General features: G+C 45.4%; 1 protein-coding gene across 1 annotated transcript; it reads left to right on the forward strand.

Annotated features, from left to right (window-relative positions):
- Positions 1-4,634: 4,634 nt before the first annotated feature.
- Positions 4,635-32,807, forward strand: INSL3 (insulin like 3). Its single transcript, XM_077253299.1, has 2 exons — positions 4,635-4,875; positions 31,276-32,807. The coding sequence occupies exons 1-2, from the start codon at positions 4,680-4,682 to the stop codon at positions 31,545-31,547; spliced, it is 468 nt and encodes a 155-aa protein (XP_077109414.1). The 5' UTR covers positions 4,635-4,679; the 3' UTR covers positions 31,548-32,807.
- The last annotated feature ends 39,282 nt before the right edge of the window (positions 32,808-72,089 follow it).

The raw sequence follows: 72,089 nt of genomic DNA on the forward strand, positions 1-72,089 counted from the left end.
GATCACGGTGACCTTGTCAGGGTCTGGTGCCACCCCTTCAGAGCTTACCACATGGCCCAGATACTGCACTTTGGGTTTCAACAGGTGACATTTAGATGGTTTTACCTTCAGGCCAAAGTTGGACAGTGATTCAAACACTTGCTTCAACATGCTTCAAGCCAGGTGCTTCAGGTGGTCCTCATAAGTCTTGGAGAATACGATTACATCGTCCAGGTACAACAATACGGTTTCGAAGTTCGTGTGCCCGAGACAGCACTCCATCATCTTCTGGAACGTTCCTGAGGCGTTGCACAGTGAGAACGGCATGTAATTGAATTCAGAGATGCCCATTGGTGTTGTGAAGGCCGTCTTCTCCTTATCCGCCTCTGCTACTGGAAACTGCCAGTATCCACTGGTGAGATCCAAGGTGGAAAAGTAGTTAGCAGATTTTAAAGCAGCCAATGACTCTTCTATTCTGGGCAACGGGTATGCATCCTTATGTGTAATGCAATTTATCTGCCTATCAACACACATTCTCATGGTGCCATCCTTTTTCCTGACAAGGACTAATGGAGCTGCCCAGGGGCTACAAATATCTCACATTACCGCAGCCTCCTTCATCTCTCGCAACATACTTTTGGCACACTGATAATGAGCTGGAGGAACAGGCCGGTACCTCTCCTTAATGGGTGGATGACTTCCCGTGGGGATATGATGTTGAACCTCTTTTACCTGCCCAAATTCTAGTGGGTGTTTGCTGATTTCCCATTCATACTCATGGACCACCCAGTAAGCCCCTTGTTTTTCGTGTGATGGGGTAGAGTCAGTGCACACTTGTAATTTCTGACACCAATCCTCCATTTGTCCTGCAGAGCCACTGTCCTCCGCCTGGATGGATGGGACCAAGGGTTCTGTTGCCTGAATTACATTATTATCAAGAGTAAACAGTTTGGCAAGTGTGGCATATCTGGTTAGGTGGACCTCTTTGTCTCCACAGTTAAGGACACGTACTGGTACCCTCCCTTTGCGAACTTCAACCACCCCTCTGGCTGTCAGGATTGAGGGCCTACTTTCAGAATACACAGGTTCTACCAGGGCCTGGTAGTCTTTACCTCTGAGGCCTATTGCTGCCCGAGACCATATTAACATTTCACTCCTGGAGGGTATTGCTATGGGGATTGAATCACTCACTGTGGCACGGCCAATTTCTCCACCAGATAGTTCTACCTGCTGTCTCTGTACCAGAGCTCTGATTTCTTTTTGCAGGACTCTCTGCTCACTGAAACCAGCAGTTTCGGCCACCTGTTGTAACAAGACAATAACCTCGGCAAGACAATTTTCAATAACATTAGTACCAATGGTCATCATAGGGTTACATTCACATCGATCAATATCAACAATCACCATTCCTTGGGCCTTTAATTCTACCCACCCCACCTTAATGGTGACCTCCTTGTACCCCACCTGTGGCAAAGGCTGACCATTACTGGCTACTATTGTTAGATCAGTATCTGGGCCACGGGTAATGTCTGTGTCAGCCCAATAACGTTTATAGGGAATGTAAAGCATAGTTGTAACCTGAGAGCCGGTGTCCAATAAAGCATTCATCGGGATGCCGTCCATAACAATGGGGAGGACAGGTCGTCCTCCGACGTACTTGGCTCGCCAATTTTGTGGGCCTGGTCGTCCTATTGCTGGGGGGTTGGCCCTCTGCCCCAGGGGTCGCTCATTTAAATGACAGTACCTTGCAATGTGTCCTGCCTGGTTACAGCGGCGGCAGATGGGTCATTTGTCCGGATGATAGCGGTCGTCGTCTCTTCCTCTGGTCGGCGGGATCCTCTTCTGTCATCGCCAGGGGACGTCCTCCGGTCTGGAAGCCAGCTTGATCTTCTCCTTTGGGGGTTCCTGCAGGGACTGAACGGTCTGGGCTAGTGCAGCTATGCTTTTTGTCAGTTCCTGGACCTGGAGGCGCAGTCCTGTGGAGGGATCATCATCCAGGAAATGTGGATCGACCTCAACGTGGACCTGAGGTTACGATGCCACCTCCTTGTGGTACGTGAGGGCTGGATGCCTAGGATGCACTGCACGGCTGGGCTGAGGTTCATGCAGCACCCGGATGGCCCTGTCTTTAAATTTTGCAAAAGTCCAGGTCAGGGTTTTGCAAGGCCAGGATGCGTTGCTGGGTCCTGTGGGTGCTGGACAGGAATCCCTCAATTAATTGCTCCTTTAAGAGTTTATCCCTGTCCTGTACGCTGTTAGGATCAACCTGTTTTATGGCCCGTAGTGCCTCTTGCATATTAAGGGCATAGTCCCGTATGCTATCCTGTGCTCTCTACTTGCACCCGATAAAACTTCATTTTTATCTGCAGCGGTGCGGGTGTCAAAGGTGATTTTGAGTTTAGCAAAGATCTGCTGCACAGTCCTTTTTTCCACATCTGGCCAGGATTTTACCTCTCATAGGGCTGCTCCAATCTGTTGACCAGTTAAGATGTTAACTTTTTGATGCTCTGTCAGGGGATAGACTTCAAAAAGGCTGCAGAGACTTTCCTTAAAGTCACTTAAGGTATGGGACTCTCCAGAATACTATGGAAGCCAGGCCGCTCCAAGAATATATGGCATGGACAGTGGCATGATGGGCGCCGTAGCTGCGGTGGGGTCCAGCCAGCTTGTTGGAGCTGCGGTCATTGCAGGACCTGGTAGCGGTATGGGGCCTGCGGCTGCGTCCACCGCAGGGCCTGGGGGTACTATGGGGCTTGCGGCTGCGACCGCCGCCAATCCCCCTCCCAGGTCACACATGGCTTTAGCCCCTTGCTAACCTGGTAGAAGCCGGCGTTTCTCATTCGGAGTCTGCAGCGGTTCCCAATCCTCCATCCAGCACTTTGCGGTGTCCTCACTCCTGGCCCTGCTGCACGGCATCTTCACTTCCAGCGTTCCTCTGGCAGCGCAGCACCCATTTTCCTTCTTCTCGCTCTTTTCGGCCAGCTCCGCCTACAAAGGTACATCTCCTCCCCCTCGCGCTCCAAGCAGCGCGGCAATGGCGGTTTTCAAACAAACTGTCACAGTCTCTGACACACAGTACCTGGCGATGCCAGGGCACAAAATCCTGTTCGTGACGCCAAAAAAGATGAGTCGCCCACCAGGGCAGGCTACTCGGTATCGGGTCTGGTCGGCTATTAAAGGGGATGTCACGGTGGCTGCGACCCGGTCCATGGACCTGGGACTCAATGTAAAAGGGGAACGGTCTTTAAAGGGGATTGTGAATGTCTGTTGTGACGCCACCTGTGGTGTTCAGTCAATAGGGGGACCGACGCTGCTTTAAAGGGGTCCTCTGGGGGATGTTGCAGCAATGATGGCAATGCTTCCCACAGATGAAGCGGGGTCCCCCAGGGTCCTAGAGTGTATGGCGATGATGATGTTTGCCAGACAATGAGTTAAGTACACAAGTTGTAAAGTCTTTATCTGGTTTACTGTAGTTGGCAGGCCACAGTCCAGGGTACCTGCAACTGGTACATTAGGAGTCCAGGAAACAAGTGGAATCCCCTTGGCAAGTCAGGTTGGGAGCCTTCCACTGCGCACTTGCTATAGTCCCTTGCTGTCTGTAATGTCCTAACAAGGTCCTGGTTCTTTCCCCTGTCCTGAGACAGGTACCTGTATGGTAGGCAGCTTGAGCCGTTCCTTCTGGGGTCTCTGCATGGTGACTCCAGGCTCCAGGGTGCTGCTGTGCTGTGTTAATTTGGGCAGTATATGTATAGTTCTGTGCCCTCCAGTTCTGCTAGGTGTCCTACAGTTCCACTCTATCCTCGGGCTCCCGGTACCCCGTCTCTGCACTTTGGCTCTTGGGAGGCCAACTTTCAGCCTCCTTGAGCCCTGAAATCTCTCCTCTGCTGCTTTCCTGTCTGCTCTCCAGACTGTCTGATCCAGACTACCCTAGCTCCTCCTCCAAACCAGGATCTTTATTCAGGGAAGCTGCCCTAAAACAGGGTTTTGAGCTCCCCCTTCTGGCCTGGATTCAGAAGGTGTTGTGTGTGTGATTTACCTGCCAAAGAGATCCCTCTTGTTTCCAGGCATAGCACTACCCTCCCTGAGAGGAAGGCAGCACTACTGTGGTACCCGAACTCCTGGGGTGCCACATACTGTATGTCTGAATGGGTTTTGTGTTATCATGTTTCATAAACAGCTTTACTTACACAGGACTGGACAATTTCATTGTCCAATTTTACAAAATAATGTCCCAAAAGCCGCAACTGCTTTAAAATAACAAAACAAGCATTGCTTACCTAGTGAAGCCTCCACTGATTGTGCGCTGCCTCTTCGCTGAACTCTTTATGGACAGCTCTGCTGCTGTGGTGTGCCATCTACAACATGGCATGGGCTTTAACAGGTAAGTTCTGATTTTTTTGTTATTTTAAAGGAGGCGCAGCCTTTAAGGTTTCTTTGAAACTGGGAAACCTCTTTATTTATGGTTCAAAGAAAAATGCAAGATTTATTAAAAAAAAAGAAAATGTAAAATTTTGTCACTTCTTGCAGCTGTTAATCCCAAGGTTGTCCTTGCCTTTTCTAGGAGTTACTTTACAAGGTTATTTCCTAAAATGTAATTTTCTTAAAAGCCTTGAAAAGATAATGGTCAAGATCTTATTTATAAATCAGTTCATCTGTCAAAGCTTTCAGTAGGTCAGACAAAAGACATCATACCACAAGCCATGTGTCTCCGCTTCTGTCTGTGTTTCCTGCTCATTTCTTCTATTATACCCCATTTTTGCCAGGCATTGGAGGTGGCAGATGGTGGCATAAGGCTGTGTGGAAGAGATTTCATTCGGACCGTTGTCATGTCATGTGGAGGATCGCGGTGGAAAAGATATTCCCCTGAACCTGGGCAGGAAAGACTTAACCCTTACCGTAAGTACTTTTTTATTGGCATGCTAAACAGTTGTTTGTCTTCAAAAATCATCATACCCCCCACCCAACTACAGAAACAAAAAGGCCTCATGTTATCTTTACAGCCACTGCTGCTTTATTCCGTAAACACATAAAATAACATGATAAAAGTAGATGTGAAGAAAAAAATGGGGGAATAAACTGTATCAAACGCTGCTTTCAGAGGGTCTTCCTGACTTCTCAAAAAACTGTTCAAACAGCAGGAATAGTTCTAACATTAAAAAATTGTATATTCACCCAGTGTGATTCCCAACGCATACTTTCTGGTTGTCGTGGCCAGGATAAAAAGCTATGAAGTCCTGACCATTGAGGCTTGTGATTTGCTACAGAGATCAGGTGACTGAAACAGTACTTCAATAAGTGTGCCTCACATGATGTCTTGTTCAGTCACCTGACATCTGCAGTCAATCACAGCCCACAGCGGTCAGGTGATGGGACTTTATCGTTTTCTGTCCTGATGGAGACTGCTAGAGCGACTGTGTTGAAGTGATGGGAGTTACAGCAGGGGAGCATACATTCTTTTATTATTTTAAAACCAGCCCTACCTGATTTTGGAAGTCGAACAACCCCTTTAAGTTTAATTCCTTACTTAAACTATTACTAGGGATGCCATCTTTATTAGTAAAAAGATATATGTCAATGCATGTGAATATTATTTAAAATCAACCAATGAATACCTAGATAGACCTGACACTTATAAATATGTATCACTTTCATTGCTGTAGTTACGTCATTTAAAGGGCAATACTTAAATGCATGTAATTGGGAATAAAAGTAATTGGGTTTCATAAAAAAAATGTCTACATTCGCCTTGTATAGTCTCTGTGTTGGGCAACGTTCACACATTAAGTATTTCGTCAGTATTTTCCATCATTATTTGTAATACAAAACCAGGAGTGGGTGATAAATAGAGAAGTGGTGCATATGTTTCTATTATTCTTCCCTCTGATTGTTCTTCTCCTGATTTGGCTTACAAATGCTGATGTAAAATACTGACCAAATACTGATAGTGTGAATATGGCCTTGCTGACAGCAGAATGAGTGGACTGCAAATCAATCACTCAGACCACTTTGACAGTCTGACAGGGAGTTTGTATCTCTTATCTGCCTTTCTCTGAGCTCCTCTTAGCTGGTTTAGACCACATGAAAAAAGAGAAAAAAGCTTGAAAAAACCAAACTGTACAAAATTTATAATGAAACCAAATAGCAAATATAATTTTTATTCCCAAATACATAAATGTAATTAAAAAAATAACCCTTTTGAGACCAGACAATTTTTCATAATTTTTCATGTTTTTCCTCCTTTCTTTCAAGAGTAGTGTTGAGCATTCCGATACCGCAAGTATCGGGTATCGGCCGATACTTGCAGGTATCGGAATTCCGATACCGAGATCCGATACTTTTGTGGTATCGGGTATCGGTATCGAAACAACATTAATGTGTAAAATAAAGAATTAAAATAAAAAATATTGCTATACTCACCTCTCCGACGCAGCCTGGACCTCACCGAGGGAACCGGCAGCGTTCTTTGCTTAAAATGCGCGCTTTTCCTTCCTTCCGTGACGTCACGGCTTCTGATTGGTCGCGTGCCGCCCATGTGGCCGCGACGCGACCAATCACAGCAAGCCGTGACGTAATTTTCAGGTCCTTCTAGGCATTCAGTATTTTAAAATTACGTTCCGGCTTTGTGATTGGTCGCGTCGCGGTCACATGGGCGACGCGACCAATCACAAGCCGTGACGTCACGGGAGGCAGGAGACGCGCGCATTTTTAAAATTACGTCGCGGCTTGTGATTGGTTGCGTGCCGCCCATGTGACCGCGACGCAACCAATCACAGCAAGCCGTGACGTAATTTCAGGTCCTGAATGCAGAAATAGGCATCAGGACCCGAAATTACGTCACGGCTTGCTGTGATTGGTCGCGTCGCGGTCACATGGGCGGCACGCGACCAATCACAAGCCGTGACGTCATGGAAGGAAGGAAAAGCGCGCATTTTAAGGAAAGAACGCTGCCGGTTCCCTCGGTGAGGTCCAGGCTGCGTCGGAGAGGTGAGTATAGCAATAATTTTTATTTTAATTCTTTCTTTTACACATTGATATGGATCCCAGGGCCTGAAGGAGAGTTTCCTCTCCTTCAGACCCTGGGAACCATCAGGGATACCGTCCGATACTTGAGTCCCATTGACTTGTATTGGTATCGGGTATCGGTATCGGATTAGATCCGATACTTTGCCGGTATCGGCCGATACTTTCCGATACCGATACTTTCAAGTATCGGACGGTATCGCTCAACACTATTCAAGAGCAATATCTTTTATTTTTCTGTCAACAAAGCTTTGTTAAGGCTTTTTTTATGGAGCAAGTTGTAATGATACCATTAATTTTACAGTATCATATACTGAAAAATGGGAAAAAAATAAAATGAGGTGAAATTGTGAAAAAACTGAAATTCCACCATTGTTTTGGGCTTTTTTTTAGCGTTCATTGTGCAGTTAAAATGACCCGACAACATAATTGTTTGGGTCAGTATGACCAGGCTATTACAGTAATTCATCTGTTCATCGCACAGGAGCACGCACGAGGTTGTACTATTTTAATGCCTGCCTTTTATGATTGACAACGGCATTTGAAAAAACAGGAATTTCGGGGCCCCATACTGGCAAAATTTTTGGCCCCCTTGAGACTATGGGTGAGCATACACTTTATCCTATTAATATGTGCTGTCATTGGATGCACTACATTAGAGTACATCATGGGATAATAGTGCTCAAAAAGATGTAAAGCACTTGCTTGTGATTATTAACATTATAGTACTCTTATTGCCTCACCCTGGTCGTATAGTGGACTTGTGTCCTACCTCTACTGTATCGGTTGTTTTTTTCCTCTTCTTTTGCATGTAGGATTTTCATTCATTTTTTTCTGTCCTGTGTGATTTTGATAAAAAATTTTTTTTATATAATAACATAATAAAAGTTTATATTTTAATATAATTTTGGTGTTTATATTCCTTTTCGCTGGTTTTCAAATGTTCTATTTGGAGTAGTACACCTACTAAGTATACTTCTGACTTTTGGGAGAGCTAAGTAATTGAATAATGATCTCGGCTATTTATACAACTACGTGCTTTTTGATTATCGTTTTGCATATGAGCTCTATATATAGTGTCGATGTACAGGTAATATGCAGTGATCACTAGTAACATTATATACAGGAGCTCTGTAAATAGTGTCAGCGTACAGATAATACAGTGATTATCAGTGATATTATACACAGGACATCTGTATATAGTATACAGTGTATGTATAGTGTCAGTGTACAGGTAACTCAGACTCACCGGTGACATCTCTAGTTGAAGTCCTTCATCTTCACTTTTCATCTTTATCCAGAGCACACCTCCATCACTTCTTCCAGCCAGGACTCTTCTCTGCAAAAAATAGCACAGTAGCACAGTTATCTAGAACACATTCCCCAATTTTTCCCCAAGCTCTACACTACTGCAGATGAAGAAAAAAAGCGACCGTGTTGCCCTGCACAGTAACAGGACCTCTCCTCCCCCACACTGAAAACAATATCCTCAAAAATAATATCCTTTAATTAGCCCCTACAGTAATAATATCCCACATTCTGGACCCCACGTGTCCTTCCCATTCTGGAAACCACATGTCCTCCCATTCTGCCTCTTGTATCTCTGTACTGCCCTCATGTCTCTCCATATTGCCCCCAAAGTCATCCATAATAGTATAATGCATCCCATAGTCATATATTAGTATAATGCACACCCACAGTAGCAAAATGCACCCCCATAGTAGTATAATGCACACTCATAGTAGCCATATTAGCATAATGCACCCCCATAGTAGTATAATGCACCCCCTTAGTAGCATAATGAACTTCATAGTAGTAAAATGCACCCCATAGTAGTATAATGCACCCCCATGCCAGTATAATGCACCACATAGTTGTGTCATGCACCCCCTAGTAGTATAATGCACCCCATTGTAGTATAATGCACCCCATAGTATAATGCTCCCCATAGTAGTATAACACACTCCATAGTCATATATAGTATAATGCACCCCCATAGCAGTATAATGAAGCCCTATAATAGTATCATGCAGCCCATAGTAGTATAATGCACTATCATTGCAGTATAATGCACCCCAATAGTAGTATAATGCACACTTATAGAAGTATAATGTACCCCCATAGTAGTATAATGCACCTCTACAGAAGTGTAATGTACCCCTATAGCAGTACCAATGCACCTCCATAGTAGTATGATGCAGCCCCATAGTAGTATAATGCATCCTTATAGGAGTACAATGCACCCCCATGGTAGTATAATGCACCCCCATAGAAGCATAATGCAGTCCCATATTAGTATAATCCACTCCTATAGGAGTATAATTCACTCATAGTAGTATAATGCACCCCCATATTAGTATAATCCATCCCTATAGAAGTATAATGCACCCCCATAGTAGTATAATGCACCCCTATAGGAGTATAATGCACCCCCATAGTAGTATAATGCACCTCTACAGGAGTGTAATGCAACCCCATAGTGGTAAAATGCACCCACATAGGAGTATAATGCAGCCCCATAGTAGGATAATGCACCCCACAGTAGGATAATGTACCCCCATAGTAGTATAATGCACCCCAATAGCAGTATAATGCAGCCCCATAGTGTGGCTTAACAAAAAGAAGAAAAAAAAGTTTCTCCTTAGCTGACCGAGGTCCACGGTGTCCTCTGCTAGCTACATCTGAGATGCGGATCTTTGTTCCAGCGTATGACAGTGACATCATACGCCAGCGACGCGTGCGCTGACGTCAGCTGACGGCCTGTGATTGTCTGGCGGCTGTTAAGTGTTGCATCTAAGGATGCAAGATCAGTTACTAAAGTGGCAGGATGTTGCCTCTGGGCCTTGGAGAGCAGAGGATGACCCTGCTCAGATGCTTGTTTTGAGTAACGATTATAATGGGAGCCAAAAGGAAATCTGAGCATTTTTCCTGCAGACCTTACAAGAAGGTCTGGGGGACAGCAAAAATGTTAAAATGGAAGGAAAAAGTGCTGAATGGAAGGAGAACAGCATGGGAAAGACTCCTGGAAGCACCTCTGACTCCCTGATTGCTGCTGAGAACAATGGTGTCATGCTTTTACTCCACTTTAAGTACTGACAATAAAACATTCAAAAGCGATGAGAAATTGGTGCTTAAAAGAAAAAAATGTTAAGCAACACTCTTTCCTGTATAATGACTTTTATATGAGGCAAAATGTAAAAAATGATTTAAAAAATAATAATTTAAGTAAACCAAAATGTTATCGTTTATTAAAAAATTGGAAATTTCAATGTAATTTATGAAGGAAGAAAGAACTGCCAAAAATTGATGGAAGAGGGACTCAGATACATCCTGCATTAGACATAAAGGAGGGCCTCATACACATTCTCTTCAAATTGTCATGTAGTGGTACACCTAGACTCATAAAGACTATACACTAAGTGCAAAACCTGCTAAAAATTACAAGCAGGGTCATCCATACACCCATGAAGGCACCAAATGTAGTGCCTCAATCAAATATTGTGAATAATTTATAATTGTGGTACAAAACACTCATAAAAACTCACACAGTGCAAAGCCTTCCAAAATTACAAGTTGACGGGCCTCACTCAAATATTGAACATTCTAAACACTTTATGTGATGCTGTCATCTGGTGGTGTGGAAACGTAGGGGCTGATCCAGGCTTTGTTCATTTTTATCAGAGTGAGCTTGTCAGCATTTTCTGAGGTTGTCAGACAAGACTCTAGCGGCAGGGTAGCACAACACCTCCAAGGCATAGAGGGACAACTCATGACAGGTGTCCAGTTTTGAGACCCAATAGTTGAAGGTTGCAGAGGAATTAGTGAGTATGCTGGTTTTGTTGGCCAGGTATTGCTTGACCATCTTTAAAAACTTTTCCCGCCTTGTCAAAAATCCCCAGTCATCAGAGTCTGGATGCTGGGAGGGTGTCATGAAATTGGTCCAGGCCTTTGACAGTGTACCCCTGCCTCTGCTGTACCTGGTGTGTGTTTCCCTCGCCTCTCCTCCTTAGTGGGGCAAGGAAGCTTGCCCAGTGCCACTAGTGCACTAGTTAGTAGTCCTCTCCAGCTCAGGAAGTAGAGACGCAAGCTTCCACTCGAAGCATGGGCTTAGCAGTGTGAATAACCAATACTCTTTTTTGGCCACGATGAATGTAATGCAAGGGTCACGAGAAAGGCAGCGGTACAGAAAGTCAGCCATATGTGCCAAGTTCCCTATTGCCAACACTTCCCTTTCTCCACCATGATGACTGCTCTCCATCTCCTCCTCCTCATTCCCATCCTTAGCCCATCCATGAAGGAGAGACAGGATGAAGCTTGTGTTGGTACTAGCCTCTGTTGAGCTATCAACCAGCCCCTGTTCCTCTTCCTTAGCTTCTATCTCCTCATTGCTACCAAATCCGTTCTGAGCAGATGAGATTAGGCTAAACTGATTAGTATCTTCCTGTCTCATGTTTTCCTCCATCTGCTCCTCGTCTGCATCCAATGCTTCTGCTTTAATTGTGAGCAGTGACTTTTTAAGCAGGCACATAAGCAGGATCGTTGCACTGATTATGGCGTCATCATCCCTTACCATCTTTGTGGACTCCTCAAAGTCTTGGAGAACCACCCAAATGTTAGATATCCATGCCCACTCTTCATATTATATGCAGAGGCATGTTGGAGCTGGTTTTCGACAACTGGCCTCTGCACATGCTGGCAAGGATTTATGAGCAGCAGTGTGGAGTTCTAGTGAGTGGTGACGTCACACACCAATCAATGAGCTGGCACTTGCATGCACTGTTGCAGCACTGCCAGAGTTGCAGTAGCTGTTGCTGACTTGCGGAAATGGGGGCTGATGCGGCGTACTTTGAATAGTATCTCTGGCAAATCTGGGTACTTTTCAGAAACCTCTGAACAAGTAAGGTTAGCACATGGGCCAAGCATGGGACATATGTGTGCTTGCAAACCTTTACAGCTGCCACCAGGTTACGGCCGTTATCACACAAGACTGTGCTTGGTTGTAGCTTCAGCAGCAACTGCCACAGTGTCTGGTCTGTTATTTATTTCAATAACTCTGCTGCAGTGTGCGGTTTGACCCCTAAACAAATTAGGTTAAACAGAGCCTTTTGCCCCTTGCTAAGTGCTGCAGAGCTCCAGCTTCCGGCAGATGTGGATGATGTGCTCTGAGATGGAAAATGAGGAGGAGCAGGAGGGGGTGCAGGAATCGGTGTACGAGGTGGAGGAAACCCTGATAGAAGTAGGGCCAGCAATCCTCGGCTTTTGTAGCCAGGGTGGGACTCGGCCCCAGCCTCCACAATGTTCACCCAGTGTGCCATCAGGGAAATGTAGCATCCGTGGCCACAAGTGGTTGTCCATGTGTCAGTCAGTAAGTGTACAATCCCAGTAACTGTATTGGTAGGAGCACGTATGATGTTCCTGGACATCTGCTGGTACACGGCTGAGTTGCCACACCAGGAGAAATAGTTGTGGCTGGGGACCGAGTACCTAAGTGACAGATGCTGCCATAAGTCAGCGGAAATCATCCATGTCTACAAGTCTAATCGGCAACATTTCCATGGCCATCAGCCTGGAAATATGTCTGTTTAGCGTTTGGGCCTGTGTTGGCTGGGAACTTTCTTTTTCATTCCAAGGCCTGGGGTAGGGACAATTGAACACGGTGCTGGGACAAGTTTTTTGGAAGTGCCTTATGATGGTGCCTCAGAATGTACAAGGACAGGTGTCATGGAAAGGGGAATGGGAAGTACCTAGCACAGGGAAGAAGCAATGGTGTCACCCACTTGAACCAATCGTGGACCCAGGCATTTGGCCCACCGAGTTGGGTGCTTCTATGACATGTGCCTCATCATGCCGGTGGTGGCTAGGTTCTTAGTGGTCATGCCTCTGCTTATCTTGGCATGGCACAGGTTGCAAATGGCCATTTTGTTAGTCTCAGAACTCTCTTTAAAAAAGTCCCAAACTGGGGAACACCTAACTCTTTGACGGAGAAATGAACAAGTGTTGGTGCTCTGCTGAACAGTTACCCACCTTCTCCATCTGCCTCTTCCTGCCTGTTTCAATGCTATCGATCACTCCCCCTCAGTGCTGCTGGCTTCGCTCTGCATGCTAGTTTCCCAGGTTGAGTCAGTGACATGACCGGCTCCAGATTTTTGTGAGTCCCAGACTAAAGAGTCTCAGTGAGTGGCAGACAAATATAGGTATAGTACAATGCAAGAAATTTCACTTACTTCTTCCATTACATGAGTGATATCTATTGTAAATTCTACAATAGCTCAGAAACCGACAAATCCTTGCAGCGCACAGTGAGTGCCCTGGGGGAATTCAAAAGTTTTCATTTTAGACCAAACTGTATAGTCTTCCATCCCCTATTTTGGGCACCACATAGTCCTCCATACAGTATAATGGACCTCATATATTGCTCCATACAGAATAATGGGCCCCATATAATGTTCCAAACAGTATAATGGACCCCATACATTGCTCCATACAGAATAATGGGCCCCATATAATGCTTCAAACAGAATAATGGGCCCCATATAATGCTGCATATAGAATAATGGTACTGACTGAGGAGCTGAGGAGCACGCAGGCTGGAAAACATACCTATGTAAGTAATATGCCGTTTAGGATATAGTTAATTATATTATTGCTACCTGCCATTGGTAATAACGATAGGTCATAGCATTTTACCTCAGATGCACCAGCCACTTTTCAATATTGTTATGCTGCTTGGGAGAGTTTATTCTTACCATTAGGAATGAGGATATGATAGAGCACCTTATCTCAAATGCACAAGACACTTTCTAAAATTGTGATGTTGGAGATTTACTCTGGAGATTCTGTGGCCCCCATTAGAAACAAGTAATAATTCTTTTTATGGGAAGCTTTATATAGAAATCTCCTTTTTTTGTAATAATCCATACAGAGTGCAATAAATTTGTGCATATCTACCTCTTAATCGGCTGATTTGATATTGTATAGTAATTTATTCCAACGGCTTTAATTACCCATTAGTATGCTGATATATTGTCCAGTTCTGCCTGTAATCAGTCTTGCATGAATATCCTTGTCTTGTTTGTTTTATTAATTGTCAATAAAGTATATATGTTTTTATATTTGCCTATGCCTCTTTTTCACCTACTACAAGTATGGTGTTTGTTAGGTAATGTTGTCTTTTGAGGTGGTGAATCCACTATTGGATTGTGTTTATGTATATAGAATAATGGGCCCCATGTAATGCTGCATACAGAATAATGAGCCCCCCTGACGAAGGAACAGTGCTTCCGAAACGCTCATCGGGGTGCACTATATTATATTGGCGGTCCTTATAACAATTCTCGTACATTGAGAAGTGACTCATAGCACCTTATAGTTGCATATTTTGCACTGATGCACCCTCATTGTCCTTCCTTACACTTGATTGAATATAGTTGTATGCACATTGTATGCACTTTTTATAAAAAAGCGTTTTTTTTGCTTTCAGTTTATAGCACTTCTTGTTTTTTTATAAAAAATCGTTTTCTTGCTTTCAATTTATAGCACTTCTTGTTTATATGCAATATAGGGTGTTTTCTATTACATATATTGAGTCCTTACGGGTATAATATACAATATATGATGCCTGCCATATGATATAATTTGATATGTGCACAAAAATATTTTACGTACATACATATTAATATTACCTAGATTTTACAATTTTTGTGTTTTTATGGTTTGATAATCGCCACTAAATAAATAAATATCTATATATTCATACATATTCTCTGTTGTGATGGTTTTTGGTCTGGCTATGTTGTGAGCACGATTCTTTTAGCTCTTTGTAGTGTTATCACTACATTATTTGCACATATGGTGATCTCCGGGTATTTTAAGATAGTCTGAATTTTTATATTAGTGATTTTATATGATACTTTGGTATCACTAGTGTGGTTAATTAATTATAATGAGCCCCATGTAATGCTCCATAGAAAATGGGCCCCATATAATGCTCCAAACAGAATGAGCCTCATATAATGCTCCATACAGAATGGGCCCCTCATAATGCACCATACATAAAAAATAAATAATCAAATGCTTACGTCTCCTCGTTCCCCGATGGCCGCAGCTTCGGTCTACTCAGCTCCATTGTCTTCAGTCTCTTCTAGCTCTCTGAACTGCTCAGCACAGAGGGTATGCTGTAGTGAGGTCATCGTGCCCTGTGCCCTGAGACATCAGTGTCAGAAGACGCAGAAGAGACAGGACCTCCAGCCAGTGGAGAAAGAGGAGAGGTGGGTATTTAAAACAGTTTAAAGCACGGGGGACCTCGTTTCCCAGACAGCAAGTGGGCCCCTCTGCTTGCTCAGGGCCCAGAACTTACTGTACATAGTAACATAGTAACATAGTTATTAAGGTTGAAGGAAGACTTTAAGTCCATCTAGTTCAACCCATAGCCTAACCTAACATGCCCTAACATGTTGATCCAGAGGAAGGCAAAAAAAACCCATGTGCAAAACGTGCCAAAAATTACAAGCAGGGTCATCCATACACCCTTGAAGGCACCAAATTTAGTGCCTCATTCACATATTGTGAATAATTTCTAAATGCGGTAATTGTGAATCCCCCCAGGGCACAGTGCGTGCCCTGGGGGGATTCAAAAGTTTTCATTTTAGACCGAACAGTATAGTCCTCCATACCATATTTTGGGCACCACATAGTCCTCCATACAGAATAATGGACCTCATATCTTGCTCCATACAGAATAATGGGCCCCATATAATGCTCCAAACAGAATGAGCCTCATATAATGCTCCATACAGAATGGGCCCCTCATAATGCACCATACATAAAAAATAAATAATCAAATGCTTACGTCTCCTCGTTCCCCGATGGCCGCAGCTTCGGTCTACTCAGCTCCATTGTCTTCAGTCTCTTCTAGCTCTCTGAACTGCTCAGCACAGAGGGTATGCTGTAGTGAGGTCATCGTGCCCTGTGCCCTGAGACATCAGTGTCAGAAGACGCAGAAGAGACAGGACCTCCAGCCAGTGGAGAAAGAGGAGAGGTGGGTATTTAAAACAGTTTAAAGCACGGGGGACCTCGTTTCCCAGACAGCAAGTGGGCCCCTCTGCTTGCTCAGGGCCCAGAACTTACTGTACATAGTAACATAGTAACATAGTTATTAAGGTTGAAGGAAGACTTTAAGTCCATCTAGTTCAACCCATAGCCTAACCTAACATGCCCTAACATGTTGATCCAGAGGAAGGCAAAAAAAACCCATGTGCAAAACGTGCCAAAAATTACAAGCAGGGTCATCCATACACCCTTGAAGGCACCAAATTTAGTGCCTCATTCACATATTGTGAATAATTTCTAAATGCGGTAATTGTGAATCCCCCCAGGGCACAGTGCGTGCCCTGGGGGGATTCAAAAGTTTTCATTTTAGACCGAACAGTATAGTCCTCCATACCATATTTTGGGCACCACATAGTCCTCCATACAGAATAATGGACCTCATATCTTGCTCCATACAGAATAATGGGCCCCATATAATGCTCCAAACAGAATGAGCCTCATATAATGCTCCATACAGAATGGGCCCCTCATAATGCACCATACATAAAAAATAAATAATCAAATGCTTACGTCTCCTCGTTCCCCGATGGCCGCAGCTTCGGTCTACTCAGCTCCATTGTCTTCAGTCTCTTCTAGCTCTCTGAACTGCTCAGCACAGAGGGTATGCTGTAGTGAGGTCATCGTGCCCTGTGCCCTGAGACATCAGAGTCAGAAGACGCAGAAGAGACAGGACCTCCAGCCAGTGGAGAAAGAGGAGAGGTGGGTATTTAAAACAGTTTAAAGCACGGGGGACCTCGTTTCCCAGACAGCAAGTGGGCCCCTCTGCTTGCTCAGGGCCCAGAACTTACTGTACATAGTAACATAGTAACATAGTTATTAAGGTTGAAGGAAGACTTTAAGTCCATCTAGTTCAACCCATAGCCTAACCTAACGTGCCCTAACATGTTGATCCAGAGGAAGGCAAAAAAAACCCATGTGCAAAACGTGCCAAAAATTACAAGCAGGGTCATCCATACACCCTTGAAGGCACCAAATTTAGTGCCTCATTCACATATTGTGAATAATTTGTAAATGCGGTAATTGTGAATCCCCCCAGGGCACAGTGCGTGCCCTGGGGGGATTCAAAAGTTTTCATTTTAGACCGAACAGTATAGTCCTCCATACCATATTTTGGGCACCACATAGTCCTCCATACAGAATAATGGACCTCATATCTTGCTCCATACAGAATAATGGGCCCCATATAATGCTCCAAACAGTATAATGGACCCCATACATTGCTCCATACAGAATAATGGGCCCCATATAATGCTGCATATAGAATAATGGGCCCCATGTAATGCTGCATACAGAATAATGAGCCCCCCTGACAAAGGAACAGTGCGTCCGAAACGCGCGTCAGGGTGCACTATATCAAATTGGCGGTCCTTATAACAATTCCCGTACATTGAGAAGTAAGTGACTCTGGATACTATCCACCCATAGCACCTTATAGTTGCATATTTTTGCACTGATGCACCCTCATTGTCCTTCCTTACACTTGATTGAATATAGTTGTATGCACATTCTATGCACTTTTTATAAAAAAGCGTTTTTTTGCTTTCAGTTTATAGCACTTCTTGTTTTTTATAAAAAGCATTTTTTTGCTTTCAATTTATAGTTATCGCACTTCTTGTTTATATGCAATATAGGGTGTTTTCTATGACATATATTGAGTCCTTACAGGTATGATATACAATATATGATGCCTGCCATATGATATAATTTGATATGTGCAAAAAATATTTTAAGTACATACATATTAATATTATCTAGATTTTACAATTTTTGTATTTCTATGGTTTGATAATCGCCACTAAATAAATAAATATCTATATATTCGTAAATATTCTCTGTTGTGATGGTTTTTGGTCTGGCTATGTTGTGAGCACGATTCTTTTAGCTCTTTGTAGTGTTATCACTGCATTATTTGCACATATGGTGATCTCCGGGTATTTTAAGATAGTCTGAATTTTTATATTAGTGATTTTATATGATACTTTGGTATCACTAGTGTGTTTAATTAATTATAATGAGCCCCATGTAATGCTCCATAGAAAATGGGCCCCATATAATGCTTCATACAGAATGAGCCTCATATAATGCTCCATACAGAATGGGCCCCTCATAATGCTCCATACATAAAAAATAAATAATCAAATGCTTACGTCTCCTCGTTCCCCGATGGCCGCAGCTGCAGTCTCCTCAGCTCCATTGTCTTCAGTCTCTTCTAGCTCTCTGCACTGCTCAGCGCAGAGGGTATGCTGTAGTGAGGTCATCGTGCCCTGTGCCCTGAGACATCAGAGTCAGAAGACGCAGAAGAGACAGGACCTCCAGCCAGTGGAGAAAGAGGAGAGGTGGGTATTTAAAACAGTTTAAAGCACGGGGGACCTCGTTTCCCAGACAGCAAGTGGGCCCCTCTGCTTACTCAGGGCCCAGAACTTACATAGTAACATAGTAACATAGTTATTAAGGTTGAAGGAAGACTTTAAGTCCATCTAGTTCAACTCATAGCCTAACCTAACATGCCCTAACATGTTGATCCAGAGGAAGGCAAAAAAAACCATGTGGCAAAGAGTAAGCTCCACACTGGGGAAAAAAAATTCCTTCCCGACTCCACATACGGCAATCAGACTAGTTCCCTGGATCAACACCCTAACAAGGAATCTAGTGTAAATAACCTGTGTTGTGATTCGGTTCGTGGGCTCCCCCGGTGGTCTCTTGTGGTACTGGTGTCCTGCAAGCTTTGCCTTCAGTTCACCTGTTCCTATCAGGATGTGGGAGTATCCTATTTAACCTTGCTCCTCAGTCATTCTAATGCTGGCCATCAATGTATCAAGAGTGATTCTGTTGCATGTTCCTGCTCCCAGTTTTCTGCTCAGCTAAGTTGGACACTTTAGTCCTTAAGTCTATTTTTGTATGTTTTGTCCAGTTTGCACTTATGTGTATCTCTGCAGCTGGAAGCTCTTGTTGGGCTGAAATTACCACTCCAGTGGCATGAGTTGTCACATGAGTTAAGGTAATTTCAGGATGGTGTTTTGAAGGGTTTTGCAGCTGACCGCGAAGTCCTCTGTTGTATCTTTCTGCTATTTAGTTAGCGGGCCTCTCTGTGCTAAATCTGCTTTCATACTACGTGTGTCTTTTCATCTGCTCTCACCGTTATTATATATGGGGGGCTGCTATCTCCTGTGGGGACATTCTCTGGAGGCAAGCCAGGACTGTGTTTTCTTCTACCAGGGGTAGTTAGTTCTCCGGCTGGCGCGCGGCATCTAGAGACAACGCAGGAATGCCCCCTGGCTACTTCTAGTGTGGTGTGTAGGTTTAGCATCGCGGTCAGCTCTAGTTTCCATCACCCGAGAGCTTGTCCGTTTATTCTATGCTTCTGATGTTTCCTTGCCATTGGAAACCATAACAGTATGGCCAGCCCAAATGTTTAATCTATAGGCTGAAGCAGGAGAGAAAAGGAACTGTGTGAAACCTTTTTTTTTTTTTTTTTCCTTCCTCTGAAGTTGCACTCCAGCTCTAATTGCAGTCTCCTGTTTTCCTCTCCTCTTAACCCCTGAATGGCTCAGACTTTATCTGTTGAAATATGGATCCCCAGAGTCTGGCTACCAATTTGAATAATCTTGCCTCTAAAGTTCAGAATATACAAGATTTTTTGTTACATGCTCCTCGGTCTGAACCTAAAATTCCTATACCGGAGTTTTTTTCTGGAGATCGATCTTGTTTTCTAAATTTTAAATACAATTGTAAATTGTTTCTTTCGCTGAGATCTCATTCTGCTGGAGATCCTGCCCAGCAAGTAAAAATTGTTATTTCTTTACTGCGGGGTGACCCCCAAAATTGGGCATTTTCATTGGCACCAGGGGATCCTGTGTTGCTCAATGTGGATGCGTTTTTTCTGGCTTTGGGGTTGCTTTATGAGGAACCAAATTTGGAGATTCAGGCTGAGAAAGCCCTAATAGCCCTCTCTCAGGGGCAAGATGAAGCCGAAATATATTGCCAAAAATTTCGAAAATGGTCTGTGCTTACTCAGTGGAATGAGTGCGCTCTGGCGGCAATTTTCAGAGAAGGTCTCTCTGATGCTGTAAAAGACGTCATGGTGGGGTTTCCTGCGCCTACTGGTCTGAATGAGTCCATGACAATGGCAATTCAGATTGATCGGCGTTTACGGGAACGCAAACCTGTGCACCAGTTGGCGGTGTCTTCTGAAGAGGCACCACAGAGTATGCAATGTGATAGCTTTCTGTCCAGAAGCGAACGACAGATTTACAGGCGCAAAAATCATTTGTGCTTCTATTGTGGAAATTCTACTCATGTTATATCAGCATGCTCTAAACGAACAAAGAAAGTTGATAAATCCTCTGCTATTGGCACTTTGCAGTCCAAGTTTATTTTGTCTGTAACTCTAATTTGTTCGTTATCTTCTATTGTTGCGGATGCGTATGTGGATTCTGGCGCCGCTTTGAGTCTTATGGATTGGTCCTTTGCCAGGCGCTGTGGGTTTGATCTAGAGCCTCTGGAAGTTCCTATACCTTTAAAGGGTATTGATTCTACACCATTGGCTAGTAATAAACCACAATACTGGACACAAGTGACTATGCGTATGACTCCAGACCATCAAGAGGTGATTCGCTTCCTTGTACTGTATAATCTACATGATGTGTTGGTGCTGGGATTGCCATGGTTGCAAACTCATAACCCAGTCCTTGACTGGAAAACAATGTCTGTACTAAGCTGGGGATGTCAGGGAAATCATGGGGACACACCTTTGGTCTCCATTGCTTCATCTATTCCCTCTGAAATTCCTGAGTTTTTGTCTGATTATCGTGAGGTTTTTGAGGAATCTACTCTTAATTCTCTTCCTCCTCACAGAGATTGCGATTGCGCCATAGATTTGATCCCTGGCAGTAAATTTCCTAAAGGTCGTCTATTCAATCTGTCTGTACCTGAACATGCTGCCATGCGAGAGTATATTAGGGAGTCCTTGGAAAAGGGACATATTCGTCCCTCTTCGTCTCCTCTTGGAGCGGGGTTCTTTTTCGTAGCTAAAAGTGATGGTTCTTTGAGACTTTGTATTGATTATAGACTCTTGAATAAGATCACAGTCAAGTATCAATATCCTTTGCCATTGCTGACAGATTTATTTGCTCGCATTGAGGGGGCGAAGTGGTTCTCTAAGTTTGATCTTCGCGGTGCGTATAATTTGGTGCGAATTAAGCAGGGGGATGAGTGGAAAACCGCATTTAATACGCCCGAGGGCCATTTTGAGTATTTGGTGATGCCTTTTGGTCTGTCAAATGCCCCTTCGGTCTTTCAGTCTTTAATGCACAATATTTTCCGTGAATATCTGGATAAATTTATGATTGTGTATTTGGACGATATCTTGATTTTTTCGGATGACTGGGAATCTCATGTTCAACAAGTTAGGAGGGTTTTTCAGGTTTTGCGGACCAATTCTCTGTTTGTTAAAGGTTCAAAGTGTGTTTTGGGGGTTCAGAAGATTTCTTTTTTGGGGTACATTTTTTCCCCCTCTTCTATTGAGATGGATCCTGTGAAGGTTCGGGCTATTTGTGACTGGACGCAACCGACTTCTCTTAAGGGCCTTCAGAAATTTTTGGGCTTTGCTAACTTTTATCGTCGATTCATAACTGGTTTTTCTAGCGTTGTCAGGCCTTTGACTGATTTGACTAAAAAGGGTGCTGATGTTGCAGATTGGTCTCCTGCTGCTGTGGAGGCCTTTCGGGAGCTTAAGCGCCGTTTTTCTTCTGCTCCGGTGTTGTGCCAGCCTGATGTTTCTCTTCCTTTTCAGGTGGAAGTTGATGCTTCCGAGATCGGAGCGGGGGCGGTTTTGTCGCAGAAAAGTTCAGATTGTTCAGTGATGAGACCTTGTGCGTTCTTTTCTCGAAAATTTTCGCCCGCCGAGCGAAATTATGACGTCGGTAATCGGGAGCTTTTGCCGATGAAGTGGGCATTCGAGGAGTGGCGTCATTGGCTTGAGGGTGCTAAACATCAGGTGGTGGTCTTGACTGATCACAAAAATTTGATTTATCTTGAGTCGGCCAGACGTCTGAATCCTAGACAGGCGCGCTGGTCGTTGTTTTTCTCCCGGTTTAATTTTGTGGTTTCGTATCTGCCAGGTACTAAGAATGTGAAGGCGGATGCCCTTTCTAGGAGTTTTGAACCTGATTCCCCTGGTGATTCTAAACCTACGGGTATACTTAAGGATGGGGTGATATTGTCTGCTGTCTTCCCAGACCTGCGACGTGCTTTACAAGAGTTTCAGGCGGATCGGCCTGATCGTTGTCCGCCTGGTAGATTGTTTGTGCCGGATGAGTGGACCAATAGAGTCATCTCGGAGGTTCATTCTTCTGCGTTGGCAGGTCATCCGGGAATTTTTGGTACCAGAGATTTGGTGGCTAGGTCCTTCTGGTGGCCTTCCCTGTCTCGGGACGTGCGTACTTTTGTGCAGTCTTGCGATGTTTGTGCTCGGGCCAAGCCTTGTTGTTCTCGGGCTAGTGGGTTGTTGTTGCCCTTGCCTGTTCCTAAGAGGCCTTGGACACACATCTCTATGGATTTTATTTCTGATCTCCCTGTTTCTCAGAAGATGTCCGTCATTTGGGTGGTGTGTGACCGCTTTTCTAAGATGGTTCATTTGGTGCCCTTGCCCAAGCTGCCTTCCTCATCTGAGTTGGTGCCCCTGTTTTTTCAGAATGTGCTTCGGCTGCATGGTATTCCGGAGAATATCGTTTCCGACAGGGGATCCCAGTTTGTGTCCAGATTTTGGCGGGCGTTTTGTGCCAGGATGGGCATTGATTTGTCTTTTTCGTCTGCATTTCATCCCCAGACAAATGGCCAGACGGAACGTACTAATCAGACCTTGGAGACTTATTTGAGGTGTTTCGTGTCTGCTGATCAGGATGACTGGGTCTCCTTTTTGCCGTTGGCTGAGTTTGCCCTTAATAATCGGGCCAGTTCTGCCACTTTGGTCTCCCCTTTCTTTTGCAATTCAGGGTTCCATCCTCGTTTTTCATCTGGTCAGGTGGAGTCTTCGGATTGTCCTGGAGTGGATACCATGGTGGATAGGTTGCATCGTATTTGGGGGCAGGTGGTGGACAATTTGGAGTTGTCCCAGGAGAAGACTCAACGTTTTGCTAATCGCCATCGTCGTGTTGGTCCTCGTCTTCGTGTTGGGGACTTGGTGTGGTTGTCCTCCCGTTTTGTCCCTATGAGGGTCTCTTCTCCTAAGTTTAAGCCTCGGTTCATCGGTCCTTATAAGATTTTGGAAATTCTTAACCCTGTGTCTTTTCGTTTGGACCTCCCAGCATCCTTTGCTATCCATAATGTCTTCCATCGGTCATTATTGCGGAGGTATGAGGTACCACTTGTGCCTTCTGTTGAGCCTCCTGCTCCTGTGCTGGTTGAGGGTGAATTGGAGTACGTGGTGGAGAAAATCTTGGACTCCCGTGTTTCCAGACGGAGACTTCAATATCTGGTGAAATGGAAGGGCTACGGTCAAGAGGATAATTCTTGGGTTACAGCTTCTGATGTTCATGCTTCTGATTTGGTCCGTGCCTTTCATAGGGCTCATCCAGATCGCCCTGGTGGTTCTTGTGAGGGTTCGGTGCCCCCTCCTTAAGGGGGGGGTACTGTTGTGATTCGGTTCGTGGGCTCCCCCGGTGGTCTCTTGTGGTACTGGTGTCCTGCAAGCTTTGCCTTCAGTTCACCTGTTCCTATCAGGATGTGGGAGTATCCTATTTAACCTTGCTCCTCAGTCATTCTAATGCTGGCCATCAATGTATCCAGAGTGATTCTGTTGCATGTTCCTGCTCCCAGTTTTCTGCTCAGCTAAGTTGGACACTTTAGTCCTTAAGTCTATTTTTGTATGTTTTGTCCAGTTTGCACTTATGTGTATCTCTGCAGCTGGAAGCTCTTGTTGGGCTGAAATTACCACTCCAGTGGCATGAGTTGTCACATGAGTTAAGGTAATTTCAGGATGGTGTTTTGAAGGGTTTTGCAGCTGACCGCGAAGTCCTCTGTTGTATCTTTCTGCTATTTAGTTAGCGGGCCTCTCTGTGCTAAATCTGCTTTCATACTACGTGTGTCTTTTCATCTGCTCTCACCGTTATTATATGTGGGGGGCTGCTATCTCCTGTGGGGACATTCTCTGGAGGCAAGCCAGGACTGTGTTTTCTTCTACCAGGGGTAGTTAGTTCTCCGGCTGGCGCGCGGCATCTAGAGACAACGCAGGAATGCCCCCTGGCTACTTCTAGTGTGGTGTGTAGGTTTAGCATTGCGGTCAGCTCTAGTTTCCATCACCCGAGAGCTTGTCCGTTTATTCTATGCTTCTGATGTTTCCTTGCCATTGGAAACCATAACAAACCTGTAACATTATACTTTTCAAGAAAGGCATCCAGTCCCCTCTTAAATTTAAGTAATGAATCACTCATTACAACATCATAGGGCAGAGAGTTCCATAGTCTCACTGTTCTTAAAGTAAAGAATCCACGTCTGTTATGCTTAAACCTTCTTTCCTTCAGACGTAGAGGATGCCCCCTTGTCCCTGTCTCAGGTCTATGATTAAAAAGATCATCAGGAAGGTCTTTGTACTGTCCCCTCATATACTTATACATTAACATAAGATCACCCCTTAGCCTTCGTTTTTCCAAACTAAATAGCCCCAAGTGTAATAACCTATCTTGGTATTGCAGACCCCCCAGTCCTCTAATAACCTTGGTCGCTCTTCTCTGCACCCGCTCTAGTTCAGCTATGTCTTTCTTATACACCGGAGACCAGAACTGTACACAGTATTCTAGATGCGGTCGAACTAGAGACTTGTATAGAGGTAAAATTATGATCTCCTCGTGAGCATCTATGCCTCTTTTAAAGCATCCCATTATTTTATTTGCCTTTGTAGCAGCTGCCTGACACTGGCCACTAAATGTGAGTTTGTCATCCACCCATACTCCCAGGTCTTTTTCAATGACAGTTTTGCCCAGAGTTTTAGAATTAAGCACATAGTTATACATCTTATTACTTCTACCCAAGTGCATGACCTTACATTTATCCCCATTAAAGCTCATTTGCCATTTATCAGCCCAAGCTTCTAGTTTACATAAATCATCCTGTAATATAAAATTGTCCTGCAGAGTTTAGTGTCATCTGCAAATATTGAAATTCCACTCTGTATGCCCCCTACAAGATCATTAATAAATATGTTAAAAAGAAGAGGGCCCAATACTGACCCCTGTGGTACCCCACTGCTAACCGTGACCCAGTCCGAGTGTGCTCCATTAATAACCACCTTTGTTTCTTATCCCTGAGCCAGCTCTTAACCCACTTACACATATTTTCCCCTATCCCCATTATTCTCATTTTATGTATCAACCCTTTGTGTGGCACCGTATCAAAAGCTTTTGAAAAGTCCGTATACACTATGTCCACTGGGTTCCCTTGGTCCAGTCCGGAACTTACCTCTTCATAGAAATTAATCAGATTAATCTGACAGGAATGGTCCCTAGTAAACCTATGTTGGTTTTGGGTCATGAGGTTATTCCTCTTCAGATACTCCAGCATAGCATCCCTTAGAATGCCCTCCAGGATTTCACCCACAGTAGAGGTTAAGCTTACTGGCCTATAATTTCCGAGTTCAGTTTTTGTCCCCTTTTTGAATATTGGCACCACATTTGCTATACGCCAGTCCTGTGGTACAGACCCTGTTATTATGGAGTTTTTAAAGATTAAAAATAATGGTGTATCAATGACTGTACTTAGTTCCTGCAGTACTCGGGGGTGTATCCCATCCGGGCCCGGAGATTTGTAAATTTTAGTGATTTTTAGACGCTGACGTACTTCCTGCTGGGTTAAGCAGGTGACATTTAATGAGGAATTTTTGTTATCACTGATCATATTGTCTGCCATGGGATTTTCTTGTGTAAATACTGATGAAAAAAAAGAAAAAAAAGTCATTTAGCATATTGGCTTTTTCCTCATCCTCATCCACCATTTCACCCAGACTATTTTTAAGGGGGCCAACACTATCATTTTTTAGTTTCTTAATATTTACGTAGTTAAAGAATATTTTGGGATTATTTTTACTCTCTCTCTGGCAATGAGTCTCTCTGTCTCAATCTTAGCTGCCTTGATTTGCTTTTTACAGAATTTATTTAATTTTCTGTATTTATTTAATGCCTCATCACTACCTACTTCCTTTAATTCTCTAAATGCTTTCTTTTTGTCCCTTATTGCGCCCCTTACAGCTCTATTTAGCCATATTGGTTTCCTTCTATTTTTAGTATGTTTATTCCCATACGGTATATACTGTGCACAGGTCCTATCCAGGATGCTAATAAACGTCTCCCATTTTCTTTGTGTATTTTTATGTCTCAGGATATCGTCCCAGTTAATTGCACTAAGATCATCTCTCATCTGTTGGACATTTGCCCTCCTGAAGTTTAGTGTCCTTGTAACTCCCCTACTACACATCTTATTAAAGGATACATGAAAACTTATTATTTTGTGATCACTATTCCCCAAGTGACCCCAACCCTTATATTTGCTATGCGGTCTGGCCTGTTGGTTAATATTAGGTCTAGCAGTGCCCCCCTTCTTGTTGGGTCCTGAACCAGTTGTGAAAGGTAATTGTCTCTCATAGTTGTCAGAAACCGATTACCTTTGCTGGAACTGCAGGTTTCTGTTCCCCAATCTACCGTATTTCAGGGTAGTTGAAGTCCCTCATAATAATGACTTCTCCTTGAGTCGCAGCTTCATCTATTTGCTTTATGAGGATATTCTCCGTTGCTTTCATTATTTTTGGAGACTTACAACAAACCCCTATCAGTAATTTATTATTTCCCCCCCTCCCCTTATCTCCACCCACAGGGACTCTACATTTTCATTAGATTCACCTATATTATCACGCAGGATGGGTTTTAAGGATAATTTTACATACAGACACACCCCTCCCCCTCGCTTATCCGTTCAGTCATTTCTGAACAGACTATAACCCTGCAAGTTAACAGCCCAGTCATGGCTCTCATCCAGCCATGTCTCAGATATCCTCACCATGTCATAATTATGCTCCAACAACATTAGTTCTAATTCATCCATTTTGTTGGCAAGGCTTCTGGCCTTAGTATACATACATTTTATGTATCTCTCTGCACCTCTATGCTTTCTTAAATCATTAATTGATCTAACCGCACCCCCCATGCCACCGCCACCCCCAACTTCCTTATTTGTGCCCAGGTCTCTATCTGCACTATCTTCCCCTCCTATAAAATGAATACCCTCCCCCATTCCCTAGTTTAAACACTCCTCCAACCTTCTAGCCATTTTCTCCCCAGCACAGCTGCACCTTCCCCATTGAGGTGCAGCCTGTCCCTAGCGTAGAACCTGTAGCCAACTGAGAAGTCGGCCCAGTTCTGCAGGAACCCAAACCCCTCCTTCCTACACCAATTCTTGAGCCACTTATTAACCTCCCTAATCTCCCGTTGCCTCTCTGGCGTGGCACGTGGTACAGGCAGTATTTCAGAAAATACCACGTTGGAGGTCTTTGCTTTCAGCTTGCAGCCTAATTCCCTGAAATCGTTTTTAAGGACCTTCCACCTACCTCTAACTTTGTCATTTGTGCCAATGTGCACCATGACCGCTGGGTCCTCACCAGCCCCTCCCAGTAATCTGTCCACCCGATCAGCGATGTGTCGGACTGGAGCGCCAGGTAGGCAGCACACCGTTCGACGATCCCTGTCTTTGTGACAGATTGCCCTATCTGTTCCCCTAATAATGGAGTCCCCCACTACCAGCACCTGTCTGGCCTGCCCTGCTCTCCTATTTCCCTCCTTACTGTAGCAGTCACTGCTCTGGCTTTCAGAGGACATGCCTGGCTGCAGCAGTGCTACCCCTGTACTGGCACCCCCCTCATCTGCCAACTTAGCAAACTTATTGGGGTGTGCCAGATCAGGACTAGCCTCCCTGGCACTCTTCCTTCTACCTGGCTTTCTAACTGTCACCCAGCTTGCTGCTTCACTGTCCTGCAGCTCCATCCTACCATCCCCCTCCTCATCTATCCCATTGAGCGTCTGCTCAGTGAGCAGAATACTCCTTTCCATATTGTCAATGGATCTCAGTGTTGCCAGCTGCACATTTAGATTCAGAATCTGGGTTTCCAAATGCACAATGTGCTCACATCTCACACAGCAGTATGCACCCTCGACCGGCTGCTCAAGGATTGCATACATGTGGCAAGATGTGCACTGGATCGCATTAGCAATAGTGGAGCACAATTCCTAATGGGGATTGCACCAGACAGAAACGTTAAATAAAAAATAAATGCAAAGTATCAATAAAACACAGACAGCAATTCAGTAATTCCTCCCTTGGAAACTCCCTGAATCCAAAGTCATTGAATCACAAGTCACACTTACCGCCATTCACACTTACGCTCAGGTCACACTCAGCTCCTTCACACTCACTAAGCTGAAGATTTAAAGAATATTTTTTTTTCTCTTTCCCCTCAGCAGCAATCCACCTTGCTGTTCAATGCACTTCCAAAAAGGACTTGAGCCCCAACCAGCTGCCCCTTATAAACCGTTGATTATGAGCCCCCACCCTAAATTAACCCCTTGTGAATATAGCTACTCCCAATTCAGCAACTCACACCAATTCACACAGGTATTTGTTAAAGGTTTTCCAAATACCTCTTCACTGAGTCACAAGTCACACTTACCGCCGTTCACACTTACGCTCAGGTCACACTCAGCTCGTTCACACTCGCTAAGCTGAAGATTTAAAGAATATTTTTTTTTCTCTGTCCCCTCAGCAGCAATCCACTTTGCTGTTCAATGCACTTCCGGGTGCGCTGGTTGGTGATTCCAGCCATGGTCAGTGACTTTGTCATCCACCACCTCATCTTTCACCGCTGCATCCTGGTCCTTCTGACTTCGTGAGTTAACAACCTGACTTATCGGCAACTGTATCTCATCATCTTCTACCTACTTAGACAAAATTTGCCATTCCCCACAATCATCTTCTTGTGACCGTGGCTGCCCTAAGTTTTGTGCATCACTAAACAGCATCTCCTCTTGTCCCTGTTGGAACATGCAGGGTGAGAGACCACAATCAAGAAATTTTGTTGTAAAGAGCTCCTCGGAGTGTCCTTGTGTAGGATCACTGGTCACTTGGGACTCAACATGGTGGGAGGAAGGAGGATCAGGGTGAGGATTAAGTGATCCAGAGTGTTGATGGTGAGACTGGACCATGTGGAAGACTAGGTGGTGCTGGTAAGCATGCCAGATTATCTGCTGTCCAACCGACCACCTGTTCGCACTGGTGTGGCTTCAGAAGTGGTGCCTCCCTGCAAAGTAAGTCAGGAAGCTATGTGTCATGGATGGGCGTGTTTCTTGTGTTCCAGGAATAAGCGTAGTCACACCTACCCCCCATTTTCTGAGTCTGCGTGCACTATCATCAGCACTTCCACTTCTCTGTCCCTTAGAACACATGTTCCTCATTTCCTAATTGCTATGTCTCTGGAAAACAAGTTTATTTTTAATTAAAAAAAATATTACCTGCTGTAGGCAAAACATTTTTTTAGTTTAACATACCACTGCAATGTAATACTAAGCACATTAAACTGAATGGATGACCAATTTAATCCAAAAATAATTGACTGTTGTTTGGAGTTTTATGCACCACTGTAATGTAACACTAAGCATGTTAAACTCTATGGATGACTAATTCAATCCATAAAAAAAGTTTAACTTTTTTTGTAGTATCAGATATCACTGTAAAGTAACACTAACCACATTAAACTCTATGGATGACTAATTCAACCCAGAAAAACATTTTGAACTTTTTGGGGAGTTTTATATACCACCGTAGTGTAGCACTACGCATGTTAAACTGCATGAATGACAATATACCATATTTTTCGGACTATAAGATGCACTTTTTTCCTCCCAAAATGTGTAGGAAAATGGGGTGTGTGTCTTATAGTCTGGATGTATGGGCTCTGGCTGTGGTGGGGAGTTGGGGGAGCGGTTTTGTGGAGCATAGGGTCACAGGAGACTGGATCTGTCTGCTCCGGCTAAGTCCTGTGCCTGCTGCTAAAGAGAAATGAATATGGACTGCATTCCACACCCATGGGTGTGGGGGGCAATGAATATCAATTTCTTTCTGGCATCCTGGTATGACTGGCCCCATCCTGTTGTTGGTATGATTGTTCCCATCCTTTTTCTTTTATAATTGGCCCCATCCAGTATCTGGAATGCATGGCCCCACCAGGAAAGATTAAAAAAAATCATTACACTTACCTTCCTCTGCTCCCTGGCAGTTGGAGCGTCCTGCTCCGGTGCCAGCAGCAGCTTAATGCTTGTAAGCAGCACATGGCAGGGACGTCATGTGCAGCTCACAAGCAGAGCACTGCTGCCAAAATACTCACCGGGACTGTTCATTGCAGAGAGCAGTGAATATCCATTCCTCATCAGTAGCGCGCAGTGTCAGGCAGCGACTTAGTGCTGCTGCCAGCGGTCACGTGTGCCGATACTTAAGAGAAATGAATATTCTGAAACTGTGCACACTGGCCTGGACAACCACTCTCTTCCTCCAATCATAACTGTCCCTGAACTGTGAAATGTCATTAGCATGCTGAGCGTGTTTCCTTTTTAAACCTCTGATGAGGTAATGTGGCCAGCCAATCACAGTAATGGCACTACCAAGATGGCTATGGCATTGCAGTGACTGGCAGGCAATCCCCGCATGTTTATTGGATCTGTAACAGGCACCCAACATGTGGGGCGATGATTCATGCTTCAAATCCAAGAGCCAGCCAAAGCTTATCGAGCACCGAGAATATCCGAGCATCCGGATACTCAAGTGATATCCTTATTACCTACTCAATTTTTAATGTGTCAGTAAGGTTGAATATGAATAGGAATATGAAAACTTAGCTTTAATTACGTTTCATTAGAACCAAGCAATGACTGACTTCATAGCTACTGCAGTGTGTAAAAGAAGTACAATAAGGTGCATTAGCACACACAAGGAAGGGTACTGACAACACAGCTGTAATGTAAGGGGTAATGTAAGGGTTAAGGCTACATGTTAGAATGCAATATTGTGTTTCTACTGTGGAACGTGTAAGAAGGTACTACAGACTACACATTAATAACGCCTCTAAAATTCTGATTATAGGTGATTTCATGGAATGGCTGAATAGAGATTACTTGGAGGACCCTGACCGTCTGAATTCAGTGTATGGAGAAAACCATAGAGCTCCAAATCCTCCATATTCCTCCCTGCAGAAGAACGATCCAACTATGGAACAGTTACAAGGAGCCCTATATGATCCTATAGCCAGTGAAGAACAGCAAAGTGTTGGCCTGCGAATGAAGAGAAGTACAGGGCCGGCATTATCCTGCTGTCAGAGAGGTTGCACCAAGACTGAACTCATGAAGTTCTGCTAATATGGCTTTTACGCATTATATTTTCTTGCTGAGCGCTATTATTGAGCATAAAGCATTTTGCCATCTCTATAAAGACCTGCATGTATGATAGTATATGCTTAATAGTGCAGTCAAAGCCAATACTCTATCTATATCTAGTCACATAAGGCACAAGATTTACAGTATATTCATACACAGTCAATTTGTTGGAGAAATCTGCGACTGCTTCATTCTTGTTATATGAGGCTTACAGAAATACACGTAGAAACGTAATTCACATGTACGGAAATAGTATTCATTTATACCAATCGCTTTGCAAATCTTCCAAATGCAAACATGTCCCCTTAGATTAATTTCCTTATTAATCAATAAATATAGAGGTATTAAATATATACACCCACAACCAAAAAGCTCCCCCCAATAAGGCAGAAAAAAACAAAAAAAGGAAGAAGTCTGAAAGGTTTTACAGAAATCTCAAACTCCCAGGTAGTTATGCCCCTGAGAGATTTATATAAAGCATAGCAAACCCCACATTAGTGAATTATATGTAATAATTGGAGCGAATCAGTATCCAGAATTCTTTTTTTGACAGTCTTAAAATGAAGTGAGCTAACTGGTTTTAAAATTAAGCCCCATTAAATATTAGACAGTTGTAGTACAAACAATAGTTGGCCGACAGCCACCTCCACTAATTCCTCAATACACGAGCGCTCCACTCAGCAGAATACGCCTGTATTCCCTATGAGAGAGAAGCTCCTCAGGCGGTGTCTTATCTCATCGACAACAAATGGATCAGCCACTGGAGATACAACATGCCGAATCCACGTGTCCCCCGATAGATGATGGGAGACACCTACACCTATCAAACTATTGACCAGTCTCTCCGATATCGGCGGGTTTGGTCAACTTAAGTTTTAAATGAATGGGGACATTTGCACTTTTTGTTAAATTCATTTTTATGAACGAGACCACACTAAATAATAATAGGATCATGACCAAACCACTAATTCTTGCTGGCTTCCCAGGTCTTTTCATAAAGTTTAATCATGAGGTTAGTTTAGATTGGCAGCACATACTTTCATCTGCATAAATCATAAGCCTTCAAAAAATTTCATAAATATTGTTTGCAAATCAGCTCATTGTGGGCATCGTAATGTATTTTTTCCAAAGAAAATATATTTTTTGCTAATATGCATTTCTTGTACCTTTTTCTCATCTTTTATTCCTCTATCATTAAAAGTCTTGACATAAAACAGTATATGAAATAAATTCTGCAATGTACTAGAATGTATGATTTTTCATATGTAGATCAGGAAAACTGCGCATCATGTGGAGTTATGTGAATTCAGAGGTAATGGTGCAACGCCCCCACAGCCGCAGGGCCGAGGGGTACCCGGTACCGGGCCTCTGAGTCTCTGCTCTGGGGTTGTCACGGTGGCTAGGCCCGGTCCGTGACCCTGCCGAGGGGCGTACAGTGATAGGAATGACGGATGATGGTGGTGGTGAGGCTGTAGTGGTGCGGTGCAGTAAATAACGAGGACACCAGGTTGCAGTCTCTTTACCTCTTTACTGAAGATCTCTGGGTCCTCAGTCCGGAATACGGTTCACCAGGCTGCGCAAGTCCGGCCGGTCCAATGGCACCTCCAGAGTTCTCTTAGTAGATGGAAATCTGTGCCTTCCTTCTAGCGCTATGTGTTGCGGTCCTTCCCTGCTGTGCTTACGGAAAGTCCCCACAACTGTTGTGTCTGTTTCTTAAGTTCCCTCACAACTCGATTAGATGATGTTCTGCTAATCCTCCGTCCCTCCCTGATGTTACGGTTAGGACGGCACCCGTTTGACGGGTAGGCTCGGAGCTCTTCCGGGACCCTAGAGTCGCCCCTCTCCACAAGTTGCCCCCCAAGACTACATAGGTGATTTAAGTGAGACAGCCTGCCTTAGACTGACTGTCCTGCCGCTGTTTAGAGTATTGCTTGAAGCTGAATATTGTAATACTCCCTCGGCGTTCCGGCCACCGGTTTTGCGCCTCAGTAGGATGTTGCCTCGGTCTTACAGCACGACTCCTACTGGTATTCTCCTTATTGCTTGATCTCGTTTCTCACTCAGCACAATCTATCTCGCTTCTGATCCTTCCTTGGCCACCGCCGCTATCCTGAGCAGGCACGGTCCCGTTACGTTCGCTCTAGTTGCCAAGCCTCTGTCAGGATCCCACCCCTGACAGAGACCCTACTGTATCTTCCCCCACAACACCCTCTGCCACAAGGTGTTGCCTGGTTCCAACCCAGTCAGCTTTCTCATCTAACTTCCTGCCTGACCCCCAGTTTACCCACTATGGTGGGGAGTGGCCTAGTGAATAGAACCCTTAGCTCCCCCCGGAGGCCCGACTGTGAAATGTATTGGTGTCTGTGATACCTGATCAGATGAACTCCTTCAGTGCCATCAGACGTTCCATAGCTCCCCTTAGTGGCGGAGCCACAGTACTGCAATGACCAGGACTCTGGGGCGCTGCACTCCCCCCTGGTTAAACACAATACTCCGGGACTGAGAAGAAAACAACAATACAAGTTAGCAAAAAGACATACAGTTTTGTTGAGTGCAATAACAATAAGTATATTTAAACAGAGCTTCCCTTTATGGGAGGTGAGGACACTTGAACGTTACAAACATGGTTAAATATCATAGCAACATGCTATAAATAACTTTTCTTACCCAACCGGGTATTCTACTAGTACAAACTTTTGAACAATAATTTAACATTGCCTTTAAGGATGTACACTCTGAATCCGCTAAAGACCTTCTCATAATCACATTATAAGGCAATTTAACTTTTACATTCTCCTTCTTTAAATCTGCAGGACCGCCTGTCCTAACGGCACCAGACCTACTGCCTCTCCTTTCTTACAGGACCGCTCCTTTCAGCCCGAGCCTTCTGTCTTTTCAACTACTATACACAGTATAGAACATAACTTTACTTTCAGTTTAAGAGCACCGAGCCATCTCTACATGACTCCTAGGAGGACTCAGGGTTCACCTTCTGTCCTCGTTGTCTATCAACATTATCAAACATTTTCTATAGAACATTAAACCTTCTCATTATTTGTCTTACTAACATGTATGCTGGGCACTACGTCCACCCCTACGGGCCCACTGCATCCTTCTTCTAGCTTTCACTTTCTTTCAGGGAACATCATCAGCATTTCTTTACAATTAACTAGTTGGATACATATAACTTTCTCACATAAACATTATCATCACGTTCTCTTTATCAAAACATCATTGCTATCTATCAGTCTTAAAGTAATACTATTCTCTAAGTGCAACAAATGAACATCCCCTTTAAGAGGGGACCAAGTCTCTATGAGGTAGCATATCTTCTCAAGCTACCAGTCCGTACTCAGCAAAGGTTCCAGTGTGGTATCTTCACAAAGAGTCCTTTTTGAAGTAAAACCAGTAGGGAGCACCTTTAATAAGGTGCAAACTATTTACAAGAAGTTTGTATCATGCATTGTTCATGATCCAGCAGTTCTTTCAGTGATGAATAAACAGGAAACAAAACAAAAAGCAGAAGAAGGGATCCCGGGTAAACAAAGGGATCCCTTTAAGAATAACCCAGGTCGGGTTTAAAGTAGCAAAGAGCAGGGAAACAAACAGTTAACTATGTACAGTTTCAGGTTTCCGAGGTTTAGTTGGACGGCTTCCAGGGCTGCACCTGGCACTTAACCCTTCTTGGCCTGGGCAAAGTGAGGTCCAGGGTTACACCCAGTGCTGGACAAACGCCGTTAATCCGTCTTTCATGTACAGTTAAATCATGCACAGCGATGGAGGTCTGCGCAGCTTGAGTAGGGGCATTTGCTGCAGCAGAGGTAGCGGCTGCTGCAAGATCAGTCACTGGAATGGAGTCAGCAGCTGTGGCACTAGCAGTCGCGGGAGTGGTGTCAGTCATCAGGGCAGGGTCGTCCTTCATACCTGCTTCAGATGCGGTCCCTCCGATGCCGATCTGCTCCGTCTCCGCTGGGGTCTGGAACGCTAGTTGCAGGGCCTTGCGCCGCAGCGTTATCATCTCCGTTTGCAGCACCTCGCTTTCCGGCAGGGCCTTGCCTTCTGGCTTCGGAGCGCTGGAACTTCTTTCTTGCTCCGGACCAGACGAGGCTGCCGACAGATGTCTGGTGAGGCTTCCGATAATGGTCTTCTTCCACCCGGCCTCAGTGTTCAGCTGCGTCTGCAGGAGTTGGTGGATCAGCTCGTCCGCTCCGGTCTGCAGGAGGTCACCATCAACTGTGGAGGTCTGGCCGCGGTGCTTCTCCGGGTAGCTGGGGGAGTCCTCGGCTCCGACCCCACGCTCCGGCTCCTGGCGGCTGGCCATGGTGTCCTCCATGTCGCTGACTTCTTCTTCCTGGTCCTTTTCCCGCTCTCTCCTTCGTGGGCGGTTTCGTTTTCTCTGTCTCCGCCCACCATTGAGAATCAGGAGGCGGATCTCGGCTGCTGACGGACACGTCCTCAAGGGGCAGGAATATTTAGACTGGGCGGCCATTGTCTTTCGCGCTCTCCAGCTTGTCTACGCCCACTTCCATGCCCTTCTTCTTCTCCTGCGCTCTCCTCAGCGCTGTAATGGCGGCGATTTTGGCGGCAAATGGCAATACACAGTCTTTGCAATAAAGTACAGTCCAAGCACAATAAATCACAGTTCCAAGGCACACATGACCTGATTCTTCAGGCTTAAGTAGATCCTGTTCGTGACGCCAAGTTTGCAATGCCCCCACAGCCGCAGGGCCGAGGGATACCCGGTACCGGGCCTCTGAGTCTCTGCTCTGGGGTTGTCACGGTGGCTAGGCCCGGTCCGTGACCCTGCCGAGGGGCGTACAGTGATAGGAATGACGGATGATGGTGGTGGTGAGGCTGTAGTGGTGCGGTGCAGTAAATAACGAGGACACCAGGTTGCAGTCTCTTTACCTCTTTACTGAAGATCTCTGGGTCCTCAGTCCGGAATATGGTTCACCAGGCTGTGCAAGTCCGGCCGGTCCAATGGCACCTCCAGAGTTCTCTTAGCAGGTGGAAATCTGTGCCTTCCTTCTAGTGCTATGTGTTGCGGTCCTTCCCTGCTGTGCTTACGGAAAGTCCCCACAACTGTTGTGTCTGTTTCTTAAGTTCCCTCACAACTCGATTAGATGATGTTCTGCTAATCCTCCGTCCCTCCCTGATGTTACGGTTAGGACGGCACCCGTTTGACGGGTAGGCTCGGAGCTCTTCCGGGACCCTAGAGTCGCCCCTCTCCACAAGTTGCCCCCCAAGACTACATAGGTGATTTAAGTGAGACAGCCTGCCTTAGACTGACTGTCCTGCCGCTGTTTAGAGTATTGCTTGAAGCTGAATATTGTAATACTCCCTCGGCGTTCCGGCCACCGGTTTTGCGCCTCAGTAGGATGTTGCCTCGGTCTTACAGCACGACTCCTACTGGTATTCTCCTTATTGCTTGATCTCGTTTCTCACTCAGCACAATCTATCTCGCTTCTGATCCTTCCTTGGCCACCGCCGCTATCCTGAGCAGGCACGGTCCCGTTACGTTCGCTCTAGTTGCCAAGCCTCTGTCAGGATCCCACCCCTGACAGAGACCCTACTGTATCTTCCCCCACAACACCCTCTGCCACAAGGTGTTGCCTGGTTCCAACCCAGTCAGCTTTCTCATCTAACTTCCTGCCTGACCCCCAGTTTACCCACTATGGTGGGGAGTGGCCTAGTGAATAGAACCCTTAGCTCCCCCCGGAGGCCCGACTGTGAAATGTATTGGTGTCTGTGATACCTGATCAGATGAACTCCTTCAGTGCCATCAGACGTTCCATAGCTCCCCTTAGTGGCGGAGCCACAGTACTGCAACGACCAGGACTCTGGGGCGCTGCAATGGCATATTTATTTTTAGAGCACCATGGATTCCATGGTGCTGTACACATGAAAAGGGGTTACGAACACAATACAGATGTATATAACCGAAAAAAAATGACCTAGTCACAAATGGCGCTTCCAAAATAACATACGACCTACAAATAAACTGAAGCATATGCCAAGTATAAGTTAAAAAAAAAAAATTATTTAACAAATATTGACACACAAGTATTTAAAAAGATCCAGTGGATGAATACACATATATGGACCTGAGAACACAGGAATTGCTATACCCATGCCATAAACATATTCAAAAAATGGATAAATATCCAGAGCAAAAAATTTTTCTCTAGGGTTCCTCAGAAAGGGCTACCTTATATATGGAACAAAGCTTTCTTGACTGTTAATCAATGTTATATAATTCAATATATTTCACTTTGCAAACAGTGCTTTTGGACTCATATGTCAGCCAAATTTGGTATTCAATATAACATTCATAAAGCATAGACACATAAATAAGGAAAAACATTTTCCCATATAGCTCTATTTAGATGCCCATATAGCTTATGGCTCTATGATAAAACCTTTGTAGCTCCTCACAGCAAAATTGCCTACATAATATAAGATTGCTTGCTATCTCTATATCCAAAGACAATAAATAACATTAAAGTGCATAGTGCTAAATAATGTTCAATATTAGTGCAAAACATGCTTTAGAAAACTTGCAGAGACAAAACCATATTGTAAGGTGCAAAAACAAGCTACTAAATATGGTAGCAATCAAGTATATATTTGAATAATATAACATTGATTAACATTCAAGAAAGCTCTGTTCCATATATAAGGTAGCCCTTTCTCAGGAACCCTAGAGAAAAAGTTTTTGTTCTGGATATTTATCCATTTTTAAAATATGTTTATGGCATGGGTATAGTAATTCCTGCGTTCTCAGGTGCATATGTGTGTATTCATCCACTGAACATTTTTAAATAGTTGTGTGTCAATATTTGTGAAATAAATTATTTTTTGAATTTTTACTTGGCATATGCTTTAGTTTATTTGTAGGTAGTACAATACAGATGTAAATTACAATGAGCAGGCTGACAATGCCAGACAGGTACAGAGGAAAGTGACCCTGTCCTTGCATACGTACAGTCTACAGGATAATGGGGAAGTTAGACAATAGGTTGAGGGTTGTGGCTACTCTGGTGGTGGTGAGGTGGAAGAAGGGTCATTTTAGGCTGTAAGGTTTCTTAAAGAGATGGGTTTTCAAATTCAGTCTGAACCTTCTGAATGTGGTGGATAATCACATGTGTGTGTGTATATATATATTATATACACTGCTCACAAAAAGTAAAGGGAACACTTAAACAACAGAATATAACTCCAAGTAAATCAAATTTCTGTGAAATCAAGCTGTTCACTTAGGAAGCAACACTGTTTGACAATCAGTTTCACATGCTGTTGTTCAAATGGAATAGACAACAGATGGAAATTATTGGCAATCATCAAGACACACTCAATAAAGGAGTGGTTCTGCAGGTGGGGACCACAGACCACATCTCAGTACCAATGCTTTCTGGCTGATGTTTTGGTCACTTTTGAATGTTGGTTGTGCTTTTACACTCGTGGTAGCATGAGATGGACTCTATAACCCACAGAAGTGTCTCAGGTAGTGCAGCTCATCCAGGATGGCACATCAATGCGAGCTGTGGCAAGAAGGTTTGCTGTGTCTGTCAGCGTAGTGTCCAGAGGCTGGAGGCGCTACCAGGACACCGGCCAGTACACCAGAAGACGTGGAGGGGGCCGTACGAGGGCAACAACCCAGCAGCAGCACAGACTTTGTGCAAGGAGGAACAGGAAGAGCACAGCTAGAGCCCTGCAAAATTACCTCCAGCAGGCCACAAATGTGCATGTGTCTGCACAAATGGTTAGAAATTGACTCCATGAGGATGGTCTGAGTTCTGTTTTAGTCAAAGGGCCACATTGTCATAATGAACTAATCCGGACGCTGCAGTAAACATGAAAGGAGTATTACCTTCGTGACATTTATAGAATATCAAAAGTATATACTATAGATGTCTGATAGGTACAAATTCTACTTAAATGACTCTTTCCTCCACCAATGAGCACTCTAAGGCAGGGGTCACACCATCAGAGAGAATGAAATCGATTATGTTAATGACACCATGCTCAAACTCTGCTTCGAGTTTCATCAGAGTGTCTGCTTAGTGTGATCTGATTCTCTTGGATGACAACATCATAGCACAGGTGAGGAGAAGATGGAGAACAAGATGTCTTCATGTTCTCCAATGTGTGAGTCAGTGGATATTGGACTGCACTTGGATATCATCCGAGTGCAGTCTAATGTTTTCCATGCACTTATAGACTTGAATGGGCGAGTGGCATCCAATTTGTGCTGCAAATGGCAGAATGCTGCAGTTTTTCTTCCCATGCCAATTTGAATAACTCTGGTCTGAACGCTATCCTTTAAAAAATTGAATAGCACTCGCCCAATGTATATACTTTTATACCATAAGGCCCAGGATTAGCTTTTGATGTTGCATATTTTTGCTGCATCAAAAACAAAGCATCCTACAGTTCCTGCAAAGTGCATGGGATTTATAGAGATCTCAGACCCATTGTGCTTTTTTTAATGCAGCTTAAACTGACCTGTGGTAGGAGTTAAAAACCCACAATATGTAAAATTCTATTTCAAGTACGCTGAGTTTTATGTGCAGATTTTCCCCAAATGAGGAATTCAGCAGGTAAAAACACCTGTTATCCACTCATAATCATATCAATAACGTTTTGTCAAAGATAAATACTAGGCGGTATAAAAAAAGTAAATCAGGTTTATTTAACTCCTTAACGACTGCCGATACGCCTTTTAACGGCAGTAGTAAAGGGTACTTAAACCACAGCGGGGTGTACAGCGCCCCCCTCCAGAGTCGGATTTTCTCCTGGGGTCTTGGCTACCGGGGGTAGCTGAGACCCCAGTGAATATGATTTGGGTTGTTTTTTTACAGACCCCCAGGTTGCGATCACTGTTATTAACCCCTTAAGCCCCAAGGGTGGTTTACACATTAATGACCGGGACAATTTTTACAATTCTGACCACTGTCCCTTTATGAGGTTATAACTCTGGAATGCTTCAACGGATCCTGATAATTCTGACATTGTTTTTTCTCATGACATATTGTACTTCATGATAGTGGTAAAATTTATTCGATGAGACTTGCATTTATTTGTGAAAAAAATGGAAATTTGGTGAAAATTTTGAAAATTTTGCAATTTTCCAACTTTGAATTTTTATGCCCTTAAATCACAGAGATATGTCATACAAAATACTTAATAAGTAGCATTTCCCTATATGTCTACTTTACATCAGCACAATTTTGGAACCAAAATTTTTTTTTGTTAGGGAGTTATAAGGGTTAAAAGTTGACCAGCAATTTCTCATTTTATAACACCATTTTTTTTAAGGGACCACATCTCGTTTGAAGTCATTTTGAGGGGTCTATATGATAGAAAATAGCCAAGTGTGACACCATTCTAAAAACTGCACCCCTCAAGGTGCTCAAAACCACATTCAAGAAGTTTATTAACCCTTCAGGTGTTTCACAGGAATTTTTGGAATGTTTAAATAAAAATGGAAAGATGTTTAGAATTGAGAGTCCTCAGTGGTTGATACCTTTTAATTAACTGAAAAGATGGTAACAAATTGCAAGCTTTCGAGATTACACAGGTCTCTTCATCAGGCATAGACTAATTCAAATTCTGAAGAATCACATATTTATGCACAACATAGCACAGAAAAAAACAAAAACAAACCATGGATAAGACAGGTGGCATGAAGCAGAATTACCATGAGTGATAAACAGTTATGTTCATAAATGTTGGGCCAGTTCCTAGATAAGGAATGTTTTATTGTCCTCTGATTGGGGTCTCTGTTGTGATGACACCTCATAGTCTGAGGGGCAAGTTCCTTAGTTGATGTAAAAAGACATAAATCCATGCGACACATTCATTCCACCACTAAGACAGTCAAAGGTCGTCATCAGTTTATATTCCCAGACTCTTCTGTCTCTCTGAGTTTTGAAGTTACCTTTTAACACAAGTAATTTCATGTCCATAATGCTATGATTTGGGAGACAAAAATGTATTGCCACAGGTAGATCCATTCTTTTTTCTCTTATTTTATGGCGGTGAGAATTCATTCTTGTTCTAAGCTTTTGCCCTGTCTCCCCCACATACAGACCCCCAGTTGGACATTTGGTACAAATAATTAGGTACACCACATTAGAAGTGTCGCAGCTAAAAGTACCTGGTATCTTGTAGTCCTGATGTGAATTGGGGATCTTTATCTTGTCCGTGGTCATTATAAATGGACAGGTTTTACATTTTTTCTGATTGCCGGGAAAGGTACCTGCAGCTGTTGGAGAGGGCAGGGAGCTCTGCAGTGATATGGAACATTTTTTCAGGAGACTGCGCCTGAGGGAATATTTCAATGATACTGTAGATTCAGAACCAACCTAGATTGAAGAAAAAGGGATACTAACAACAAAGAAGAGATCAGACTGGACACCTCCACCTGGACGCAACCCTCATTTGGATAAATATATAGACTCCTTCAGACATGTGATAAGATCAGCGTCGGACTGGAGCACCTTGGGCCCACCAGAGAAAATCATTCTTGGGGCCCACTATGTAGCTACATAGAAATAAATACAGGACCACCAATTGTGTGGTAAAACACGCTACTATCAGGGTATAATATAAGTTAATACACGTCTTAATTATGTAGCAGGAGTTGGGGCAGGCCCCCTTATAAAACATAAAGTAGCCCCCTCATAGAATATAATGTAGCCCCCATAGAATATAATGCAGCCCTTATATAATATAATGAAGCCCCCCACAGAATATAATGTAGCCCCCTCAAAGTATAAAGCAACCCCCTCATAAGGTACAATGCAGCCCCCTCATATAGTATAATGTAGCCCCCACTCACAGAATATAATGTAGCCCCCGCAGAATATAATGCTGACCCCCTCACAGGGTATAATACGGCCCCCTCATAGCATACAATGCAGCCCCCCTCATAGGGTACAATGCAGCCCACCTCATTAGGTACAATGCAGCCCCCCTCATAGGGTACAATGCAGCCCCCTTATACTGTACAATGCAGCCAGCCTCGTAGGGTACAATGCAGCCCCCCTCATAGGGTACAATGCAGCCCGCCTCAAAGGGTACAATGCAGCCCCCCTCATAGGGTACAATGCACAACCCTTCATAGGGTACAATGCACCCCCCTCATAGGGTATAATGCAACCAGAACTCACTAATATATATATATTAGTGATGAGCAAGTATACTCATTGCTCGGGTTTTCCCGAGCACGCTCGGTTGGTCTCCGAGTATTTGTGACTGCTCTGAGATTTTGTTTTTGGTGACGCAGCTGCATGATTTACAGCTGCTAGCCAGCCTGAGTACATGTGGGGGTTGCCTGGTTGCTAGGGAATCCCGATGTATTCAGCCCTCCTAGCAGCCGTAAATCATTCAGGTGCGTCAACAAAAACTAAATCTCCGAGCACTCACAAATACTCAGAGACCAACCGAGCGTGATTGGGAGCAACGAGTATACACACTCATCACTAATATACTGTATGTATATATATATATATATATATATATATATATATATATATATAAACACAATACTTTCCTCTCGCTCTCGTTGCCACGCTGATTCCGGCTCTTCTCCGGTGTCAAGAGCTGCGCTGCCGTCTGCCTGGCACACAGCGGGTACGCTATGAAGTGACATCACGCACTTGCTGTGTCAGCGTCAGAGGGGAATAATGGGAGAGGGAGCATCATCTGACACTCTCTCCTCCTTTATTGCTTTCAACTGTATTGGCATCCATGATGCCGATACAGTTGAATGCGGCACTCACTGGGGGGCGGCGCTGGTACCGGGCATCCCTGACTTACTGCTCCATAGTGGCCGCGTTGGCTGGGGGAGTGGGGGCCCTGGTCTGCAGACCCTGATAGCTAGCAGTGTTAGCTGGCTGCTGATAACAATGCCTGTTATTATAGTGAAATTAATATTCACCCCTCTCCACAGCCATGGGGGCGTGGGGAATATTCATTTCTTTTTAGCAGCGGGGCCGCAACAGTTGGCTTCTGCCTCCTGTCACCCGCTGCTGCACCACTGGCACCGGGGGCCCCCATAGCAGCTGCGTGGTGTGCTGCTATTAGCGACACGCCACTGGCTGGGGACCCAAGGTAGCTGCTGTCCCTGTATGCCAGCAGGTGTCAGTCGCACGGTGCAGAGATGAGTTCACCGCAGTAAAATTCTCACGGTGAAATTCTCCCGGTGAACTTGCCTCTTCACCTTGCGACTTTCTCACGGTGCTAGCGGAGATCTCACCGATGTCACCGCAGTTCATCCCAGCTGGGAACCGAGCCTCAGTGGCGTCACCGCTAGTCACTGAGGCTGCGCTCACAGCAGCTCATTCACCAGTGTTTTTCAGCGTGGACGGTTGCATCTGGGCACCGTCCAGGTTCAAAACTAATTATCCCCCAGACATGGATTACGGCGTGGGACACAACAACGAAGAGGTTAGGGATATAGTTGTTTTATTACTTTTGGTTTATTACAGGAGAAAGAGAGCTTTGGTGGAATTAGGCGAGGTTGTAAGTATGGTTTAATTGAGATAATTAAAGGAACCTGTGTCATTCTTTCAATTAAAGGACTTTATTCTTGCTGCCTGTGTTTTCTTACAATGTGACTATGGGGTTAGTAATGGGGGTGTCTTATTGACGCCTCCCCATTACTAACCTCGGGGCTTGATGTCACTGGACAATACAAAGGTGACATCATCCCCACAAATATGAACCCCACTTGCCACTGTTACAGGGCAAGTGGGAAGAGCCGGGCCAAGCACAAGAATTGGCAAATCTAATAGATACGCCTTTTCTGGACATCTGCAGGCTTCTATTTTTAGGCTGGGGGGCCATATACATGGCCCCTTACCAGCCTGAGAATACCAGCCCCCAGCTGGTTGCCAAAAATGGGGGGACCCCACACTATTTTTTTTTTCAATTATTTATTTAAATAATTAAAAAATACGGCTTGGGGACCCCTCTATTCTTGGTAACTAGCCTTGATGAAGCTGACAGCTGAGGGTTGCAGCCCCCAGCTGTGAGTTTTGCCTGGCTGGTATCAAAAATAGGGGGGAACCCATGCAGGTTTTTTTTTAAATTATTTATTTACAGCACAGGAGCGGCGGATGAATACTCCCATCATCCACTCCTGCTCTCACTGTTATTAGCGGAAGCAGGCGTCAGATGATAGGAGCAGTAGTCCCATCAGCTGACACCAGTGACCGGAGGTAAACTTTATACCTCCAATCACAGCTGAGCGCTCCTGCTGTTTTTTGGCAGCGTGGGAACCGCGGCTCTCTGACTGGCGGGGAGGATTTCACTGCTGATCAGAAGCGGTGTTTTCCATGCTGTCATGCATATGACAGCGTTTTAAACCCTGTATTGTCTGGCTCCCCATTCAAGTGAATGGGGTTCGGGTCCACTCTGCTGGATGATAGGCTGCATGGACGCACCATGCAGCCTGCCATCTAGAGGTAGCAGAGCAGAGTGTGAGGTCACATCCAGCTCTCCTTGACTTTTCTGCAGCAAATACGCTGCAAGAAAATTCATTTGCAGCATTTTTTCACCATCCATTCAAGTCAATGGGTGAAAAACGCTGAAAAAAAGTGACATGCTCTATGCAAAAAAACGATGCAAAGCACAAAATCCTGATGACAAACAAAACCAATGTGTGTGCATGAGATTTCTGAAATCTCATAGGCTTTGCTGGTACTGAAAAAATCAGCTGAAAATTAGCATTAAAAAAACACAGAAAAAAAACGCATCAAAAATGCCCAGTGTGAACCTACCCTAGTAGTCTTTTATACCTATTGAAAGCAATATGTAGTGCAAACAAAAACGCTGCAAAAATGCAGTAAAAATGCAATGTGTGAACTTAGCCTTACGGTGTTTACTGATCGAGTTAACAGTTTTTAGTTGACAGAGCTGACTTTTTAAATTTTTTAACCAACTTTTAAACATCTTTATTTTCAATGGCATACACGGGGGATGATTTGAACTTTAAGGTAGTTTTAAAAACTTTTTTTTACTTTTCACTGTTAGTTATTGCCCTTAGGAGACTTAAAGATGCGATTGTCTGATCGCCCGTGCTATATACAGTGATGCCAAAGCATCGCTGTATATTGCAGAAATCACAGTCTCCTGTGGGGTTTCACAGGCTCTCCATGACAGGCACAGGGGTCATCAGCTGAATCCTTGCTGTCATGGCAACCTATCGACAATCCGCGATCACATAACGGGTGCTCTGATGGGCAAAAGAATGAGGTGCACGCATGTCAGTGCCGCATGTTAAATGCCGCTGTCAGACAGTGGCATTTAACATGTGCCATACATGTAAGGCGGATGTCGTGAAGGCATCAAATACCTCAGGGCCCCCTTCCCCACTGTGTCATCTAACTTTCTGAGGGCCCCCTTCCCCACTGTGTCACCTAATTATCTGAGGGCCCTCTTCCACACTAAGTCACCTAATTTCCCGAGGGCCCCGTTCCCCACTGTGTCAGCTAATTTCCTGAGGGCCCCCTTCTGCACTGTGTCACCTAATTCCTGAGGGCCCCCTTCCCCACTGTGTCAACTAATTTTCTGAAGGCCCCATTCCCCACTGTCAGCTAATTTCCTGAGGGCCCCATTCCCCACTGTGTCAGCTAATTTCCTGAGGGCTCCCTTTTCCAGAGGTGAAACGGTGGGAGAGGGGGCCAGTGAAACAGTGGGATGCACAGGAAATTAGGTGACACAGTGGTGGAGGGGGCCCTCAGCAAATTAGAAATTTTCCATGGGGGATCCCCACCTTGTGTCACCTCTAGATTGCATGGGAGCCCCATCCCCTAACTGCCTGAGTGGCTGGAGGACTATGCTGCAGGCTGCCTGCAGGTATCATATATTTTACTTACAATCACACTGCTGCACTCATCAGAAGTATCCCTCAGCTCCTCTATGATATTGCTGTGTGGCTTAGGCAGGACAGCCAACCAATCGCAGCACAGCTCATTGCCTAAGCTGTGCTGTGAGGTCACACAAAGAAAACTAATGCTGATTGGCTGTATGTCAGCCAATCAGCATTACACCACCTCGGTCCACAGAAGATGAGCTGGAGACACAGGCAAGAAACAGATCAGATGCCTGCGGATCAGCTGTTGCGTGAGTGAGTGCGTGTGTGTCAGCTGTGCCTCTGACTGTGCTGGCTGAAGTCAGGTGTCGGCACTCTGCACACGCACACACGCTGCGCACCGCTGTTTGCATATCTTCAATAGAAGCCGGCAGTGGTAGCAGGTGATGTGAAAGGGCTGCATTTCACATCATTTGTACAGCCTGCTGCCTACTTGCCAGTGCCGGCTCTAGAATAAAGTGTGCAGGGTAGTGCAGGCACGAATGACGGAGGCAGGAGCTGGGGTTGGGGGCGGGGCCCACCGGAGGATTCTCCGGTGTCCCGGTGCCCCAGTCCGACCCTGGATAAGATCCACCATCATAGATACTAACAGGAGACAAGCATCCAACATCAGTGCCCAGGAGAGAAAGGCCATACAGTCTCTGAAAACCAACAAAGAAATCATCATCAAACCTGCTGACAAGGGAGGTGCAATAGTCATAAGACATCAGAACACATCAGACTATATGAAGTAAGCAAACAGACAACTTATGGACACACGCTACTACAAAAAATTGGAGTCGGATCCTACACAGGACTACTACAAGGAACTAAACGAGTTGGTATCTTGTCTGCCCGACGAATCCATAAGAGCCAATGACCTGATACCAGAAAGTCCAAGAACAGGGACATTCTACATGCTTCCCAAAATCCACAAATCTGGAAATCCAGGAAGACCAATTATTTCATGTGTGGGCACCCTTACTAAGCAGGTATCTGGATGGGTAGAGGGTGTTCTTAAACCCCTGGTAAAGGATACACCCAGCTTCATTCAGGACACAACTGACCTATTGAATAAACTATCAGCAATAGGTCCTCTACCAGAAGGAACAATCCTGGCCACCATGGATATGGAATCTTTGTACTCCAATATGCCACACCAGGATGGATTAAATGCCTGCAAATTCTTCCTGGAAAACACAGGGACTGATGCAAATTCTGTGGTGAAACTTATAAAATTCATCCTCACCCACAATTACTATGAATTTGACAAGAAGATCTATCTACAGGAGACTGGCACAGCAATGGGAAGTAAAATGGCCCCACAGTATGCAAATCTTTTCATGGCCAAGCTTGAAAGCGACTTTTTGTCCTCATGTCCCATCAGGCCTCTGGTGTACTACCGCTACATTGATGACATTTTAATCATCTGGACGGAGTCTGAACCACAGCTAAAGATGTTCCATGAACAGTTTAATCAATTTCATCCTACCATCAACTTGACACTCAACTACTCCTGTACTGAAATTAACTTTTTGGACACCATCATTAAGCTGCAGAACAATAAAATAGAGACATCCCTGTATCAGAAGCCAATCGACCATCCAATATACCTTAATTGGGACAGTTTCCATCCAAAACACATAAAAAACTCCATTGTCTACAGCCAAGCCATCAGATACAATCGTATATGTTCCAACCTAATTGATAGGGATGAACACCTTGATCGCCTCAGAAAGACCTTTTTGAATCAGGGCTACCATCCAAGAACAATTGAAAACCAGATTACAAGAGCCACCAGAATATCAAGGAATCACCTGCTACATTACAAAGCTAAAGAAGAAAATAACCGGGTGCCTCTAGTAGTTACCTACAATCCAAATCTGGAGGTGCTAAGGGGAGCTGCACGGAAATTACAACCTTTACTACAAAAAGATGCCCGATTACAATCCATTTTTCCAGACCCCCCACTATTGTGTTTTAGACAGCCCCCAAATCTAAGAAGCATCATTGTCAAGAGCTCCCTGTCCTCTCCAACAGCTGCAGGTACCTTTCCCTGCAATCAGAAAAAATGTAAAACCTGTCCATTTATAATGACCACGGACAAGATAAAGATCCCCAACTCACATCAGGACTACAAGATACCAGGTACTTTCTGCTGCGTCACTTCTAATGTGGTGTACCTAATTATTTGTACTAAATGTCCAATTGGGGGTCTGTATGTGGGGGAGACAGGGCAAAAGCTTAGAACAAGAATTAATTCTCACCGCCATAAAATAAGAGAAAAAAGAATGGATCTACCTGTGGCAATTAGGGTTGAGCGAAACGGGTCGACCATTTTCAGAAGTCGCCGACTTTTGGCAAAGTCGGGTTTCATGAAACCCGACCCGACCCCTGTGTGGGGTCGGCCATGAGGTCGGCGATCTTCTGAATCTGGTATCGGGATTCCGATACCGAGTTCCGATATGTTTGCGATATCGGAAATCGGTATCAGAATCCACATTTAAGTGTAAAATAAAGAATTAAAATAAAAAATATTGATATGCTCACCTCTCCGACGCAGCCTGGACATCGCCGCTGGTAACCGGTATCTTCCGTTCCTAAAAATGGCGCTTGAAAGACCTTTCGAATGCTTCACGGCTTGTGATTGGTCGCGGCGGCCCACGTGACCGCTGAGCGACCAATCACAAGCCGGTGACGTAATTCTCAGGTCCTGTTCTGGTTCTCAGGTACATGAGAATTACGTCACGGCTTGTGATTGGTCGCTGAGCGGTCACGTGGGCCGCCGCGACCAATCACAAAGCCGTGACGTCATCGGAAGGTCCTTCACGCGTTCATTCTTAAGAAAGAAGGCTGCCGGAAAGAAGCCGAGGGTGAGTATATTCCTATTAGGTATATACTCACCCTCGTACGCGCCCTGCTTCTTTCCGGCAGCCTTCCTTCTTAAGAATGAACGCGTGAAGGACCTTCCGATGACGTCACGGCTTTGTGATTGGTCGCGGCGGCCCACGTGACCGCTCAGCGACCAATCACAAGCCGTGAAGTAATTCTCATGTACCTGAGAACCAGAACAGGACCTGAGAATTACGTCACCGGCTTGTGATTGGTCGCTCAGCGGTCACGTGGGCCGCCGCGACCAATCACAAGCTGTGAAGCATTCGAAAGGTCTTTCAAGCGCCATTTTTAGGAACGGAAGATGCCGGTTACTATCAGGGTGCGTCAGAGGGTGAGTATATGAATTTTTTTTATTTTAATTCTTTATTTTACACATTAATATGGATCCCAGGGCCTGAAGGAGAGTTTCCTCTCCTTCAGACCCTGGGAACCATCAGGAATACCGTCCGATACTTGAGTCCCATTGACTTGTATTGGTATCGGGTATCGGTATCGGATTAGATCCGATACTTTGCCGGTATCGGCCGATACTTTCCGATACCGATACTTTCAAGTATCGGACGGTATCGCTCAACACTAGTCTTTTTACATCAACTAAGGAACTTGCCCCTCAGACTATGAGGGGTCATCACAACAGAGACCCCAATCAGAGGACAATAAAACATTCCTTATCTAAGAACTGGCCCAACATTTATGGACATAACTGTTTATCACTCATGGTAATTCTGCTTCATGCCACCTGTCTTATCCATGGTTTTTTTGTTTTTTTTTCTGTGCTATGTTGTGCATAAATATGTGATTCTTCGGAATTTGTATTAGTCTATGCCTGATGAAGAGACCTGTGTAGTCTCAAAAGCTTGCAATTTGTTACCATCTTTTCAGTTAGCCATTAAAAGGTATCAACCACTGAGGACTCTCAATTCTAAACATCTTTCTATCTACTGGCTAACACGGTACCAAGATATATATCTTTCCTGTAAATAAAAATGAACATTTAACTTTTTTTCACACAAAATTTACTTCAGCTCCAATTTGATTTAATTTACCAAGGGTAACAGGAGAAAATGGACCACAAAAGTTGTTGCACAATTTGTCCTGAGTATGCCGATACCTCATATGTGAGGGTAAACCACTGTTTGGGCGCATGGCAGAGCTCGGAAGGGAAGGAGCGCTATTTGACTTTTCAATGCAAAAGTGACTGGAATTGAGATGGGATGCCATGTTGCGTTTGGAGAGCCCCTGATGTGCCTTAACATTGAAACACCCACAAGTGACACCATTTTGGAAAGTAGATCCCCTAAGGAACTTATCTAGATGTGTGGTGGGCACTTTGACCCACCAAGTGCTCCACATAAGTTTATAATGTAGAGCCGTAAAAATAAAAAATCATATTTTTTCACAAAAATAATTGTTAACCCCCAATTTTTTATTTTCCCAAGGGTAAGAGAAGAATTTGGACCCCAAAAGTTTTTGTGCAATTTGTCCTGAGTATGCTGATGCCCAATATGTGGGGGTAAACCACTGTTTGGGTGCTTGGCAGAGCTCAGAAGGGAAGGAGCGCCATTTGGAATGCAGACTTAGATGGAATGGTCTGCAGGCATCACATTGCGTTTGCAGAGACCCTTATGTACGTAAACAGTAGAAACCCCCCACAAGTGACCCCATATTGGAAACTAGACCCCCAAGGAACTTATCTAGATGTGTTGTGAGAACTTTGAACCCCCAACTGCTTCACTACAGTTTATAATGCAGAGCCGTGAAAATAAAAAATCATTTTTTTCCCGCAAAAATGTTTTTTTAGCCCCCCAAATTTTTATTTTCCCAAGGGTAACAAGAGAAATTGGACACCAAAAGTTGTTGTCCAATTTGTCCTGAGTACGCTGATACCCCATATGTTGGGGTAAACCCCTGTTTGCCCGCACAGGAGAGCTCGGAAGGGAAGGAACACTGTTTTACTTTTTCAAGGCAGAATTGTCTGGAATTGAGATGGGATGCCAGGTCGCGTTTGGAGAGCCCCTGATGTGCCTAAACAGTGGAAACCCCCAATTCTAACTGAAACCCTAACCCTAGCACCAACCCAACCCTAGCCCCAACCCTAACCCTAACCCCAACCCTAGTCCTAACCCTAGCCCTACCCCTAACCCTAGCCCTTACCCTAACCCTAACCATAGCCCTAACCCTAACCCTAACCATAGCCCTAACCCTAACCCTAGCCCTAACCCTAGCCTTAACCCCACCCCTAACCCTACCCCTAACCCTAGCCCTAACCCTAACCATAGCCCTAATCCTAACCCTAGTGATAGCCCTAATCCTAGCCCCAACCTTAGCCCTAACCCTAATCCTAACCCTAGCCCTAACCTTAGCCATAACCCTAGCCCTAACCCTAATGGGAAAATGGAAATAAATAATTTTTTTTTATTTTATTATTTATCCCTAACTAAGGGGGTGATGAAGGGGGGTTTGATTTACTTTCATAGCAGGTTTTTTTAGCGGTTTTTTATTATTGACAGCTGTCACACACTAAAAGACGCTTTTTATTGCAAAAAATAGTTTTTGCGTCTCCACATTTTGAGAGCTATAATTTTTCCATATTTTGGTCCACAGAGTCATGTGAGGTCTTGTTTTTTGTGGGATGAGTTGATGTTTTTATTGGTAACATTTTCAGGCACGTGACATTTTTTGATCACTTTTTATTCCGAGGCAGAATGACCAAAAACCAGCTATTCATGAATTTCTTTTTGGGGGGTGTTTATACCATTCCGTTTGGTAAAATTGATAAAGCAGTTTTATTGTTCGGGTCAGTACGATTACAGCGATACCTCATTTATATCATTTGCGAATTGCGATTCACAGAAGTTTATAACGCCCGGGCGTGAAAATAAAAAATCATATTTTTTCCACAAACATGATCGTTTAGTCCCCAATTTTTTATTTTCCCAAAGGTAACAGGAGAAATTGGACCTCGAAAGTTGTTGTTTAATTTGTCCAGAGTATGCTGATACCCCATATGAGGGGGGAACCTCTGTTTGGGCGCACGGCAGGGCTCGGAAGGGAAGGAGCGCCGTTTGATTTTTTCAACCTAAAATTGGCTGGAATTGCGATCGGACGCCATGTTGTGTTTGACGAGCCCCTGATGTGCCTAAACAGCGGAAACCCCCCACAAGTGACCCCATTTTGGAAACTAAACCCCCTAAGGAACTTTTCTAGATGTGTGACGAGCACTTTAATCCCCCAGGGGCTTCACAGAAGTTTATAATGCCCGGGCATGAAACTAAAAAATCATATTTTTGCCCACAAAAATGATCTTTTAGTCCCCAATTTTGAATTTCCCCTCAAATGTTGTTGTCCAATTTCTCCTGAGTACGCTGATACCCCATATGTGGGAGAAAACTACTGTTTGGGCACACGTCAGGACTCGGAAGCGAAGCAGTGATGTTTTGGAATGCAGGCTTTGTTGGAATGTTCTGCGGCCGTCATGTTCCGTTTGACGAGCCCCTGATGTGCCTAAACAGTGGAAACCCCCCACAAGTGACCCCAATTTGGAAACTAGACCCCCTAAGGAACTTTTCTAGATGTGTGGTGAGAACTTTGAACCCCCAAGTGTTTCTCTAAAGTTTATAACGCCCGGGTGTGAAAATAAAAAATCCTATGTTTTGCCCACAAAAATGATCTTTTAGTCCCCAATTTTTTATGTTCCCAAGGGTAACAGGAGAAATTGGACCTCAAATGTTGTTGTCCAATTTGTCCTGAGTACGCTGGTACCCCATATGTGGGAAAAAACTGTTTGGGCACACGTTGGGGCTCGAAAGGGAAGTACTGACTTTTTGGAATGCAGACTTTGATGGAATCGTCTGCGGGCGTCACGTTCCGTTTGCAGAGCCCCTGATGTGCCTAAACAGGAAAAAAACCCACAAGTGACAACATTTTGGAAAGTAGACCCCCAAAGAACTTACGTAGATGTGTCATCTTTGGAATTAATCTGTTTCCTGTAAATTAGTAGTGCATGGAGGTGTGGTACAATTTAAAGCAATCCTTCATCCTCAGGCCAGGTTTTTCGGGGCAGGTGTTGCATTGATTGATGGTGTCCTTGCGTATTCCTCTTTTGCAGCACACTCGGCACCTTTTTTGCGGCTTACCTTTTCTTCCAGTTGGCGGAACCACCCCAGAAAACTGCTGACCTGGTACGATACGTGCACCTTCAGTTCCAGAAGTACTGGGGCCCGCTCCTTCCCTCGTGCCAAACTTCAGGGCCTTAACCACTACCTCCTGGAAATGAAGGTATGACGTATCGGTGTTGTGTGCACATCATGACAGCAGGAAAGTGTTGAGCATTGCCATTTGTACAATGTGCCTGGACAGCTTTTTGTATCACACCCTGGCCTTTCTCCAAGCACTGTACGGTTGGAGTAATTGATCAGAGAGATCAACGCCCCCCACGTTTTTGTTGTACCCCAGTACACAGGTCGGTTTGCTGACCTCTGTAGAGGTACCCCGTACAGTGCTGAGGGCGCTGCCATCACTGTGTATGGTGGTCAATAGATGGACATCCCTCTTGTCCTTGTACTTGACCACCAGCAGGTGGTTGCTACATTGGGCTTTGCTCTCACCTTTTCTGAGAGTCAGCCCAAGTAGCGTCTTCGGGAGGCCTCTCTGATTTTTGTGGACAGTACCGCAGGCTGCGGTGCCTCGCGCAGTGAGAGATTTGTAGAGTGGGATGCTGGTGTAAAATTTATCGGTATAGACCTGATAACCTTTATTCAGCAGTGGGTGCACCCCACACAATTTTCCCACTCTTTCCCAGGATAGAAGGACACTCAGGTGGTTCAATCCTGCTGTCCTTCCCTTCGTACACTCTAAAGCTGTAGATGTACCCTGAGGTACTCTCACACAGCTTGTAGAGTTTGATTACGTACCTGGCCCTCTTGCTGGGTAGGTGATGTCCCTTTGATGCACGTACACTTCAGCAAACTATTTGTTGAAGTGTTCGATGACTGGCCGAACTTTGAATAGATGCTCAAAGTTGGGGTCATCTCGTGCAGGACACCGTGCATTATCGTTGTAATGCAGGAACTTATGGATGGCCTCAAAACGCGTCCGGGTCATGACCATTCGGAACACTGGAGTGTTATATAAAATATCAACACTCCAATATTGCCGAAGTTCAGGCTTCTTCAGGATCCCCATGTCGAGGACCAGGCCCCAAAACTGCATCATTTCAACTGCGTCTACAGGAGACCAGTTAGAATATGATGAACTGGAGTTTTGGTCCAAAAATTGCTGAGCATACAAATTAGTTTGCTCCACCATGAGGTTAACGAAGGCCTCAGAGAAAAAGACTTTGAAAAAGTCTAGTTCTGTGAGGCCGGTTGGGTCAAACTTGATTCCTGATTCTGCCACAAAATCAGGAATCAGTGGGGTCCGCAGTGGGGTGCACTGGCTCGTCTTCGGCAATGGTGGGCGCTTCTTCATCAATGATGGGCGCTGTTTCATCTTCTGTCCTGCGGCGTCTTCGTGGTTCCGCAGGGCCAGAGGAGGAGAAGTAGGAAGAGGATGAGGAAGAATCAGAAAAATAAAGAAAAGTGGGAACCTCTCCCTCGCTATCAGTGTCGGAGGCAAGGAAAGAATATGCCTCCTCCGCTGAATAGCGCTGTTGGGAAGATGGGATGAGCGGGACATTTTTTTGTGAGTATGGTGCTTGGGTGTACTTTATTGGTAACTATGTGTAAATGTGGGGGGGATAGTGCTTGGTGCAAACTACTCTGAAAAGAAAAAGCTAAAGGAAAAAAAGTAAATAGGGAAAAAAAATACCTGTGAAAGGAAAAGTCTAAAACAGCAGGCCCTAGCTCTGATAAGTGAACTGTGTCACTAATCAAAGTTTGGCGGCTGCTGGGTGTGTGAACGGGGATGTGAAAAAAAACAGCAGGCACGAGAGCTTTGATAAGTGAACCGCATCACAAAAGAAAAGGAAGGCAAGGGTTAGACATGGCGACTGGGTGAGTGCACGGAGATGTGAAAAAAAAAAGAAGAAAAGGAAGGCACGGGTTAGACGTGGTGGCTGGGTGAGCGCACGGAGATGTGAAAAAAAAGAAAAGGAAGGCACGGGTTAGACGCGGCGGCTGGGTGAGTGCACAGAAATGTGAAAAAAAAAGAAAAGGAAGGCACGGGTTAGAAGCGGCGGCTGGGTGAGCGCACGGAGATGTGAAAAAAAAAAGAAAAGGAAGGCATGGGAAAGATGTGGCGGCTGGGTGAGCGCACGGAGATGTGAAAAAGAAAAGAAAAGGAAGGCACAGGCTACACACGGCGGCTGGGTGAGCACATGGAGATGTGAAAAAAGAAAAGAAAAGGAAGGTACGGGTTAAACGCGGCGGCTGGGTGCGCGCACGGGGATGTGAAAAAAAAAGAAAACGGAAGGCACGAGTTAGACACGGCGGCTGGGTGCACGCACGGGGATAAGAAAAAAAAAAAGAACACTGCAGACACGAGAGCTTTGATAAGTGAACCGCGTCACTTATCAAAGATCAGCGGCTGCTGGGTGTGCGCACAGGTGTGGTGAAAAAAAGGAAAACAGCAGGCACAAGCTCTGATAAGTGAACTGCGTCACTTATCAAAGTTTGGTTGCTGCGGGATGGGTGTACGGAGTTGGCGCAAAGGGGGCTGATGAAAAAAGCGAGCACGAGTGTTGATCGGTGAACTGCGTCACCAATTAACACTCGGCGGCTGCTAAACGTGCACACGGAGGTGGCGCAAAGAGGGATGTAGGGGTGTAAAAAAGAGGGGGGAGGGGGAGGGGGGATTGGAGGGGATGGGGGATGAAGAGAGATCAGGTAGGGGCTGATAACACTTACGTTTGTAGTCTCTCTTCTTCTTTCTTCGGTCTTCTTTCATTCTTTCTTTCTTTCTTTCTTTCTTTCTTTCGATCTGGGTATGTGACCGCACTGCAGGAGTCCTCAGCTAGAGTGAGGTCCCCTGCAGAGTGGTCAGACAGGTCACATAGAGGTGACAGACAGGTCACAGGGCGGTCACACCGCTGCTGTGAGCTGTCATTGGTGGGATCGAATGATAACATCAATCCCACCAATCCCTGCAGGCCTTGGTGACCATGGCAACTGCCCAGGATCTCTCTGATCCTAGGCAGGTGACAGCCAGGTCACCAGAAGGGCTCCCAGCGGTCACAACGTGACCGCTGCTGTGGCCTGTGATTGGCGCGATCGTCAATAGCATCGATTGCGCCAATCAGCTCCTGCAGGCCCTGCTGGGTCTTTGGCCTATGATCAGTGCTATTGCAGCACTAATCCAGGTGGGTACAGCAGGGTCCAGCGTGGTAATACCGCCGCTGTGCCCTGCAATTGGCGCGATCGATACGATCGGCGATCGCGCCAATCTGAGGGGGGTTTGCCGGTGCCTGGCGTTGCCAGGCACCAGCCCTAGGATCGAGTACATTGGTACTCAATCCTAGCCTGGGACCTCATTGTTTGGCTGTTCAGAATTGAACAGCCAATCACAGCGATCGAGAGGCCTGGGGGGCGGAGCCCTGGGATGCCGACATCATCTTCCTCCAGGTAAGATGGCGTTGGAAATTTAATGCGATCACCGCGACTTAAGTCGCGATGTCGCATTAAATAGCATGACATATTATCCCGTCACTGGAAATTAAGTCCCAGGTCACCTTGACGGGATAGTACGTCATATGGGATTAAGGGAATAACATGCAAGACTCGCACGTATTTCTCTCAAGTGAGAAGGAGCCCTTAGCAATGCTTTCAACCAAGACAAATGCATTCACTGGGAAAGGTCATTTTAACATTTTCCAAGCTTTTCTGGCCATGTGGTGTGTGACACATCATCAGACACATCTGTTATGTGTTATGGAACCACTCAGCACCCAGAATATGTTGTGCAGTTATATGTATGAATAATAGGTTCCATGTGAGATGCATCAGCCCACAGGCTGCGCCCCTGGGCAGAGGGGACAAGATATTCCCCTTCTGTCCTCCCCCACCTTTGTAATTCCCACAGTAAATATCGGCAGGCTCCGGCCCCTGCGGCTAGTGTAATGTATGTCTGGCCTTCTGCTTTTCTATTGGCCTGCCCTCTGTATCTGTGTAATATATTTTGTGTCTTGTGAATAAAGGGTTGTGAGACTGGAAATACATGGAGAAGCAGTCAGCTTTTATATGCTCTCATGTAATCAAGGAATTCCAGCCAGCATCCTTCATTCAGACTCCAGCCAAAGCAAAGTGGACCTCCTGAAACACGGGGTGGTACTGAAAGAGGTACCCCAGCTTGGTAGACTCCATTACACTGGTGGCAGACAGCGGGATGTGATACCCCTTTTACAGGAGGAAAGGAATGAATGGAAAACAACTACCAGAAGTTAAAGAGGACTACATTAAAAGATCTGGTGGAAGCTGGGGGTTAATCGCCAGCAACAAAACAAAAGCGGCTTTGATAGCAGCCATCATGGAAAACGACAGTGCAGCGCCCCCCAATGTGAACGTGGAGGAGACTGAATTCCAGAGGGAGGTAAAAATCAGACTGGCGTTCTATTGCCCAAACCCTGCAGTAGAGATCATACGAGAGGTGATGGCTGATGTGCGTACTGATCTGAAGGAAAAGATGGCCGAGCGGACCAGGATAGAGCTAACCAAGATGGAGATGGCAGAGCGGACCAAAGTGGAGCTGGCCAAGATGGAGATGGCAGAGCAGAGAGAGGAGAGTCAGCGAGCAGGGGGAGCTCTGGCCTCTGACCAGGTACCTTCAACAGTAAGCCACAAAAAGATCCAGTATAATGCCTTCCGACAGTTGGGGGAGGCAGAGGAAGACATTGATGGCTTTCTGCAAGACTTTGAGCGGCAGTGTGCCCTTCATCAAGTGAAGCCGGAGGAACAGGTTCAGATTCTGGCCAGCAAGCTGACGGGCCGGGCAGCGGACGCTTATCGCACGGTACCTGATGAGGACTGTATGGACTATGAGCGGATCAAAGAAGTGATCTTGGCCCAGTATGCGCTGACACCAGAGGCATACCGCCAAAAGTTCCACGGACTTATAAAACGAGTAACCGATACCCACGCTGAATGGGCCTGTAAATTACGGCGGTCACTGCTACAGTGGGTACAAGGGAGCCAAGCAACTACTAAGGAGGACGTCCTCCAGCTCTTCTTGTTAGAACGATTCTTTAATGGACTAACCCCCGAGACCCAGGAATGGCTTCGGGACAGGCGGCCAATGACTCTTGAGGAAGCCGCTCGTCTGGCCGATGAACATCATGACGCCAGGAGGCCTCAGTTGTCCGGATCAAAGATGGTCACTAAGGGTCCGCCCATGGACCTGGAGGGCCCCAAACCACCGAAGATTGTAGGGGAACCAGCTAGAAACCTGGCCTACCACAGTTCCCCTGGGGCGTGATGCCACACCTGCCGTCAGCTGGGCCACCTGCAAAGACAATGTCCCAATCGGACTCAGCATACCCAGTGGCCAAAGGCGGGAACTGCTACCTTCAGCCGGGCCGCTGTACACTGCTACCAAGGCGAAGCTGACCCGGCATTGGGGGCTACAACTAACCAAGGGGTGGAAGAAATGGAGGAAGTGCTGCATGAAGTAGATCCCATGCAGGCAGCCCGAGCAGATAATCGACAACAGCATCGACAGGTCGTGTGGGTTAATGGGAAACGCATGCAGGGACTAAGAGATTCCGGAGCAACTTTGACCCTTGTGAAGCCTCATCTCGTCCGGGACCAAGAGAAGACGGACCGGACAGTGGCAGTCCGTGTAGCAGGGGGAGCCATATATCGACTGCCCACTGCCAAGATTCACCTGAACTGGGGAGTCGGTGATGGCCTTGTTGAGGTCGACTTGATTGAGCATTTGCCTGCAGACGTCTTGCTGAGAAATGACTTGGGGTCCATGTCGTCTGCCTTCTCGGTTGCCCCTCTGGCTGAGACATATCTTGTGACCACCCGGAGACAAGCTCGAGCTGCAGAGGCGGAATCACACTCAGAGGAGGCCCAGGTACGACATCCCAGCCCTACACGTATTCCCATAGCCAGACACATTTCTTGGGCCACCCCAGATGAATTTAAGAGGGAGTTACTTGAGGATCCTTCATTGGAGGGATATCGTGGGAAGGCACAGGAGGGGAGAGGGGTACTGGAAGGGGAACAGTTTATATGGAAGCAGGGACTCCTCTACCGGATCACAGAGCAGCACCACACAGGGACGAGCCCCACTATAAAATGACAGCTGGTAGTTCCCAAGAAGTATAGGCAGGAGTTACTGCGAATCTCTCATGACACACCCTTGGCCGGGCACTTCGGTGTCAGTCGCACCAGGCATCGTCTGACACAAAATTTCTTTTGGCGGGGGTTAACCTATGATGTTCATCAGTACTGCCAGACCTGTGACAGTTGCCAGTGCATTGGCAAGAGGGGAGATCGATGCAAGGCCAAATTACACCCCCTCCCCATTGTGGAGGAACCATTTAGCTGAGTAGCGGTCAATCTGATAGGGCCGTTAGCCAAACCCAGTCCGTCAGGGAAAAGGTATATATTGACAGTGGTAGATTATGCCACACGGTATCCAGAGGCAGTTGCGTTACCTAACATACTGGCAGAGATGGTGGCGGCTGCCCTGCTCCAGGTTTTCTCACGGGTTGGATTTCCCCGGGAGATTATCTCGGACCAGGGTACCCAGTTTACAGCAGAGGTGACCAACCAACTGTGATAGCTGTGTGGCGTAAAGTCCATTAGAAGCGCCCCGTACCACCCATAAACCAATGGGTTGTGTGAAAGCTTTAACGGGACGTTAAAACAACTCATTGGGACTTTTACCAGGACCTACAGGGACTGGGAGAAATTCTTGCCTCACCTCCTGTTTGCCTATCGGGAGGTGCCCCAAGAATCCACAGGGTTCTCCCCGTTCGAACTGGTATACGGGAGACGGGTAAGGGGACCCCTAGACTTAGTGCTAGAACACTGGGAAGGGGAGGGCATCATAGAAGGGGTACCTATTGTACCCTATGTGCTGGAATTCTGGGACCGCTTACAGGAGCTGACCCAGGCTGTACATGGGAACATGCAGGTGGCCCAGCGGCGCCAGCGCGTATGGTACGATCGGAGGGCCAGAGAGCGCACCTTGGAAATATGGCAGAAGGTCATGGTGTTAGAGCCCACTAGGCAGAACAAGTTCCAAGCTGCATGGCAGGGACCCTACCAGGTAGTGGGGAAAATAGCCGACACCACCTATAATGTCGCCGATTGTGACGACCGCAGGGTTATCCGCATGTTCTATGTAAATATGCTGAAGCCCTACCGGGAGCGCCCTGAAGAGGTAGTGGCCATCTGTGCACCTGAAGCAGAGAATTTAGCCGGACTTCCCTTGCCTGATATCTTAGGGCAAAGGACTCAGTCTGAAACATGAGACAGGGTACACTCGCCTGCCACAACACAAGGTTGAGACCCAGGATCAGACCCCCTGCGACAAACCCCCTTCCGCGTCCCTGAATCTGTACGAGAAGGGATGCGACAAGAGATACAAGAGATGTTGCGTTTAGGGGTCATTGAAGAGTCAGATAGTCCCTGGGCATCCCCCGTAGTGTTAGTGCCCAAGAAGGATGGGACTACATGGTTTTGTGTAGACTATCGTAAGCTCAATGAGAAAACAGTGACGGATGCGTATCCCATGCCGCGTGTGGATTAGTTGTTAGACCGGCTGGCGGGGGCAAAGTATTTGACCACCATCGATCTATGCAAAGGCTACTGGCAGATTCCCCTTAGTCCTGACGCTATTCCCAAGTCAGCATTTGTCACCCCGTTCGGCTTATTCCAGTTTCGAGTTATGCCATTCGGGATGAAGAATGCCCCAGCGACCATCCAGAGGCTGGCTGACCGGCTTCTGGATGGTCTCCAGGACTATGCTTGTGCCTAACTGGACGACATCGCCATCTACAGCGCGACATGGGAAGAGCATCTAAATCACATAGAGACAGTATTGGACAGGATCCACAAGGCCGGAATCACCCTGAACCCAAACAAGTGTCACGTGGGCAAAGCAGAGGATCAGTATTTAGGGCATTGGGTGGGAAGTGGAAAACAGAGACCAGAACCAGCCAAGATTGAGACCATAGCCAAATGGCCCACCCCACGCAGTAAAACCCAGGTCATGGCGTTTCTAGGGACAGCAGGGTATTACAGGAAATTCGCTCTCAATTACAGCAACATAGCCAAGCCCTTGTCAGGACTCTGAACATTTTTTACCTTTTGTGCATTACTGTCCTTTTCCAAGATGGCGTCTTTGGTCTCATGTGCACTGTGTCTTCCTGCTATAAAACTCCACCCCAGCCTTCAGTCTGTGTTATAGTATTCTGCCTTGCATCCAGCTCCTGACCTCTGATTACTCCCTGGCTATATACCTGCTCCTGTGAACCTGTGTGGTGATCCTGCTACTCTGCTCTGAGTTCCTGCTGCATATACCAGTTCCAGTAATCCTCCTTCATCTGCTGCTCATGTTTACTTCCATCTGCATTTGCTGGACATGTAAGCTGTTTCTGCTCTGCAAAAACCTGAGACTATTAACCAGGCCTCCCTGGTTGAGCTAAGATATGATTTGAACTGCCTTATAAGCTTATATATCTGTGTTTGGACTAAGACAAGGATTTATTTGTGTCAAGTATCCTCAAGAATAACTGTGCTTCATAGACTTTCTGCTTGATTGCATTATCCTCTGAAGTTTCCTATAGACTGCTAGCTGCGTTTAATATTTACACCAAGTGTTGTGGACTTGAGTTTCTCTCTGCACCTGTTTGAATCACCGTGTGATAATATAGACTTTACCACTTATAAAACTGTGTCCTGTAGTTGTCTTGTTCCACGCAAAGAGTCTCCTGAGTTATCCCCTATAATTATTACAGGATACTCTAGCCATAAAAAAAGGAGACTGCTGGAACAATGACTGCAGAAAGCAGATTAGAGCAGGTGTTTTCCATAATTAGATCACTGCAGAAAGGTGTGGAAGGTCTGCAAAAGAAGTTTGGAAGCTTTGAACACAATCAACAAGTGTTTGGACAAACTTTGCAGGACTTAAGCAACCGCATGGCAGCCCAGGAAAACAAACTTACTGGCATAGAGTCCCAGTATGGACGGGCTTTTCAGGACATAAGAACGCAAATAGCTGTACAGGTGACTTTACCCTCTGGGTAACCGCCACCAGATAGCCCACCTAAGTTGCCCCCATTCAGATTTATTGGTGATCGCGACAAATTTTGTGGCTTTGTGAATCAATGTATGCTATATTTTGATGTGCATGCTGACCATTTTCCTACTGATAGATCCAAAGTATTGCGTGTAATAATGCTACTGACCTCACGAGCGCTCGCCTGGGCGAATCCAATGATTGTGTCTCGTGACCCACGGTTAAATAACTTGGATGATTTCTTGGCAGCTATGGCATTAATGTTTGATGACCCTAATCGCCGTGCAACCGTTGAATCTGCTTTGTTGTCTTTACACCAGGCTAAACGTTCTGTTATTGAGTATGCCACTGAATTCAGGAGATTAGTGGTAGATACCAATTGGGACAGTTACGCACAATTGCCTATTTTTAAAAGGGGTCTGTCTAGTATTGTAAAAGATGAACTAGCTCGCTCTGAGTCACCACAAGAGCTAGAGACATTTATACAGCATTGTGTGGCAATAGACATTTAGACATTCGCCTTACTGAGCGTAGGCAGGAAAAATTTGCTGCATATAACCATATTTCTAACTTTTCCCTTCCTTCCAAAGAGCCTGCAGGTAAAACCTCTCGGGAGGTGGAGCAGGTGCCCATGCAAATTGATTCCGTTCAGAGGCACGAGATCAATGAGCGCCGGGAGCATCGCCTTCGTGAAAGTCTATGTTTCTACTGCGGCCAGTCTGACCACTTCTTGATCAATTGTCCTAAGTGTCCTAGACGGCCTAACAAAGTGCTAGCAGCAGTAGGGGAGTATGACAACTGTGATGATGAATCTGACATCTCTGAATGTAGCCTGCCTTTAAACGCTGTATTCCATTCACTTTCTATGACTTCACCCCCCAAGGAGCTGAAGGAGAAGAACTCTGACTGTTCTCTCCCTATTAAGATCCTGTGTTCAGGACAGTTGATTTCCAGTGCAGCTATGATTGACTCAGGTGCAGGTGGCAATTTTATGGATATCGCATTTGCCAAGGAACATGGTATTTTCAGGATCAGGAGACCGTACCCTTTGAAATTTTGTTGTAGCCTAATCATCAGGAGCAACTTTCTTTCTTGCTAATTTCTTCTCCTCATTTTCCTGTGATTTTAGGCATTCCTTGGTTGCGTTCTCAGAACCCAATTATCAACTGGGAGACCAAGGAGATTATCTTTCCAACAAGGAGCAACTCAGCATTAACAGAAGCTGTCCCTGAGTCCACGGCTACGGAACCACATGTACAGGTATTTTCTTTACCTCCAGCATATAAAGAGTTCTCTGACATCTGTGACAAGAAGAATGCAGATCAGCTTCCTCCACACAGGCAATATGACTGTCCCATTGAGCTGCTTTCTGGGGCAGCTATTCCTTTTCGTAATGTATACCCTTTGGCGGCACCTGAGCTTCAAGCCTTAAAGGAGTATATTGATGAAAATCTGACCAAAGGCTTCATACGTCCTTCTTCCTCACCAGCAGGGGCACCTATATTTTTTGTAAAAAAGAAGGATGGGACCCTGAGACCCTGTATTGACTATCGGGAACTCAATAAGGTAACCGTATGAAACCGTTACCCTTTGCCTCTGATTCCCGAATTACTGGAAAGATTCCGCCATGCTAAGGTGTTCTCTAAACTGGATCTTCGTGGGGCTTATAATTTGGTGCGTATTCGTCCAGGGGATGAGTGGAAGACAGCATTCCGATGCCGGTATGGACACTTTGACTATCCCGTGATGCCCTTCGGGCTTTGTAATGCCCCTGCAACGTTTCAACACCTTGCTAATGACATTTTCAGAGATTTGTTTGACAAGTTTGTGGTGATCTATTTGGATGATATTCTAATCTTTTCTGACTCTCTACAGGAACATGAAGAACATGTCAAAGCTGTGTTAAGACGTCTGAAAGAGAACCATCTGTATATCAAGCCAGAGAAATGCGAGTTCCATCATTCTGAGATACAGTTCTTAGGTTATATCACCTCTCCCCAGGGGCTGAACATGGAATCTGGTAAGATTCAGGCTATCCTTGACTGGCCGGTACCCAAGAACATTGAGGAGGTCCAACGTTTTATTGGTTTTGCAAATTTCTACAGACGCTTCATTCGAAATTTTTCTGATATTGTCCGTCCCATTACTTTCTTGACAAAGAAGGAAAAGCCCTTTAAGTGGTCATCACAGGCTCAAGAAGCTTTTGATCGGCTTAAGATCTGTTTCACATCAGCACCGCTGTTGATACACCCAGATCCAACACTTTCATTCATTGTGGAGGTGGACGCTTCTTATAATGCTTTGGGGGCTATTCTCTCCCAAAGAACTGGAGAGAAGGGTCTGCTACATCCTTGTGCTTTCTTTTCCTGTAGACTAACCTCAGCAGAGAAGAATTACGACGTGGGAGAAAAGGAATTGCTGGCTTTTATTGCAGCTTTCAAAGAATGGAGGCTGTTGTGAATTCCGCTCTTGGGCTCCCTCCGGTGGTTGTAAGTAGCACTTTTGTGAATTCTGCTCTTGGGCTCTCTCCTGTGGTTTTGAGTGGTATAGCTGCTTCTTGGATTTAGTATCAGCAGCTGCTTCCACTGATATTCTTTTTGCTCTGCTATTTTAGTCTGGCTTTATCCCTCAATCAATGGCAGTTGCCAATTGTTCTTGCCTGTAGGCACGGCTCTTGGATTTCCCTGACACTCTGACCCGTTCTGCAAAGCTAAGTCCTTGCTTGTCCTTTTGCAGTCCACTTGTTGTGGACTTATTGTTCAGCACATTTATGTTTTTGTTCATTTGTCCAGCTTATCAGTACGTATCTATTTAGCTAAGCTGGAAGCTCTGGGCTGCAGATTTTGCCCTTTACACCTTTAGTCAGGTGTGGAGATTTTTTGCACATCTCTGCGGTGGACTTTTTCTAGTTTTTATTACTGACCGCACAGTGTTTCTTTCCTTACTGTCTATCTAGCTAGAATTGGCCTCCTTTGCTGAATCTTGTTTCATACTACGTATGTCATTTCCTTCTCATCTCACAGCCAATATTTGTGGGGGGCTGTCCTATCCTTTGGGGATTTTCTCTGAGGCAAGATAGCTTTCCTGTTTCTACCTTCAGGGGTAGCTAGTTCTCCGGCTGTGACGAGATGTCCAGGGAGTGACAAGAACATTCCACGGCTACTGCTAGTGTTGTGTTAGTTGTGTTAAGATCAGGGATTGCGGTCTGTATAGTTACCACCTGCCCAGAGCTAGTCGCATGTCGCTCCTAAATTACCAGTCCATAACAGTGCAACTGGCCAAGAATGAGTTGAATGCATCTCAAAAGAAGGAAAAGAAAAAGAGTTCTGAGCCATTTTTTTTCCTTAGTCTGTTTTGTCTTTTTCCTTCCTCTTAATCTCTGGGTGGATTTGGGTGCAGACATGGATGTTCAGGGTTTGTTTTCTCGTGTGGATCAGCTTGCTGCAAGAGTTCAGAGTATCCAAGATTATGTTGTTCAGACTCCAGCCTTAGAGCCTAGAATTCCTACTCCAGATTTGTTTTACGGGGATAGATCTAAGTTTTTGAACTTTAAAAATAACTGCAAATTGTTTTTTGCTCTGAAACCCCATTCCTCTGGTGACCCCACTCAGCAAGTTAAAATAGTTATTTCTCTGCTGCGTGGTGACCCTCAGGACTGGGCATTCTCCCTTGAGTCAGGGGATCCGGCATTGCTTAATGTAGATGCATTTTTTCAATCGCTCGGATTATTGTATGACGAACCTAACTCTGTAGAGCATGCTGAGAAAACACTTTTGGCCCTGTGTCAGGGTCAGGAAGTGGCAGAATTGTACTGCCAGAAATTTAGAAAATGGTCTGTGCTCACTAAATGGAATGAGGATGCTCTGGCAGCAATTTTCAGAAAGGGTCTTTCAGAAGCCCTTAAAGATGTTCCCCACGCCGGTTGGTTTGAGCGAATCTATGTCCCTAGCCATTCAGATTGATCGGCGCATGCGCGAGCGCAAGGTGGTGCACCATATGGCAGCGTCCTCTGAACAGAATCCTGAGCCTATGCAATGTGATAGGATTCTGACTAGAGCGGAACAGAGGGGATACAAATGTCAGAATGGGCTGTGTTTTTACTGTGGTGATTCTGCTCATACTATTTCTGATTGCCCTAAGCGTATTAAGAGGGTCGCTAGATCTGTTACCATTAGTACTGTACAGCCTAAGTTTCTCCTGTCTGTGACCCTGATTTGCTCATTGTCATCTTTCTCTGTCATGGCATTTGTGGATTCAGGCGCTGCCCTGAATTTAATGGACTTAGATTTCACCAGGCGCTGTGGCCTTTCTTTGCAGCCTTTGCAGAGTCCTATTCCCTTGAGGGGTATTGATGCTACACCATTGGCCAAGAATAAACCTCAGTATTGGACTCAGCTGACTATGTGCATGGCTCCAGCACATCAGGAAGATTGTCGTTTTCTGGTGTTGCATAATTTGCATGATGTTGTTGTGCTGGGTTTTCCATGGTTACAGGTACACAATCCAGTGTTGGATTGGAAATCGATGTCTGTAACTAGTTGGGGTTGTCAAGGGGTACATAGTGACGTTCCTTTAATGTCAATTTCCTCTTCCCCCTCTTCTGATGTTCCTGAGCTTTTGTCAGATTTCCAGGATGTATTCGATGAGCCCAAGTCCAGTTCCCTTCCTCCTCATAGGGACTGTGATTGTGCTATCGACTTGGTTCCTGGCTGTAAGTTCCCTAAGGGCCGACTCTTCAATCTGTCTGTGCCAGAGCATGCCGCTATGCAGAGCTATGTTAAAGAGTCTTTAGAGAAGGGGCATATTTGGCCGTCTTCGTCACCATTGGGAGCAGGATTCTTTTTTGTTGCCAAGAAGGATGGCTCCTTGAGACCCTGTATTGATTATCGCCTTCTTAATAAGATCACGGTCAAATTCCAATACCCTTTACCTTTGCTCTCTGATTTGTTTGCTCGGATTAAGGGGGCTAGTTGGTTTACCAAGATTGACCTTCGAGGGGCGTATAATCTTGTTTGTATTAAACAGGGTGACGAATGGAAAACTGCATTTAATACGCCCGAAGGCCACTTTGAATACCTGGTGATGCCTTTCGGGCTTTCTAATGCTCCTTCTGTGTTTCAGTCCTTCATGCATGATATTTTTCGCAATTATCTTGATAAATTCTTGATTGTGTATTTGGATGATATTTTGATTTTTTCCAATGATTGGGAGTCTCACGTGAAGCAGGTCAGGATGGTATTCCAGATCCTTCGTGATAATGCTCTATTTGTGAAGGGGTCTAAGTGCCTATTTGGGGTCCAGAAGGTCTCTTTTTTGGGGTTTATTTTTTGTCCTTCGTCTATAGAAATGGATCCTGTTAAGGTCCAAGCCATTCATGACTGGGTTCAACCCACATCTGTGAAGAGCCTTCAGAAATTTTTGGGCTTTGCTAATTCTTATTGCCGTTTCATTGCCAACTTCTCTAGTGTGGTTAAGCCCCTGACCGATTTGACGAAGAAGGGCGCTGATGTGGCTAATTGGTCCTCTGAGGCTCTGGAGGCCTTTCAGGAGCTTAAGCGCCGATTTACTTCTGCCCCGGTCTTGCGTCAGCCTGATGTGTCTCTTCCTTTTCAGGTTGAGGTTGACGCTTCTGAGATTGGGGCAGGGGCCGTTTTGTCACAGAGGAATTCTGATGGTTCCTTGATGAAACCATGCACCTTTTTCTCCCCGAAAGTTTTCGCCTGCGGAACGCAATTATGATGTCGGCAATCGGGAGTTGATGGCTATGAAGTGGGCATTTGAGGAGTGGCGACATTGGCTTGAGGGAGCCAAGCACCGCGTGGTGGTCTTGACCGATCATAAGAATCTGATTTACCTCGAGTCGGCCAAGAGGCTGAACCCTAGACAGGCTCGATGGTCCCTGTTTTTCTCCCATTTCGATTTTGTGGTCTCGTATCTTCCGGGATCTAAGAATGTTAAGGCGGATGCCCTCTCTAGGAGTTTTTTGCCTAATTCTCCCGGAGTTCTTGAGCCGGTTGGCATTCTTAGAGAAGGGGTGATTCTTTCTGCCATCTCCCCTGATTTACGGCGAGTGCTTCAGGAATTTCAGTGTTATGACCCCAATGGCAGAGGGTCTCAGAAGTAAATACCAAGTCTGCAAACACAAAAAAACAGCTCATAGGGCAGTGGTAACTGGGCTGACCATATATCTAATCCTAGCACCACAAATAGCAGCAGCCGGGGAACGTGCCTACGTTGGTTCTAGACGTCTCGCGCCAGCCGGAGAACTAACTAACCCTAGAAGGGAAAAGATAGACCTTTCTTGCCTCCAGAGAAAAGACCCCAAAAGTTGGATACAAGCCCCCAACAAATAATAACGGTGAGGTAAGAAGAAAAGACAAACGTAAGAATGAACTAGGTATTTAGCAAAGAGAGGCCCACTGACTAATAGCAGAATATAGTAAGATGACTTATACGGTCAGCAAAAACCCTATCAAAATTTCCACGCTGGATATTCAAGAACCCCCGAACCGTCTAACGGCCCGGGGGGAGAATACCAGCCCCCTAGAGCTTCCAGCAAAATCAGGAATCACATTTAGTACAAGCTGGACAAAAAATAAGAGCAAAGCAATTAACCAAAAAACAAGGAAGCAGGACTTAGCTTAATTTTGCAGGAACCAAGACCAGCAGACAGGAGCAAACAGAAAGGACTGATTACAACTATGCCAGGCACCAGACTGAGGATTCAGTTAGTTCATATAGCAACACCCCTGGACTAACGACCCAGGTGGGTGCCAAACTGAGGAAAGAAATCCCAGAGTAATATCACTAGTGACCACAAGAGGGAGCCAAAAAAGTCTAATTCACAACAGTACCCCCCCTTTAAGGAGGGGTCACCGAACCCTCACCAAGACCACCAGGGCGATCAGGATGAGCAGCGTGAAAGGCACGAACTAAATCAGCCGCATGCACATCAGAGGCAACCACCCAGGAATTATCCTCCTGACCATAGCCCTTCCACTTGACCAGATACTGAAGCCTCCGCCTGGAGAGATAAGAATCCAAGATCTTCTCCACCACGTACTCCAACTCGCCCTCAACCAACACCGGAGCAGGAGGCTCAACAGAAGGAACCACAGGTACAACGTACCGCCGCAACAAAGACCTATGGAACACGTTGTGAATGGCAAACGACACCGGAAGATCCAAGCGAAAGGACACAGGATTAAGGATTTCCAATATCTTGTAAGGACCGATAAAGCGAGGCTTAAATTTAGGAGAGGAGACCTTCATAGGAACAAATCGAGAAGACAGCCATACCAAATCCCCAACACGAAGTCTGGGACCCACACCGCGGCGGCGGTTGGCAAAACGCTGAGCCTTCTCCTGTGACAACTTTAAGTTGTCCACCACATGATTCCAAATCTGCTGCAACCTATCCACCACAGAATCTACCCCAGGACAGTCAGAAGGTTCCACATGTCCCGAGGAAAAACGAGGATGGAAACCAGAGTTGCAGAAAAATGGCGAAACCAAAGTAGCGGAACTAGCCCGATTATTAAGGGCAAACTCAGCCAACGGCAAGAAGGTCACCCAATCATCCTGATCTGCAGAAACAAAACACCTCAAATAAGCCTCCAGAGTCTGATTAGTTCGCTCCGTTTGTCCATTAGTCTGAGGATGAAAGGCAGACGAAAACGACAAATCAATGCCCATCTTAGCACAAAAGGATCGCCAGAACCTGGAAACAAACTGGGATCCTCTGTCAGACACGATATTCTCAGGAATGCCATGTAAGCGAACCACATTCTGAAAGAACAAAGGAACCAGATCGGAAGAGGAAGGCAGCTTAGGGAAAGATACCAAATGGACCAACTTGGAAAAGCGATCACATACCACCCAGATGACAGACATGCCCTGAGACACCGGAAGATCTGAAATGAAATCCATGGAAATGTGTGTCCAAGGCCTCTTCGGGACAGGCAAGGGCAAGAGCAACCCGCTGGCACGAGAACAGCAAGGCTTAGCTCGAGCACAAGTCCCACAGGACTGCACAAATGACCGCACATCCCGTGACAAGGAAGGCCACCAGAAGGATCTGGCCACCAAATCTCTGGTGCCAAACATTCCCGGATGCCCTGCCAACACCGAGGAATGAACCTCGGAAATGACTCTGCTGGTCCACTTATCAGGAACAAACAGTCTGTCAGGTGGACAAGAGTCAGGTCTACCAGCCTGAAATCTCTGCAACACACGTCGCAAATCCAGAGAAATGGCTGACAAGATCACTCCCTCTTTAAGAATACCAACTGCTTCTGCGACTCCAGGAGAGTCAGGCACAAAGCTCCTTGAAAGAGCATCAGCCTTCACATTCTTTGAACCTGGTAAATATGAGACCACAAAGTCAAAACGGGAGAAAAACAATGACCAATGGGCCTGTCTAGGATTCAGGCGTTTAGCAGACTCGAGATACATCAGATTTTTGTGATCAGTCAAGACCACCACACGATGCTTAGCACCCTCGAGCCAATGACGCCACTCCTCAAATGCCCACTTCATGGCCAACAACTCCCGATTGCCAACATCATAATTCCGCTCAGCAGGCGAAAACTTCCTAGAGAAAAAAGCACATAGTCTCATTACAGAGCAACCAGGGCCTCTCTGCGACAAAACGGCCCCTGCCCCAATCTCAGAAGCATCCACTTCAACCTGAAAGGGAAGTGAGACATCAGGCTGGCACAAAACAGGCGCCGAAGTAAACCGGCGCTTCAACTCTTGGAAAGCTTCCACGGCTGCAGGAGCCCAGTTAGCAACATCAGAACCTTTCTTGGTCATATCCGTCAAAGGTTTAACAACGCTAGAAAAATTAGCGATAAAACGACGGTAGAAGTTAGCAAAACCCAAGAACTTCTGAAGACTCTTAACTGACGTGGGTTGAGTCCAATCATGAATAGCTCGGACCTTGACTGGGTCCATCTCCACCGCAGAAGGGGAAAAAATAAAACCCAAAAAGGGAACCTTCTGTACTCCAAAGAGACACTTTGAGCCCTTAACAAACAAAGCATTCTCACGCAAAACCTGAAACACCATCCTGACCTGCTCCACATGCGAGTCCCAATCATCAGAAAAAACCAGAATATCATCCAGATAAACAATCATAAATTTATCCAGATACTTCCGGAAAATGTCATGCATAAAGGACTGAAACACTGAAGGAGCATTAGAGAGCCCAAAAGGCATCACCAAGTACTCAAAATGACCTTCGGGCGTATTAAATGCAGTTTTCCATTCATCTCCTTGCTTAATGCGCACAAGGTTGTACGCACCACGAAGATCTATCTTGGTGAACAACTTGGCACCTTTAATCCGGGCAAACAAGTCCGACAACAGAGGCAAAGGATACTGAAATTTAACAGTGATTTTATTCAGAAGCCGATAGTCAATACAAGGTCTCAAAGATCCGTCCTTCTTGGCCACAAAAAAGAATCCCGCACCAAGAGGGGAAGAGGATGGACGGATATGCCCCTTCTCCAGAGATTCCTTGATATACGAACGCATTGCGGTATGCTCAGGTACAGACAGATTAAATAATCTTCCCTTAGGAA

This window comes from Ranitomeya variabilis, chromosome 1 (assembly GCF_051348905.1).
Source record: "Ranitomeya variabilis isolate aRanVar5 chromosome 1, aRanVar5.hap1, whole genome shotgun sequence".
Taxonomy (NCBI): domain Eukaryota; kingdom Metazoa; phylum Chordata; class Amphibia; order Anura; family Dendrobatidae; genus Ranitomeya; species Ranitomeya variabilis.

What these genes read in the sequence shown, in the direction of transcription:
- INSL3 (XM_077253299.1), top strand. Translation starts at nt 4,680, where the DNA reads ATGTGTCTCCGCTTCTGTCTGTGTTTCCTGCTCATTTCTTCTATTATA. An exon ending in GGAAAGACTTAACCCTTACC is followed by an intron (nt 4,876 to 31,275) that starts GTAAGTACTTTT and finishes TTCTGATTATAG; the next exon opens with GTGATTTCATGGAATGGCTG.